Genomic DNA, 63,281 nt, shown 5'->3' on the forward strand with positions numbered 1-63,281 from the left:
CCCTACTCCCTTCTCTCTAGCCCTCTCCCCCTCCATCGACCCTCCCACCCCCCCATGCACCCGAGGTTACCTGGGACTCTTGTCTATTTCCTACCTCCTGGTGGATAGCTAAATAATCTTCATCAGGTTCATCTTCTTATTTAGCTTCTCTAGGATCACGAGTAATAGGCTCAAAGACCTTTAATTATGGTTAGAATCCACTTATGAGTGAATACATACCGTGTTCCTCTTTTTGGGTCTGGCTTACCTCACTCAATAAAGCGTTTTCTATTTCCATCCATTTGCATGCAAAATTCAAGATGTCATTGTTTTTAACCGCCGAGTAAAACTCTAATGTATATATGTTCCACACCTTTTTTAACCATTCTTCTATTGAGGGGCACCTAGGTTGTTTCCATGTTCTGGCTATTACAAATAGTGCAGCTATGAACATAGTTGAACAAATGCTTTTGTAGTATGTTAGGGAATCTTTAGGGTATATTCCCAAGAGTGGTATTGCTGGGTCCTGAGGGAGGTTGACTCCCAGTTTCCTGAGAAACCGCCACACTGATTTCCACAGTGGCTGCACGAGTTTGCATTCCCACCAACAATGGATGAGTGTTCCCCTCACCCCACATCCTCTCCAGCATAGGCTATCGTTGGTGTTTTTGACTTTAGCTATTCTGACAGGTGTAAGATGGTATCTCAAAGTGGTTTTGATTTGCATTTCCCTGATCGCTAAGGAGGTTGAGCATGACCTTAAGTGTCTTCTGGCCATTCGAAGTTCATCTGTTGTGAATTCTCTGTTAAGTTCAGTACCCCATTTTTTAATTGGGTTAATTAGAGTTTTAGTGCCTAGTTTCTTGAGTTCTTTGTATATTTTGGAGATCAGACCTTTGTCTGATGAGGGGTTGGTGAAGATCTTCTCCCAGTCAGAAGGCAGCCTTTTTGTCCTACTGACAGTGTCCTTTGCTTTACAGAAGCTTCCCAGTTTCAGTAGATCCCATTTATTCATTGTTTCTCTTATTGTCTGTGCTGCTGGGGTCCTACTTAGGAAGAGGCCTCCTGTGCCTAAATCTTGTAGACTACTTCCCACTTTCTCTTCTATCAGGTTCAAAGTGGACGGATTAATGTTGATGTCTTTAATCCATTTGGACTTGATTTTTGTGCATGGTGATAGATATGGATCTACTTTCATTTTTTTACAGGTTGACATCCAATTATGCCAGCACCATTTGTTGAAGATGCTTTCCTTCTTCCATTGTATACCTTTAGCTCCCTTGTCGAAAATTAGGTGTTCATAAGTTTGTGGGTTAATATCTGGGTCTTCTATTCGATTCCATATGTCGACTTCTCTGTTCTTATGCCAATACCAAGCTGTTTTCAATACTGTAGCTCTATAATAGAGTTTGAAGTCAGGGATGGTAATGCCTCCAGAAGTTCCTTTATTGTATAAGAGTGTTTTGGCTATCCTGGGTTTTTTGTTTTGCCATATAAACTTGATTATTGTTCTCTCAAGGTCTGTGAAGAAGTTTGATGGGATTTTGATGGGGATTGCATTGAATCTATAGATTGCTTTTGGTAGAATTGCCATTTTTACTATGTTGATTCTCCCAATCCAAGAGCAGGGGAGGTCTTTCCATTTTCTGGTATCCTCCTCAATTTCTTTCTTCAACGACTTAAAGTTTTTGTCAAATAGGTCTTTCACTTCCTTGGTTAGAGTAACCCCAAGATATTTTATGCTATTTGTGGCTATCATGAAAGGTGATGCTTCTCTGATTTCCCTCTCTGCTTCTTTATCCTTTGTGTATAGGAAGGCCACTGATTTTTTGGAGTTGATCTTGTATCCTGCCACGTTACTAAAGGTGTTTATCAGCTGTAGGAGTTCTTTGGTAGAGTTTTTGGGGTCGCTTATGTACACTATCATATCGTCAGCAAATAACGAAAGTTTAACTTCATCCTTTCCAATTCGAATCCCCTTGATCTCCTTATGTTGTCTTATTGCTATTGCTAGAACTTCAAGCACTATATTGAAGAGGTATGGAGAGAGTGGACAGCCTTGTCGCGTTCCTGATTTTAGTGGAAAGGCTTGGAGTTTCTCTCCATTCAGTTTGATGTTAGCTGTCGGCTTGGTGTATATTGCTTTTATTATATTTAGGTATGATCCTTGTATCCCCAGTCTCTCCAACACCTTTATCATAAATGGGTGTTGAATTTTGTCAAATGCTTTTTCAGCATCTAGTGAGATGATCATATGGTTTTTTTCTTTCAGTTTATTTATATGATGGATTACATTGATAGATTTGCGTATGTTGAACCAGCCCTGCATCTCTGGAATGAAGCCGACTTGATCATAATGGATAATTTTTCTAATGTGCTCTTGGATTCGGTTTGCCAGTATTTTATTGAGAATTTTCGCGTCAATGTTCATGAGTGAGATTGGCCTGTAATTCTCTTTCTTGGTTGTGTCTTTGTGTGGTTTTGGTATTAGGGTAACTGTAGCTTCATAAAAGGAGTTAGGCAGTGACTCTTCTGTTTCTATATTGTGGAATACGTTAAGGAGTATAGGTATTAGCTCTTCCTGGAAGTTCTGGTAGAATTCTGCATTGAAACCATCTGGTCCTGGGCTTTTTTTGGTAGGGAGATTTTTGATAACAGCTTCTAACTCTTCGCGACTAACAGGTCTATTTAGATTGTTCACATGTTCTTGGTTCAACTTTGGTATATGGTATTTATCTAAAAAAAATGTCCATTTCTTTTACATTTTCCAACTTTGTGGCATATAAACTTTCATAGTAAGATCTAATGATTCTCTGAATTTCCTCTGTGTCTGTGGTTATGTCCCCCTTTTCATTTCTGATCTTATTAATTTGCATGTTCTCTCTCTGCCGTTTGATTAACTTGGATAGGGGTTTGTCAATCTTGTTGATTTTCTCCAAGAACCAGCTTTTTGATTCATTGATTCTTTGGATTGTTTTCTCTGTTTCTATTTTGTTGATTTCAGCCCTCAGTTTGATTATTTCCAGTCTTCTAGACCTCCTGGGTGAATCAGCTTCTTTTTTTTCTAGATCTTTCAAGTGTGCTGTTAAGTCTCCAATGTGTGCTTTCTCCGCTTTCTTTAATTGGCCACTTAGTGCTATGAACTTTCCTCTTAGCACTGCTTTCATAGTGTCCCATAGGTTTGAGTATGTTGTGTCTTTGTTTTCATTAAATTCAAGGAAGAGATTAATTTCTTTCTTTATTTCTTCCTTGACCCAGGGGTGGTTTAGTAGTTGACTGTTCAGTTTCCATGAGTTTGTTGGCTTCCTGGGGGGAGCATTGTTGTTGAATTCTAATTTTAGTCCATGGTGATCTGACAAGACACAGGTAGTTACTAATATTTTTTTTTGTATCTGTGGAAGTTTGCTTTGTTACCGAGTATGTGGTCAATTTTCGAGAAGGTTCCATGAGCTGCAGAGAAAAAGGTATATTCTTTTTTATTTGGGTGGAGTGTTCTATAGATGTCTGTTAAGTCCATTTGATTCAATACCTCCAATAGGTCTCTCAATTCTCTGTTTGGTTTCTGTCTGATTGACCTGTCCATTGGTGAGAGAGGAGTGTTGAAGTCTCCTACTATTAGTGTGTGTGGTTTGATGACCGCCTTGAGTTCTAGAAGAGTTTCTTTTACATATGTGGGTGCCTTTATATTAGGAGCATAGATATTCAGGATTGAGACTTCCTCCTGATGAATTGTTCCGGTTATGAGTATGAAATGTCCATCTCCATTTCTTCTGATTGATTTTAGTTTGAAGTCGATTTTGTTAGATATTAGAATGGCCACGCCCGCTTGTTTCTTAGGTCCATTTGCTTGGAAAACCTTTTCCCAACCCTTTACTCTGAGTAGGTGTCTGTCTTTGTGGTTGAGGTGTGTTTCTTGTAAACAGCAGAATGTTGGATCCTGTTTTCGTATCCAATCTCTAAGTCTGTGCCTCTTTATAGGTGAATTGAGTCCATTGATATTAAGTGATATTAATGACCAGTGGTTGTTGACTCCGGTCATTTTTTTTTTTAAGTAGTAGAGTGTATGTGTTTTTCTTCTTTGATTTGTGCTTGTGAATGGTCGCTAGATGTTCGAGTTATTGTAGATCGTGTTGGGAATGTTGGATTCCTTCGGTAGTGATTTTCCTTCTAATATTCTCTGTAAGGCTGGATTAGTAGCTACGTATTGTTTAAATTTGTTTTTATCCTGGAATATTTTGTTTTCTCCGTTGATAGTGAACAATAGCTTGGCTGGGTATAGTAGTCTGGGTTTGCATCCATGGTCTCTTAGTTTCTGCAGTACCTCTATCCAGGATCTTCTGGCTTTCATGGTTTCCATAGAGAAATCCGGTGTAAGCCTGATAGGTTTACCTTTATAAGTTACTTGACCTTTTTCCTTTGCAGCTCTTAAAATTTTTTCTTTAATATTTATGTTTTGTGTTTTGATTATTATATGACGCGGGGATGTTTTTTTCTGATCCAATCTATTCGGTGTTCTGTATGCTTCTTGAATCTTCATAGGAATATCGTTCTTTAGGTTGGGAAAGTTTTCTTCTATAATTTTGTTGAATATATTTTCTGGGCCTTTGATCTGCAGTTCTTCTCCTTCTTCAATCCCTATTATTCTTAGATTTGGTTTTTTTATTGTGTCCCAGATTTCCTGAATGTTTTGTGAAGAGAATTTGTTGGATTTGCCGTTTTCTCTGACCAGAGCATTTATTTTCTCTATGGTATCTTCAGAATCTGAGATTCGTTCTTCTATCTCTTGTATTCTATTGGTTATGCTTGATTCTGTAGTCTCCGATCGTTTACCTAGGTTTTCCATATCCAGCCAGTTCTCGTTTTGTGTTTTCTTCATTGCCTCCATTTCAGTTTTCAATTCTTGGACTGTTTCCTTTACTTGTTTGATTGTTTTTTCTTGGTTTCTCAGGGTATCACTCACGGATTTACTTATTTCTTCAAACTTTTTGTTATATTTCTCATCCATTTCTATACTCATTTCTTCAAACTTTTTGTTATACTTCTCGACCAGTTCCTTAAGGGAGTTATTCATATCCTGTTTAAGGGACTCTATTGCTTTCATAATGGCACTTTTTTCCACTTCATCTGGGTTAGAGTGTTCAAATCCTTCTGTTGTAGGGTCATTGGGATCTGATATTTTCATGTTGTTTTTCAGATTGTTGGAGGAGGTCTTGCCTTGGCGTCTGCCCATCTCTTCGATCAAATGCTCTCTCTTGGAACTTCTGGTATCGGGTCAGGTTCCCTTGTTGGGCAGGGAGTTCACTGATAGAATGCCTACCTTTCCCCAAGCAGGGTATTGAACCACAGGCACTGTCTCTTTCCGGGATGCCCCTATAGAGCAGGCCCAGTGTGCAAGGCAGCTGAGCTGGGGAAATTTTTTGGGCTCAGTGGGAGGGGAGAAATATAGAAATTTGTACCTGGATGGAAGCTGGGATGGCAGGTGGGAGAGCCTAGCAGGGTGGAAACAGCACTGCAGGCTGACCTGGGAGTCTATGGTGTGACCCACCTCTTAACAATACCTTGATAAAATAACTGCAATAAATGGTCTGTTGTTGGTGCTTTACCTATGGTGAGTAGACAGTTGAACACATTTCTCCAAAAGTCGCACAATACAGTTGGACAAAACAGGTCCCAACAGAACCATATATGAGTTGGGAAGAAACAAGTACCTGGCTAACATAATGGGTGATAAGACATGCAACTTAGGCTGATCAACCTGAGATTTAACATTATGTAAACAGCCTCAATGTGGCTACCCTGGCCAATTCACAAAGACATGGTATGCTTTCTTGAGGTGGTATAAGTTGTATACTCCCTTCAGTGAGTGATAAGACTTACAACCAAAGGTCAAGCTATTTGAAAGTGTAGCAACCTAAATTGGAATGCTAGGGAAGATGTCTTTCCCTGTGCATGATGGGATGGCATGTTTCTCTGTTACGTGTAGTCTATCAATAAAGTATGGGGATGCCCCCTAAATAGTATATGCTGCAACATAATTCTTGGATGTGACTGTGGCAGCAGTTGTGTGGTCTTTGTTGTGACTGATAAGACATGCAACTGAGACTCAGCTTTTTACCCAAAAATAACTTACCTGTGGAATGTAGATGCTACCATCTGAATTAGCCTCTGATTTGATAGAAAATGCAGAGAGGAGAGAAAGAATGTTGAAAGTGTTAGTTTGCTGTTTCTTACTGAAGGGAGTGGGGGAGTTTGGAACCAGTGGAAGGAAAAGGCAACGAGAAGGGAGAGTCTAAAGTAGAAGTACTTCTAGTACCCCTAAAGTTCATCTCTAAGACAGAAAAGGGGATTAAAGTTCATGGTCTCAGCATTCAATGGGAGCCTTAATAATGACCAATTATGGAAATTCACAGAGTTCTGTATCTGAACTGCCTGAATTTGAAAAGGCCTGGTTCATGAGGCTGTGGAACATAGGGTGAATGGTCACGAAAGCAAGAAATCGAGTAGTATAGCTATCCTTTCTTCCTGGAGACAAAAACTATTCAGTATGAGGTAATACAAGGAGGAGCAAGGCAACTCATGGGAAACTTCTGGAATATCATAGGTTAAATAAAATACTGCTTCCCATACATCCACTGTACTCACACTGCTCATTCGGCGGGGGGGGAGGGAATGTGAGACACATGCTGGAATCTTCTCGTGCTGTACTAGGCCTTGCTCCTGTGTCTGCTGTTGTGGAACTGACTGAAAGTTCAGTTCAGGAAGTTTGAGGGATGGAGCTATAATGAGTTATCACCCATGTTGGTGTGGCATTCTGGTGCTAGATACCTGTGGGTAACCCATGCTCCATGAGTAAACCCCCATTCGTACTCAAGTACCATTAATAATGTCATTGGCTTATCAAAAAAGACTTTGGTGGAAATATTTTCTAGCTGTGTTGCTGGTACCCTAAAAAGGGTGAATAGAGATGTGTTCACAACTCCCCAGGAAAAGTCATGCAACAATCTATACTGGTGTAATGATTAATACTGTCAACTTGATGTGGTCTGGAATCACCCAGGAGCTATGCGTCTGGGCACACCTGTGAATGAGTATCTAGATTTGGTTATCAGAGATAGGAAGACTTACCTTCTTTGTGGTATTATTCTATGGGCTAGGATACTGCACTGAATGCAAAGGAGCCAGGCGGTTAAGCACAGGCATCCTTCACTCTCAGCTTTCTGACAGTGAAAGTAACATGACCAACATAACTCTGCACCATGACAGAACTTAACTTCAAACTGCAAGCCAAATTAAATCAGATATTTTGTCACCGCAATGAGAAAAGGAACTAATAGAGCTGGCTTGTTCAAATTTGAGTATCGTACTGAAAATTCATTAATTCAGTATCTTTTGTATATCTTCGATGGAAATCCAGCTGAGTTGTAGGATGTTTAAACATACTGAAGAGTTAAGCTCTGTGTTCCTTGGCATCTCTTTGGCCTTTTTATTAGGCAGTAATAGTTAATATTCAAGATAGAAATATCAATGGATAGCTCAGGAACTATGAAATGGGTCCATCCCCTATACACAATTATAATATATAGATATAATCAATACATAGAATAGATATAATGTACATATACATATATGCAATTATAACATATAATCTTTATATTATACATATACAATTATAATATATCAAACATGTTCAAATTCATATAAATACCACATATATCACATGGGAGACAATAGCCTAAAATGGTCCAGAACAGATGGTAATTTGAGGTGATCATGTTCTTAAGAAAAGAGTACATAATTAATACTCAATGATTTTACGTTAAAAGAAATGAGAGCTAAATTCAAACTGTAGAAGACATTTTCAGTATCTTACCTTAACCTTGACATGACCCATTCTAGTGTATGGCTTTAACTCATCATAATCCATATATATTGTGCAGGAGTCAGATGAGAAGTCCTTAGGAGTTAGTACTCTTTGGAAGCCATTTCCAGTCAATGACTGGTAGGATCTGTACATGTGAAATCTGGCTAACTTTTACCTCAGATGTGATGTTAGATGTATTATACTCTCCCAGAATTTTCTAACAGAGACAGTAGTTTCTTGATAAGGCACCCATTCCATATCTCCCCTGCATTCACACAAAGGAATATGAACTCACACAATACTGGAATTAAAAAATTGAACACCTTACAAGTAATTATGCCATAAAGACTGACATGAAAAGCTCATGATAGAGATTGGTACTCTTATAAAAAGATTTTAGAGAGCTAGATTGCCCCATCAGCAATGCGACGATAACAACTCAAAGAAATCAGCCAATAAATTGGTTCTCATCAGACTTGACCACATCATGATCTTGAACTTACCAGTTCCCAGAATGCTGAGAGATAAACTTCTATTGCTCTTAAACTCTTCAGTTTGCATCCCTTTGTTATGGTAGACCCAGGGTATTGCACTGTCTTCCTGTCATCTTTCTTCTCAGGCCCTTCCCAACATTCTGGAACAGCATGTACATACCACTCCCCACTGCAGACCATGTCTTAGAGTCTGCTGTTGGGATATAAAATAGAGGCATGACGTGGGAAGTCATTCTGAATATGTATTGCTTTTATTGGTTAAAGAATACAGAAGCTGCTTGGAGCCTATAGCAGGACAGAACAGAGCTAGGCAGGGAAAAATAAATTGAATGCTGGGAGAAAGAAAGCAGAAACAGAGAGACGCCATGTAGCTGCCACTAGGAACAGACAATATGGAACCTTGCTGATAAGCCATAGCCACATGGTGATACACAGATTAATATAAATGGCTTAAATCAAGATATAAGGGCTAACCAATAAAAATCAAGGGCTAATAGATCAAGCAGTAATTTAGTTAATACAGTTTCTGTGTGGTTATTTCAGGACTGAGCAGCCAGGAATAAACAAGCAGCTCACGACAATAGAGGCAACTTAATCTGCTCTCTGTAATTGTAAATACTCTACTTTTTTTCTGCTGGCTCTATAAAAATACATGTATGTCATCTATGTAATGAGGCAGAGGTTACCATTTCAAATGTATCTTCAACCACTCCAATATTTAAAGGAAAAAAACTTATTCTATACTTTAGTTAGTTCAGAGGCATTTGGCCATACAATTAAATAGTCTTAATATAAATGTTCTTAAATGGAATTTCTTTTTAAAGCAATATATTTATATGAACTCACAGGAAATTTTCAAAGCAATGGCTAAATATATCTTTCAATATATTCTGGGCATTTTCATGAGAAGAATTAAAATAGATTAGGACTATTTTCATTTCACATGGATATCCTCAAGTGAAAGAAAATATGTCTCCTACATTTTCCATGCAACATGACATGTGGTTCTCATTTACAGTCTTGTGTAATAAAGACCGATGCCATGAAATTACTTATTCCTCTACCTGATAATCCTCTGCTGCCAGAAGTATTGCTTTTCAAGAGAAAAATGTCTCATGGGTATTTTATGCATTACTCATAAGCTGAAAACTAACATTTCTCCTGGAATATATCTCTGGAAAATATAGCTATAGAGATTTTTCCTCCATCTTTGAATTTTTAATAATCTTGGTTCCTATTATGCTAATTTTTACATTTGTGTTGTAATGAAGAGTGAACAAAACAGAAGAACAATCAGTTATACCAGAAAGCATAACTGTTCACCAAAACGAGTTATAGTGTCATGTGCTTTGAAAGGGTTATGAGAAAATGAGACAAGTAATGAAGCAATTAGAAGAGCAAAAATGGTTAAGCAAAATAGCCAATGCTTTTTACATGGCATTTACTCAGGTAGATTCCATACATGGAGGCCCTAACTTAACTATTTTATTAAATTCATAAGGGTTGTTTACAGAACGAACTGCATAAAGTCATCCTCTGACCTCCTTTCAGGCTGTGGCACATATATGCTACCCAGACACATCATGTAAACATACACAGAGAGACATGCACACAATACACAGTAACGATCCATCATGTAAACGCATATACACACAATCACTAAAGCAGTGTTCAATTGCATTTTTTCTGTATCACTTTTTAACATTTCATCCAAACTCCACTAATTAAACATTTTTTGGTTTTGTTTCCAGGTCGGTTTTCAGGAAGGGTTTTGTGTAGCAGAAGCTGGCCTCAAACTCACTGTGAAGTTGAGAAAGATTTTGAACTCCTGATCCTCCTGTTCTACTTCCAAGTTCAGGGAATATAAGTGTGGACCTCCGGACCCACATTTCTAGGTAAACATTTTGTAAAAACTGTTACCCTGAGGGCTAGGAACTTAGCTCAGTGGTGCAATATAAACTGGATCTGATAGTGCACTTCTGTAAACAGCTGCTTGGGGGAATCAAAAATTAATGGTCATCTTTGGGGACACAGGAAGTTTAAGAGCTAACAGTAGGGGCTGGAGAGATGGCTCAGTGACTAATAGCACTGACGTTTTTGCAGATGGTCGGAGTTTCATTCTCAGCACTGTCAGGGTCAGCCTCAACAGGTTTGGACATTCCAGGCTTGGGAAAAGTAGATTGGAAAAGTTAGACAGAGAAAAACAGGACTACAAAGGAAAAGGACAGAGTCACAGAATAGAGTCAGGAGGGCAGCCCAGTGAATACTGAATTTGCCCACGTTTATTTTTAAACCAATACAAAAGGGAAGAAAGCAGCAAAAGACTGCTTTACCATGATACAAAGAACAGACCCTGTTGTTTAGGGAGGACATGCAATGACCACAGTTTAGGCCAAACATCTTGTAAGCCACCACACCCTGGGTCAAACCATTTGTCATAACCTTGAAGGAGTAAGAATAGGCTTGAACTCTTTGACCTTTGGTCAAGGTGGAAAAAAAATCATTTTTGTGGACTCTGACATAGTCCCCCGTTTATTTATTTATTAAATCCTTGCTTTTGTTACAGGACAGACAACTATGCCTGTCTTAGATTCTTTTTTTATCTTTTAGACTTACCCATCATTAGTATATACATTTTGTCATGTATATCCTATCTTAGGTTGCTGGAGAGAAAAAAATCTTACCTCTCATTGACTACTAGTGTCTGTTTTTAAAGGGTTAGGGGAGAGAGCATAACTAGACACCATGTACCTCTTTCCATCTTTCCATCGAGAGAGTTCACAAATAACCAGATAATCATGGGTAAGAAGATAATACCTTGTAATACAATACTTCTATGGTCACAATATATCCTAATAAATGAATAGAGGATGGTCAAAATGGGATGGCCTGTTTAAATTGGTCTTTAACCATTTTTAGCTGCATGAAAATCCATTTTTGTCTTAGTAAGTATATCAAATCTAAGGACTTATTGGCACCATGTCAATTTTTTCTCAGATAGGCATGAATCTTTTTTAAACCAGTAACATCTTCATAGTGAACCAAAGCAGTTACAAACATTAACATGTCAATATCATATTTCTAGTATGAAAACTAACAACAAGCACACAATTTGTCAAATCATAATTCTCATAACATCATTCTAATCAAAAAAAAGAAAAAGTTTCTGTAATATGTGAGCTGAGATTTTTTTTCTTTTATAGTCCAAAGTGCATTGCTACTTTAAACTTGTTTGAACTGTTCCAGTCTCTGAGTAGCAGTAAAAACTTTTATGTCATTCTTCCTCTCTGAGGAGGGGCTTCAGTCACTCTTTGCCTCCATAATAGTGTTCTGTTGCTTTAACAGGTCTCTCTTTCCCAGAGGGGAAATTTTTGAGGTCTCAGTTCACAGGTCCTCTATTTTAGCCGCAGATTGAACATCATATTAGCAAAGTCAATTTCTGCATCCCAATATAATTTGTAGATACATGACCAAACCTTCAGTCAGCATTTTTAGGCCAGTTTCAGAGTAAATAGGACTCACTAAGGTCTGGAAATCTGTGTAGTGGGTCAATCAGGAAGGTGGGGATCATCAACCATAACCACAGTCTCCTTTCTTTCTCAGACTGCAGCGTGATGTCATCAGAGGGTCAAGCACAAAGGTTCAACAATCTCTCATTCTAACTCTTCTGGGTAGGTCCCAGCAGCTACTGTGTCATTAGGGCTGGTACTCCTCTCTTCCATACACCACACCAAGCATTCAGGAAGCCACCTAGCTTCATTTTCCTCCTATGAAAAAGCACAAACACAAACAGGATCGGGTCCTGTTTATAATCTAGTGCAATGGTCTTTCCATTTTGTTTTAGCAAAAGTCGCTCTGGGGCCATCATGCCAAAATCTGTCTGCAGCAGATAGCTCACGGACAACCACATTCAAGAGATTTAGAGTGAAAAGGGATTGATTTAAGGCATTACTTGATGACTGAGACTATAATTCTCCCTTTTTTTATCTGTGGAACTTGTGTTTTTAAGGAGTTAACCACTCATAACCTCAGCATCAGGTGATCCAATGTCCTCTTCTAACTTCTTCAGGTACACCCATGATATCCACACATAAATGCTGACAAAACACTCATACACATAAAATAATAACTAAATAAGTAAATAAATGAATCTTTTTAAAAAATAGAGTTAACACTAGAATGCAATTACGAATTATGTTGATTGAATAAGTTTTCTTGTGGTGTCCTTGAACCCTCTGGCTCCCATAATCCTTCATCTCCCTCTTCCACAGGATTCCCCAAGGTCTGCCTAACATTTAGCTATGGGTCTCTGCATTTGTTACAATCAGTTGCTAGGTGAAGCCTCCCTAAAAACAATTTGGATAGGCAATGATCTATAGTATAGCATAGTGTCATTAGGAATTATTTAATTGACTTTTTGTTAGCCATGTTTGGTTCTATCCTAGGACTCTGGGCCATCAGCCTCCTCTGGGTCCTGACCCTCCAGATGGTGTTGGGGTGGACTCCCTCTCATGGTAAGAGTCTCAAACTGGAACAGTCACTGGCTGGCCACTTTCATAATTTCTGTGCCAATTTCTTTTCCCAATACACTTTGTAGACAAGGCAAATTGTAAGTCAAAGCTTATGTGACTGAGTTGGGATTCCAATCCCTCTACTGGAAGTATTGCCTGGTTATAGGAGATGACCAGTTCCGGCAATTCTGAGATTCCATCTTACACCTGTCAGAATGGCTACAGTCAAAAACACAAGTAACAGCTTTATGTCAACCTCATTGTCCAACTCTAAACCCTTTCCCTAGTGCTATACCTTCTTCCCCCTCCTACTGGAACCTCCATCCCCAACAAGAACCTCTGTATGGTGGGGCAAGGAGGCCAAACTAAGTTTATATTGCAAGATTTATGCCTGTTTTCTCTATTTTCTTCCACTCTTTGCCCCCCAAACAAGGCTTTCTTCCTTGTTTCAATGATCTCTCATGATTTTCTTTACTGAAACAGACCAATAGGCAAATGAATAGGCTATGCAGTTATCCCAGTCAGCAAACAATGCTATCCAGTCTCCCCTTCAGTGGGAAGCCCCATTTCTTATGAGTGACTCTTGCTACCTCTCCTATTTTCAAATTGGCTTTAAAAAGAAAACTCTCCTGAACCTTCAAGAGAGGAGAAAATGACACATAAAGCAATCACTACCTTTCTGGTTCTTCAGACTTTGCTCCACCAACCTAACCATGAATATTATAGGTGTCAGCGAGGTGGCAGGTACAGAAGGCTTGGTACCCAGACTTATTAACTCTTGATAGTTCCTAACTGGTATGTGTGATGACTAATCTTGGTTGTCAACTTAACTACATCTGGAATTAACTAAAATCCAAGCAACTGGGCACACCAATGAGGGATTTTTCTTGCTTGGATTATTTTAGATGGGAGACCCACCCTAAATCCAGACAATCTGAGGTCAGTCGATCCACCTTACATCTAGGCCACACCTTCCAATGGAAGCCCACATAAAAGGACATGGAAGAAGGAAGCTTTTGCTTTCTGTCTTCTTTCCCTTCACGTCATGTGCAAGTTCATCTATAATGAGCCATTTTTTTCATTGGTGTTAGAAGTACTTCTTCGGAATTCAGTGTGAACTGAAGACTGGTAGCTCTCTAGGACCTCCTGGGACCCCAGAACCAGATTGGAACTGCTGAGACATCCAGCCTCATGGATTGAACAACTACTGTCTCCTTGAGCTTTCAATCAGAAGACAGCCATTGCTGGACCACAGACTATAGCTGCTCTAATACATCACTATTTAACATATAGATGAGCATCAACTCAGATCCTTAAAGAAACCTGAATAATACAGGGCAGTTCTCTTTGGTGTGATAAAAATTAAATAAATAAACAAGTAAATAAAATGTTTTGGCAGCAAGTATAGAACGATGGGGTAACATGAAAAGAAGGTGGGAACTGTACGCTTCTTTGGTCTTGGGAGAAGGACTCCAAAGCCTAGAATAACAGCCCTTGTCAGAGAAGAGAAGCAATCTGACACAAGAAAGCTAGTGTAAAAGGAGGAGAGCATCCTTCACACTGAGCGCAGTTGAGAATCACCAAATAGTAGGGTGAGGCCAGAGTGGTTCCAGAACATGCAAAGTGGTATTCAGGACAGAGGCAGGTATGGCCTGATGTCAGACATGTTGGCAGATAGGTTGGAGCTTTTGTTCAACTACTTTCTCATTGTACAAGAATGTGGCTTTGAGAAAGTCAAGTTTTCTCCCTAAATACCTGCTTCCTCTCAGGACAATAGGTTTGTGTTCTCAGCGGATTTTGGAGAGGATAAAAATATAAGAGCACTTGCCTCAGTGTCGAATACGTTATATGTTTGCGCTGGCTGGGTTTGTGTCAACTTGACACAGGCTATCGTCATCTCAGCGCAGGAAACTTTAATTGAGAAAGCGCATCCAAATGAGTGGGCTGTACGCAGCCAAACCAGTAGAGCATTTTCTTCATTAGCCATTGATGGGGGAGGTGCAGCCCATTGTGAGTGGTGCTATCCCTGGGCTGGTGGTTCTGTGTTCTGTAAGAGAGCAGTCTGAGCAAGCCATGAGGAGCAAGGCAGTAAGCAGCACCCTTCCATGGTCTCTGCATCAGCTCCTGCCTCCAGGTTCCCACCCTGCACGAGCTCCTGACTTGGCTTCCCTCGATGGGATGTGACGATATGCAAGGCAAATCAACCCTTTCCTCCAGTTGCTTTGGTCATAGTGTTTCGTCACAGGAATAAAAACTAAAACAATGTTCACCAAGACAAAAGGAAAATAAAAATGTGTTGTTATTACCTGATGCAATGACCATCTCAGGATATACCTTTAAATATTCTAGGTAGCTCACTAAACCAATTTGAGCTCTCAAAACTATTATGCCCTCGTCATAACATATTTAGGAAAAGGGAATCTCTATAATTTTGTTAGAAGTCATAAAGAATTGCCGATATTCTTAAAACAATGCTCCTTGTATTTCTCTTTGCTTTAAATTCAGTGGGTCCCACTGAATTTACAAAGTGACACAAGTTTGGTTTTCTAAACCATTCACACTATAATTTTATTAAGGACTGCGGCTGAACATGCATCAACAGTAGTTCAACAACACACATCTGGCTTTACTGGATAAGTTGCTCAGACTCATGTTCCACAGACATTTCGTAGAAAGTGTGTTCATCAAGCCACAGGTGTCAAACACCAGGAATCCAGAAGAAACAACAGAATCAGATTCGTTTCATTAAAGATTTTAGATATTCATGAACTTCCTATCTTATAAAGCTCCCTTTACTAGACGGCTAGAAAAGACCTGAGAATATGCAGAGAAAGGACTTTCTGCAGAAGAAACTTTATGTTGACATTGTCCTGAATATAAATCATAGAAGCACAGAGATCTGAACACAGTTTTTTCCATGTACCACAGAGCACATGTTACCATGGGGCCAAAATAATATGTTATCAATAACTGCAGAGACTGCTTTCTTTAAATAAATTCAGATCTTAAATTTCTTAGTCACATAATTTTATAAGGAATGTGTAATTTCTTTGTGGATTTAGGGTTCCCTGACAACCTGCTGTGATTTTGCTATTGATTGTTATTAACCAAATTAGTGTATTTTTAGAAGTATGTGCTCATTGAAACTATTATCTATTAATATTTACCAGTAATCTCTCCATACATTACAAAATTCCATAATGTAAACAGTCACCATCAAATCTGTCAAATATTGTGTACTTGGATCTGTGATGGGACAGAGGATACAGCAACTTCTCTACAATGGAGTGACTATTGTGTTATCAGTGTCTGGAATTAATGAGCAAATCATGCTGATACCAACTCTGAGCTTAGGGGGTCAGCACTTGATGCTGTCTGAATGTTTGTGACTCCTCCAAAATCCACACTGAAACCAGACCCCCGTACATGTATTATGGGGTGAGGCATTTAGTAGTTTGTTAGGACCATGGGGGAACCTTACCTCATAAATAAAGTTTAAAATATTTATTTTCTTGACAGCTTCATCCATTATCTGGTCCCTTTGCTCTTTTGTCCTGTGAGAATGCAAGAACAAGGTACCATCTTGGAAGCAGACCTCACTACACAAACTGGCCAATACCCTAATCCTAGTCTCTTCGATCTTCCAAATCTGTAAGAAATACAGATAATAACAATGTTTAGAAATTATTATCCAGTGAGTATCATTTTTACAATAACAGGAATGGACCTGAAGACAGCTGCTTTAGCATCCAATCTAAACTGTATTATTTGCAATGTAGAACCAACGCTGGTCTTAAAACAGAGGAATGAAAATAACTGACGTATACAATGAAGCTTTTTTCATCCATAATGAAGAGAAAAGACATATCATTTTATTAGCAAATTAAGCAGGTCTCAGAAAGATAGTACCAGGTTTCTTCTCGATTGATTCCCAGATTTTGTAAAAAAAAAAAAAAAAAAAAGCATAAAATCACACATGTCTACATGATATAAAAGCAACAGCATTGTCCAGAGCGAGGATAGAGACTGGAAACAGCAGGAAGAGAAAGAAGAAGGCGGCAGAGGAAATGAGCTTTCAAAATGATAAATGCTTGTGAAATGTCCTTATGCAGCCACACATTACTTACAATGAATATACAACAATGAGGAGAGATAGGAATCCCTCAGACACTGAAGAAGCCAAGGATGATAAAAACAAGCATCCCACATAATGCTGCCCCTAAAACTGAGAACAAGGATTTTACTTTATCATCAAAATTCTGGAAATTTAGTTACAAGTATTAGAAACCAATTTCAAGGTTCATTTTAATGAGTCATTTTTATGGCTATTCTTGGTTGTCAGCCTCTGGAATTAACTAAAAACCAAATGACTGGGCATATCTGTGGGGGATTTTTTTCCTTAATTAAGTCATCCACAGTAGGAAGACCCACTTCTTTTTTTTTCTTTTTCTTTTTTTAAATATTTTTTTATTTTTAAAACAATCTTATTTTACATACCAATCCCAGTTCCCTCTCCCTCCCCTCCTTTCACTCCCTCTACTTTCCCCTACCCCGCCCCCCATCCACTCCTCAGAGAGAGTGAGACTTCCCATGGGGATTCAACAAAGTCTGTTACATCACCAGAGTCCCCAAGGCCCTTCTCCCTGTATCTAAGCTGAATAAGGTATCCCTCCATAGGGAATGGAGTCAATAAAGCCAATTCATGCGTCAGGGATAAATACTGGTTCCACTGCTAGTGTCCCTACAAACTGCCCAAGCCACACAACTGTCACCCACATTCAGAGGGTCTAGGTGTGTCCTATGTAGGTTCCCCAGCTGTCAATACAGGGTCAGTGAGCTCCCACTTGCTCGGGTCAGCTGTCTCTGTGGGTTTCCCATCATGGTCTTGACCCCTTTACTCTTACGACCCCTCTTCCTTTTGACTCTGGGAGCTTGGCCCACTCCTTAGCTATGGATCTCTGCAACTGCTTCCATCAATTACTGGATAGCAACAACTGAGGTAGTCATCAATCTGATTATAAAGATCAGGCACCCTCTCCACTAGTGCTTTGATTCTTTGCTGGGGTCGTCCTTGTAGATTCCTGGGAATTTCCCTAGTGCCAGGTTTCTCCCTAATCCCATAATGGATTGCTTTATCAAGATATCTCTTTCCTTGCTGTCCCTCTCTGTCCTTCCAGCAACTCAGCCACCCCAATCCCTTATGTTCTCTGCCCACTTTCCCTTCTCCCCATGCTCCCAATTTACTCAAGAGATCATGTTTATTTCCCTTCCCAGGAAGATCCATGTGTGTCTCTCTTAGGGTTCTTCTTGTTTCCTGGTTTCACCAGAGTTGTAGACTATAGGCTGGTTATCCTTTGCTTTATTCTAATATCTACTTATGAGTGAGTACATACCATGTTTGTCTATCTGGGTCTGGGTTACCTCACTCAGGATAGGTTTTTCTAGTTTCATCTATTTGCCTGAAAATTTCAAGATGTCATTGGGTTTTACCACTGAGTAAATGGTAATTACGCCATTGTGTAAATGTGCCACTTCTAATCCAGATCTTTGGAGGTGGAAAGATCCATCTATAAATTTGGACCACACCTTCCGGCAGCCTGAAAAAGGACATGCAAGAAGGGAGATTTCGCACTCTGCCTGCCTGATTTTGCTCTTGCTAGCAAGTCTACTCCTTCAATGGCACTAGAGGGTACTTCTATGAGATTCTGGTGTCTACCTAAGACCATCTGAGACATGCGGCCTTCTGAACTTAACAATTACTGGATTCTTGGACCTTCTGTTGTAGATGGCGATTGTTGAACTCGCTGGACCATAGCCTGAAAATCATTCAAATAAATTCCTCTCTAAAATATATAGATAGATAGATGATAGATAGATAGATAGATTCAGTCTATAAATTCTGTTTCTCTTGAGAACTCTAATATGTCATTAGAAATGGAATTGATTATATAAGTCATGGTTAGCAAATATTGAATATTTTTTCAGAAATATAAATTTTCATTGAAAATTTTTTTCAAACAATATGATCTGATCACACTTTCCCTCTTCCCAATTCTTCCAAAATCGTCCCGACCTCACTATTACCCACCCAATTTCATGCCTTTTCTTTTTAAAAATAAACAAAAAAAAACAGGATAAAAAGAAAAACAAGAAACACATACACTACCAACAAAAATACAAAAAAAGAAGCCAAAATATACATGCAAAAAAAAAGATAACTTTTTTGAAAAAAATGCTCAAAGTGAAACCAAAAACACCACTGAGTTCACTTTATATTGGTCAAATACTCCTGGGCTTGGGGCCTCCCCTAAAGTATGGCTAACATACCCAGTGAGACTCCATTGGAATAAACTGATTTTTCTTTTCCAAGCAGATGTCAATTGAAGAGAGCTTTTTAGTTAAGGATGGAAGTCCACTTCCCTCTCTCAGCGCTGGGTCCCCATCTGGCTTGGACCTGTTCCGTCCTTGCACACGCTAACACCATCTCCAAGAGTTCATATGTGTATTGGTCCTGATGTGTCTGGAAGACACGGTCTCCTGGAGTCATCCATCACTCTGGCTCTTATGATCCTTCATTGAGCATTCTCTTCTGCACAGCTCTTTGAGCCTAAGGGGAGGGGTTTGAGGAAGACATCCCATTTAGGACTGAAAGTCATAAAGACTCAAAGACTCTTATTCTCTGAACACTATTCAACGGCAGGTCTCAATTAGTTCCCATCTACTGCAAGAGGAAGCTTCTCTGATGATAACTGAGCATGACCTTGATCTCTGAATATAGCGGTATGTCATTAATAGTCATTTTACTGCTATGTTCCTTTAGTAGAGCAATTGTATTTGGTATTCCCCTAAGTCCATGGCCTATCTACTCTAAGTTTTTTGGCTACCCAAGCAGGGTGAGTCATAAGTTCCCTCTCATGGAATGTGCCTTAAATCCAATAAAAGAGTACTTGGTTACTCTCAGAACATTTGTTCCCCCATCTCATCAATACAGCACACAAGCAGGCCATTGTGTAGATTACCCAGTTTGTAGCTGGGTTGATAATCACCTTTCCCTTCTGGTAACATACCTATAAAGGAAACATAATGGAGGTATGAGAAATAATTTGCATGTATAAGGACAACTGGTTTTTAGAAAAATGTAAATATAATTTAATGGGTCAAAGAATGACTTAGTCAAAAACTTATGCTGAAACAACTGTGAATCCACATAGAGAAAACACTCCAACTTTCTCTTGGCATTGTAAGTAGAAGTAATCTATCTCATTAATGATCACTTACTTAGCTGTAAAAACCTGGAGACATAAAATTTTCTAAAAGAAAAATATTGAATGTCTTCATGACCTTAAGATAAAAGTATATCGTCGACAAAACTCATAGAGCGGTAAGTACAGAAGGTAAAATATATATTATTCTCACCTCGTCTTAGTTTAAAAGTCATTAGTCTTGAGAAATAAAAATCAAAACTGCAGTGATTAGGATTTTAATTTTAGAAACAGAGAACAGCATGAGTTAGCAATGATGCTGAGAATGAACAACACGTATGCATTGCTGGAGAGTGTAAAATAGTGCTGGAAAGCCGAGACCCAAAGTGTAGCACTTAAGATTTTCATATTTAAATTAAAACACACCTCCATCCTTAGAGTTAAACTAGGATAGAAATATCTGCAAACAATAGACCAATTTATCTACCTAAATTTTTTCAAATATCAATGTCTTAACTGACATTGCATTTATAACAAAAGATCCAGGATCATCTGCGTGTCTCTCTGTCTGTCTTTCTGTCCCTCTGTTTGCCTCTGCCTCTGTCTCTGTATCTACCTCTCTGTGTCTCCCTTTATAGCTTCTAGCTGTTCATCTAGTTCAGTTCTACTGAATTAGTTACCACTATGCTTTTTACATTGCATGGATATCTGCTATCGATTTGCCAACTCATTTTTGTTTTACTATTTTTTCTTGAAAAGGGAGCTCTTTATGGATATTTGAAAGAAAGAACAAAAGCATGTATCTTGATCCTCTTAAAATTCATACTCTGTTTATAGGATACGCCCTTGTGTAAATACTTTGTCCAAGTCAAGCATTTCATACTGTACTGGATTAAATGAGACACATACACAAACACACACACACACAGAAAGAGAGAGAGAGACATGCACATGCACACTTAGAAACACCTCTTCTGAAATTACTTTTAAATATTTCTTAACATCTTTTTTAAACTGAATGAAAATGTTCACCATCGATTGCTAGCCATACAAGATTTCAGACTTGTGGGAATGGCCCACAAGTGTGGGAGTGCTCCAACCCCCTTTCTTCACAGTCCACTGGATTTAAAATGTCCAGAAAGGAAGACGTGATTAGGATCCTGAGTTTCATCTGTTTGAAGAGAAGATCAGAGCAGACGAGGTAACCGTCTTTCCTTGCTCAACTTCCTTGCTCCAGTATCTCAAGCTGGCTGATGCGAGATCACGAGGCACAGCTGACAAAGAATCCAACTGCTGTTCCTTGGAACCAGCAGAGGCTGCCAATGTGAGATTAGGGCTCTCCATCCCAGCAAGAAAACAGCTTTGGAAAGGTCTCCGCATGTGTGACTCACGGCTAGTCCCGAGGGTTCCTGTTTCCATCTTACAGTCAACAGAGCTTGGAGGGAGACGTGCAGCTCTGCTCAACTGTTGTTCTTAAGCAGCTTGGCCGAAAGGGATGTTTAAACATTTGTTGGAAAGATGATATATTTGAATGCTTTAATTTTTGTTTTTAAACAAAGCTCTAGATTTCAAATTGGTTTAACTCCTGATTTCACATGGACTCAAATAAGCGGCTGAAGAACAAATGCTAGTTTATATGACATCCATTATGTGCTTAGCGTTTTTCCCACTTTAAAACGAGGGGTACCTATTCCAAGAAAAGCCCTGACCACCCCCAAATTGCCTCCAGATCCTGAGCTTTGTAGCCAACAGTTCTGGCTCAGGAATTGGCCACCCAGTTCAGGATCTCACCTTGGCTTGTGCTGTGACCAGTCACGCCAAGTCACCTCCCATTCCACCAGGATTTGATTCCTGGCTAATGCCCACTTTTGTCTGACCCAAGCTCTCTAAGTTTTGTATAACATTCTTGATCCACACTTTCTCCCCACACTGCTAGTCTATCTTACTCCACTATACAGGCAGACTGATAATTTCCACCCTCCTGGCCTTCTTCCTAGGCTAAGTGAGCTTCCTCATTCTTTCTTTTCTTTCCAAAGTCCCAATTAATAAACACTATACCTTAACCATTGTCATGATCTAAATATTGTCTCTTTGAATTTTTTCCAGTAATAAACATAAAGACATAAAAATAACAGAAGAAATATTATTAAATAATGCTAATTTGATTCTAATAAATGTCATCCCTCCATTTAAAAGGCATGTAATAGAAGAAACCCCAATCTCTCTCCCGCCATCTTATGTTACTCACGCTACGCTGCCCTATTCCCTCTCCCAGTTCTCCATGTGACTAACTCTTGGCAATCCCCTCTCACACACTTTCTTTGGAATGAAAGCTTTTGCCGAGATTCCACACCCACCCCTCCCTCGGTTCAGCCGATCACACTCTGTACAGATGGAACAAACTGGGTTCAGCCAAGACGCTTGTTTAGTTTAACTTACACAGCATTTTAAACTGCTTCCCCACACACACAAGAGTTGCCAGTGTGTGAAAATTAGAAGAGCAAGCTTAAAACCAGAAAATCCCATCTCTGACTGATGATCATGTAATACAAGGTATTTGTACAAGCACAACAACATCCAGAGATGTGAAATGCCAGGAAGGTGGGGTTAGCGTCATAGCTGGGAGGCCTTACCTGGGACACGTTTCCAACTCATCTCAGTAGGATTTGGAGTTTGTAAGGCTGGCTATAGAGAAAACTACAGTGTATGGTGCTCACAAGCACACCAAAGGATCCAGGCCGATTCAGGGTCCTGTATTAGAAGGAATTCAACATGTTGATTGACTTTTTGTGTACTTCATCTTGAGAAATGATCTCAGGTGTTTCTTTAAAAAAAAACCTCTCAAGTCTCTGTTTAAATCTTCTCTCATGCAACCTGTAACATGAGGGGGCCTACTTGTTTGTGTTTTCTGTGCCTCCCAGTACCCCACAGCTGTTTAGTCCCAGAGAAAATCAACCACAGAGACCTCCATAAGTTATAATGCTGATTGGCCCGTTAGGTCTGGCTTCTTACTGGCTATCTCTCACATCTTGATTAACCCATTTTTCTGATCTATGTTAGCCATGTGGCTCAGAACCTTTTTCAGTGTGGCAGCTCACATCCTGCTGCTTCAGTGATCTGGGCAGGAATGGGAGGAATCAACTTCCTCCTCCCAAGAATTCTCCTGCAATCCTTGCATCATTTCCACTTCCTGTCTGGTTTTCCCGCCTACACCTCCTGCCTGGCCAACCAGCGTTTATTTAAAACATGACTGACAGATTACAGACAATTCTCCCACACCAGCAACCAATCAGATTGCATGCTGCATCTGCTGTCCATTCTCTCGTCTACCATCTTCCAACTTCCTCCATTATCTTTTAAGATGCAAAAGTGGGAGAGAATTGGAAGAACACAGACCGTGATTGACATTAACATTCAGTACAAAGGGGTTTTCAAATACTTCTGGGTTACTTTGATAAAGAGAATCTCTACTTCTAACAGTAAAAAAAAATGATTTATAATAGCCAATATCAGATAATGCTAAAGTAAGGTGGATGTATATGTATGATTTCCATAACGATCCTTTATGTAATAATTCAGGTGATAATCAAAGGAAATATGGCAAGATAAAAGACAAATAATCAGGAAAGTGTTAGACTTATCCATAAGAATTTGCCTCATTCTTTGAAAGAGAAACATGAAGCAACAAGATGTACCTTGCCTATGTCACCCATGGACAGCATGTTCTTGAAGTTTGACACGTTCTCTGCTCCTTCCTTTAAAACAGTCACTCGTATATACACATGCGTGTGCTCACAGAGACAGACACACAGACACATATAATTTTAAAAGACACAAGTAAATAAAGTGATAAAAACAATCAATCAGAAAATCGTTGAGTATTAACTAGACAAAATGAACAAGAAGTGAGCCACGCTGAAAGGAAGACGATTGTAGAACAAACGCGAACCCGAAGTTTATGTCCTTGTTATACATGACTGAGACATTTGTGGGTGGAGGGGCGATCTAGAGGGACATAACGACCTAGAACTCACAGAAGTAGATAAGAAAAGAGTACAGAGCATGTCAAAAAAAAAAAAAACAGAAGACAGACTAAAATTAGTCAGCTGAGCAAGAAAATCTTTTCATGAACAGGTCATTAAGACAGGTACAGAAAGAACACTGGAGTCCTTGGATACTTAGAATCCTTCATAGATATGCCAGCAAGAGGATGCGGAGGGTGCTGTGTTAGACAAGTATTTCAGAAGAGATGCTCTTCAGAAGGAAGGGACTGGCTGACCTTATCAATTGCCGCCGAAAAGGAAATACACTAAAACCAAACACTGTTTCCTAGGTTTGGTAATGACCTTAGTGAGATCGAGGGGTATTTCCATGGGGAAGAGACTGAAACTGCATCAGGTTGCCCAATGTATGGAGCACAGTTGTGAAGGAAATGGGAAATATCCATCAATCTCATCTAGTCAGTGGGCAGTCGTGGCACACACACCTTCGCAGGCGCTAACAGCTCTCTCGTTGGACTTAAGACCCATTCTACAAGATCAGAGTCATGCCTGGTGTTAGGAACCTTGAAAACTACACAGGCTAGTCATGCAGCGGATCTTGAAGGAGAACTTACCATGACCACTTTCCTAAACCAACGGGATCCCGAAGTGCACGCTAAAGACTTTTGTGCTTGCCCCCACAGAGAACTCCAGCTCTCACCCTTCAATAGGAAAGTTCTCTTTGCAACAGATGGAACTCATTAAAGAAAACCACAGCCAGTCAAAATGCAGAGCTGCGGGGCCCAACCCCAATATATAATCTACAAGCAACTCCGGGAAGATAGAGCAGAATGATTATAAGAGTAAGTAGATGGGAGGGTTTGTGGTAAGATAGTGTCTCAGAATGTCAAAAGCTACCCCCCTACAGTCTCACCAACACGACGGCACAAACGTGAGCTGAGCAGTAATGACAACAGTAGACATGACAAGAAGGATAAGGGAAAACACCGAAGGCCTCCACTTTATACACAGAACTACAGGCAGCTAAGGACGGCTAAAACCAGGAGGGATAGTCTTTCACAGGGAAGAAAGAGCACGCTGATCGATTATCCAATAACCAAAGGTCAGGCCTGAGAAGTTGGATACTGAGAATATCACATAACCATAGCAGGCTGTATTTCTGTGTTTAGGAATATATATGTATATGTATGCATACAAACAACAACAATTCATGAAAAAGAGGCCATGAATTTAAAATAGAGAAAGCAGAGGTGTTTGTCAGGGCTGTGGAAGAAAAAAGGGAAGGGGGAAATTATGTTATATTGTAATCTAAAAGAAATAAAAAACAAAAGCAGTTAGCGAGAGAAAGAAAGAAAAAAAAATGATGCTAATCCACTCATCCATGCCATTACATGAAATGACTGCACATTAGTGAGTGTCAGCCAATTGTTGGGAGTAAATAAATAAATCCTGTGTATAAAGAAGTAGTTGACTTCAGTAGAAAGAGAACAAATTGAAAGATGAGGATTAATTCAAAGAACCCCTGGATCGGTTACTTTATTTATGCTGTTTCTTGCCAACAACTAACGTGACCACCAGCAAATTTGCAAACAACAAAAGGCATTGGGTTGAATTTTCCGAGACTCACCAGCACACTGAGCAAAGCCCTTCAGTCTTCTGCTCTTGGTTGGTTTACTGCGCAGAGGAGTGTAGGGACCAGTGACGGCGCCTTATAGGCTATGAGCCGCTTCAGTAAACACGAAACCTCGCTAGAATCCCATTGGGAAGTATTGCATACTTTCTAGGGGTGAGAAATGGCTCGGTCTCTGCGTTGCTTGCCGAGTTCAGATCAGCAGCACCCAGATAAAAGCTGAGTCTAGCCATGCACACCCATAGCCCAGTACTGGAGACGCAGTTCCATGAGTGATTGGGGAAGATACGTCTAAGAGACCAGCACACATACAAGCACATACCCACTGATGCACACACATTAACACACACACAACATCCGCATACACATGCACACAGAGCTACAAGCATGCACACTCACATATATACACCCACACATACCACATACATGCAAGCATGTGTGCGCACACACACAAGCACATGCATATAAAACACACACATATCATGAAAATCATATATGTTTACAAGGACACCTTATTTTCAGTATTTCTGGAGAGGTTTGTTTTGGTCCTTTGAAGATACAATGTATTTTACAAATAAATTATGTAACATATACTAAGAGCCAAATCAAAAGAACATTTAAAAATATTAATCAAAAACAAGATGGGTTAAGTTTGTTAACTATCTTTTTACTGTCTTTAACAATAAAACTATAATACAATGAAATGAGTCAGATAACAGAATAAAAAAACATAATTTTAAGCATAGAGGATTTAATAGAAAAGACTGGTTTCCTGGATATTAGAGGGACTGAGGACAGAGTTAATTTAGAACACAGTCACAAACTTGAGACCCAGCGAACAAGCAAAAGGGTAAGGACAAACAGAAGCTAGGGGACAGCAGGAGATACCCCGGATCTGGTAAGGAACGGGTTTGGATTGGCTGCAGCAGGTTATGAGAGAGCATTATGAGACTCCTTCTGGATGCAGCTATGGCCACAAAACTGATGCTGGGTGTTTGAGTCCAGGAAGAAGAGTCCAAACTGGAAAATGTCTTGGTCCTCTCCCACTCTCTCTCCATGACTTCATAAAGTTGGGGTGGGGGCGGGTGCGAGGCACATGGCTTCTGAGGTCCTTGTCCTGAAATCCCAAAGAAAAGCAGAAGCAAGCGTGTGAAGCGGAGAGACAATACAGACGACAGTACAAACAGCTCAGTGACCCTGTGAGCACAAACACTGCCGTTGTAGAGCGACCCTCGCAGAATGGGTCTTCGCGGGGTTCATACCAGCAAATGAACGCATGTGAGAGCGAAGAGGGAAGGATGTTCCGTTCTTAATGAACAACAGGCACCAAGAGAGGAGGGAAGATCCCTTGAGATTCATGGGAAAGATTCCTGTCGTAAGTGGAGGAGAGGCATCAGACTGTCTATCTATAACCCAACACTTACCAGGCTGAGCCTAGGGCCTCTAGATTTCAAGGCCAGCCTGGACTGGAGAGGGAAACCCCGTCTCAAAATAAAACGAGGGCAGAATATGCTAGTCAGCGCCGGAACGTTTGCCGAACATACAAAAGGTTCTGGGTTGGGTCCCCAGCACATGGGGGTAAAAATGAAAAATAGCAATATTAGAATTCTGCGTAATGAAATCAGGTTAAGGCACGACTCTTAAATCAGTCCCGTGAGCTATTATTAAAGGCTCCATAAAACCATGTTGCCTGAAATGTAGGTTTGCCTGGCTCAGACTCCTGAATAGTACTAGTGAGGAGGTACCCCAAAGTTAAGACGGACCAACAGTGACATCTGCTGCCAGGGACTTATTTTGAAAGCGGGCTGGCTCAACATTTGCAGGCAGAGTCCTGCCAAACCACTGGGCTTGGGCCGTGATGAGTCAGCACCCCCGAACTCCTGTTTGTCATTTACGCTATTAGAAGATTTTTCCAAGGGGAACACAGAACATGGGGAAACAAGAGAATGTTTGAGACTGTAACTAAAACAAACAAAAACAGTGGAGACCGAGGCATAAATGATGAGAAAAAGACCCCACTTTATCCTTCCTCGTCCTGTTTCCCTTTGGCTAAGTAAGCGCAAATTAATTCTGTAGCTGCGAGCAAGCATGAACACGCTTTCAGTGAACAGGATTAACTTAATCATTGCCAGCTTCAATGGACTCCAACATAATAGCCAGGCTAGAGAGAAAAAAGGCCAAGGATCAAAAGAGATTATGCACAAAATTTTAGAATAATCTCTGCTTAGCAAACCACTTCCTAATTATCTATCTGTTTACCTGGATTATACCTCTTGAAACAGCTACCGGCCCTCTGGCATTTTCTTTTACTTTTGTGAAAGTCGATGGAACATAAGGTTCGAATCAAGCACTCTGTTTAAAATAATCATAACCGCTGCCAGTACAAAATGCTCAACGTGATTTAATTCTATAAGCCAGAAAATATGAAAGGAAAAAGTTCGTTTATTTGTTTATAAAAATAGCAGATGATAATGAATTCAATTACTGGGGAAAAAGCTGAGCATAACCACTATTTCATTTGAGGAATTCCTGAGTTGGGGCTTCCATTCCAGGGTTGCCACCACACAATGTGGCCTCTTGAGCGAATTACGCTTCTCTGGGCCTCATTTTCTGTGCTATAAAATGAAAAGATTGCACTGTACGCAGGACGGCAGAAGGACTGTCGCTCTTCTCCTTCTTGAATTTGACAATGCCGGCTTACCAGTTAGTCACAGACCTGCAAGAAGACTCCATGCGAAGACTTCCTGGCCGGATGTGCTGTGAATGACAGGAGCGTGGATTGTCCATGTGTACCTCATGGATGCTCTGGTCTACTGTGGATGATGGAAGCATGAACTGTCCATGTGGAGCTCACGGATTGTTGTAAAAGGAGCGAGTGGGCTGCTTTTCATCCCCCGGCTCCCGGCCGCCCGGCTAGCTTTACCCAAAATAATTACACAAAAATCTGTATTAATTTAAACACTGCCTGGCCCATTAGTTCTAGCCTCTTATTGGCTAACTATCACATCTTGATTCAACCCATTTCTAATAATCTGCATGTCACTTGACTGTGGCTTACCGGGATGAGTCTAACCAGTATCCATCTCGGAGAGGAGAGCCATGGCATCTGCCTGACTCTGCTTTCTTTCTCCCAGCATTCTGTTCGGTCTACTCCACCTATCTAAATTCTGCCCTATCAAAAAGTCAAGGCAGTTTCTTTATTTGACCAATGAAAGCAACACATAGAAAGAAGACCCTCCTACATCACAGATGGTCTGGTCTACTGCATACAATGGAACTGTGGAGTCTCCATGTTAACTGGTCTACTGTGTACAATGGAAGTGTGGAGTCTCCATGTTAACCTCACAGATGCTCTGGTCTACTGTGGACAATGGAAGCATGGATTGTCTCTGTGCATCTCACAAATGCTCTGGCCTCAGGCAAGAAGATCTTGCTCTTCTTTTGGAACTGTAGATTGCATTATCAGCTGTCTGTTTAGTATCCATCATGGTTTCCCTCTACAAGGTGCTCAACAACTGTAATTTCTAGAATTCACTATTTTAAAAACCAGGAAAACATAGGAAATTTCCCGGAGTCAACACAAAGTAACATAATATCCCACCATTCTCTGTCATAAATGATCTTAGCTTCTCATATTTTAGATCATACCCTAGCCCCTCCTGAAACAGAAAAGCCATCCATTATGGCCTTGCTGTGCCTTAGCTGTAAGTATTTAATACACACACATGTCTACATAAAGGAAGAATGACTGTTTTGACATGAAATTCTAGGGCCTATACAAACATGAAAGGGCACTGCAGAAACCCTGGTGCAAAAATATTTGAGAAAGTGCTTTTTCCCCTTACAGTTTGATCTCAGTTTCCCTTCCCTTCTCTCCTCCTAATCCCTCCTCCACCTCCTCTCCACCAACACCCCAACCCACTCCTCCTGTGTCTCTGTTCAGTAATGGGAAGACCTCCCATAGATATCAACCAAGCATGGTATATCAAGTTATTATCAATGGACTAAAGGATTGTACTTTACAGATTAAAAGTGATAAATGATAAAAAGGTGACACATAAAAGTCATATTAAAGTTAAAAGAAAACATACTTTTTATTAATTAAATACAGAATGGCACTAAATCCAAATCCATGTTCACAGGACACTGTGATGCACCAATTGGATGTCTGGTTGTTGTAACCACTATAATGATAAGAGTTATACCCAGTATAAGGGAGGATTCATTCTGAAGACTAGCTGATGGTACACAGTTTATAAATGATATGAACAATGAATTCAATGAAGCATGACTTTAGCCATGCTTTAGGTCAGAGTATCCATGTTGGGCAGAAAGCAAACACTCTAACTTTCCATTAGAGTACACTAACCCTTCCTATCAGAGAGCAAAACCATCAGCAGTCTTCAAAAGTGGTCAATAATTACAGGTTTGCACACTGTTTTCAGGGACACACAATTGCCTTTGGAAAATTACTCAGCAAGATAGTTTGATTTTAAGAAAGAAGAACAGATACAAGAATGGAACCACAGAAGAAAAATGAGTGCTGGCAGTCAAAAATTATATTTCATATCAAAATTCTATGTGGTCTTGTGATTATCTGGTTGATTCATCTGTGTTTACACATCTGGTCTTCATTTATAAATACCTTCTCCAATTACTGAGCACCAGGAACACACTGACAGATCAGTCTAATTTTAAAAAAGCTGGTAACTGGAGCTAGAGAGATGGCTCAGCAATCAAGAGCACTTGCTGCTCTAGCAGATGGCATGTTTAGTTCCCAGCGTCAATATGGCTTCTTACAGCTATCTGTAACTTTGGTTCCATGGGCTCCTACGCCCTCTTCTGGCCTCTGAGGGCATTGGGCACATACGTGGTGCACAAACGTACATGCAGTCAACCAAGCATGCACATAAAACAAAAACAAATAGTAATAACTTCTAAATGAATAGTTGATTGAATATAGGCATATAAGTAAATCAAAATACAAAATCACAAAGTACACGCACATTGTGAGCAGGACATTTCTTTTCTTTCATGGGAAGGATAGCAAGAGATCAAAGATCAGAAAGGCATAGAAGCACAAGAAGGAATCGAGGATCAGTGTGTTCCTACAGACACCAATTACTGATATGCTATTTACATAATGTTAAAATAGTAAAAAACGATAAACTTGACATTATAGAGCCACTCATATGTAAGATACCGCTAGAAAGAGGACGATCGGCAATTACTGAAAAAGAGTGCTCACGGAAAGCAAAGCCCTACATTATATTTCATACCTACTGTTCTGCAGCAGGATCATTTGGAGGTGTGAGGACCCACCGTGATATCATGCACTGAGCCTGAGGAAGAAAGATCTACAGAGTGCTGTTCAACATGCGCTCTGTGACTAACTCTGTAGGGAAAGCTGAGCCGCGACTGTGGTCACACTCCACCAGCCAAGAGAATGTTTCCAGGGTCCAGTTGTTCCAGCACCAAGGCACTTTACAGCATGTCCCCACCGCTTTTTGGTCCTGTGGCCAGGAGACTGCTGAGAAAATATTATTCGCCAGAATTAGACTGGACCAGTCAACTGCCTGGTTGTTCCCTCAAATCATCTCAAGCCATGTCGGCAACTGAGCTTACCAGATGTTTCTCATTTCTCTACCTTATGAACTATGAGTTGAACTTTTTTCCTGGCTTTGAAATATTTTAAACAAATAACTTTCTGGGATGTCTCTTGAAACTTACATAATAAAGTCCTGAGTAGTATCATAATAAGAGTTCAGGCTCTCCTGAGCTGACACAGGCTTGTCCTGCTCACTGCCTCACACATTCTTTTGATAAGGTTTTAAGTTCAGGAGCCTCATTCCAATCTAGGAAGTCCCATTAAGCTAACGAATTGCAAAAACCACTAAAATTTTGAAGATACTATACACCATCTGCTGATGTATTCAGTAAGATTCGTATCACATGAAATTAAGACTTCACATGTGCAATAATCACCAATTTATACACCTTTCAAATAAGCGCTATGCTGTAGAAAGCTATCCAAAGATTTTGTACATACTTTAAAAGAAGCATACAAGCATAACAACAAACAAGTTTTCATTAATAGGCAATGACGGTAAATTTTATATTGTGTCCAACAGAAATGCTACACAGACTGTAACACAACTGTACCCATAATAATTAAATGAATAAGAAATAGGCTAGCATAAATATATGATTGCAAGTATATACAAATGCCTTCATCTACTGTTTAATTTTGGAGCTGTAGATTTTACTTCAATGTCATGTACAAGAATTCTTAATTTGAATATAAGTAGTTTTGGAGGAATGAAAATTCCTCCAAATGAAAATAAACCAAATGTGAGGGGTTGAGAAATCTACACACATGGATTAAGAGTAAGGAGGTGGGAAGGGAGGAGGGAAAAGACAAAGCAAGCAGCCAATGAAATCCCTGCTTCCCAAAGACCACGTGAACCAGGCTCTGACTCTCATCTGGACAACTTTCAACAGTGCTACCAACACCGGTCTCCATTCAGATTCTTGGCGACTTCTCAGGAGCAGCATTTGACCCTTGAATATGATTCTCCTCTTCCATGAATTATCTTGTCCTGATTCCCAGTGTGGTCTCTATCAGCTCTCTCAGCTCCCCGGCACCTCAACACCTCCCTTTTCCCCCAGAGTTAAGTCTTCAAGGTTTTGGCCACAGGTTCTCCCTATAGAGTGGGAATAGGTTCTCAATGTCTTACCATATCCTATGGAGACATAATATCACTTACATTTTATTTATAGATGATCTCCAGTCCTGTTTCTCTAATCTCATACTATCCCTCATTTCTCTTTTCCTCCCGTTCCCTTCCCCAATTTGTATCCACTCTCTGGCTGGCTACAGAGAGCTTCCTTCAGTTGCTGTATGTATAAAATGCCAACCTAATCTTAATCTCCCCCAGTCTCTCCTTCTTTGGTGGTATGTGTGTATGTATATATTGTGTGTATGTGTGTGTAATGTAATATTTATAAGCATATATGTACATGTGTACATTAATTTTAAAATTGAATTTTAGGTTCTTCATAGTTAAAAACTAAATTTTTAATTAGTTACTTCTGCCTACATACCTTTTAGCTAAGATTAGTGCTTTACACTGGATTTTTACTCAAGTGGTAGTGGACACATTTTTGTGAGTAAATTATTTTCCTCCATATATGTTATACTTAACACACAATTTAATATGCATAATAATATCTAAGAAATTGGCTTGCAAGCCATTGATTGACTGATTGGCTTTTGATACAAGCTAGACTACAATGGATTTGAAATGGTCTATATGCTGATTACTTGTTTAAATGTCCTTCTTCCTCATTAGGCTGATTTTTGGGGGGCTAGGGCTAAGATGCTGTTTTCACATTCCAAAGGACTAACTCCAACTAGCTCCTTATATTTATCTTTGTTAAAAGAAAGTGTAGGGCTGGAGAGATGGCTCAGTGGTTAAGAGCATTGCCTGCTCTTCCAAAGGTCCTGAGTTCAATTCCCAGCAACCACATGGTGGTTCACAACCATCTACAATGAGATCTGGTGCCCTCTTCTGATGTGCAGGCATACAAACAGACAAAATATTGTATACATAATAAATAAGTAAATATTTTTAAAAAAAGAAAGCACAATGCAAAAATTTTCTAACATTTTTCTAAGCAGTACCTTACTATTTAATAAACTGACTTATTTCTATTAAAAGAAGAATGCACACTTGCCCAAGATATGATTTGTCTTTCACGATTGCATCAGGGTGACGAAAGGCTACAAAATCACATAAATGACTGAATAAATGTTTTATTACACAACTTAATTATTACTTAAGAGTCTGGGAAGTAGACTAAAATCTGCAGCTGAAACTTTTCTGAAGATTCCCCAAGTCTCTTGAGCTATACTGAGGGTCACTGGAGAAAGGAAGCCAATGTGAACTTCAAGCCAGCTCTCATATAACTTCTCGGAAATCTGTCTCGCTATTGTGGGTGTTTAGGTGGCAGCTTTGGTACCAGTCTTGAAACATAGACATTACCACTCACCATCTCTTAGAGCTCCATGGTGTTACTGATTAGTAGCCTCTTAGCAAACCCCACCCTCTCCAGAGCATTGCCAGGAAACAGAGTAGAACTCTTAGCTCTCTATGTACCAGGGACCTTTCTGCTTCTCCCCTCCCTCCACAGTCCATTACTTTTTATCCTGAAAGCAGCCATCCCTTCAAATATCCAGCCAAGACCCTTTCCCGTGTCTTTACATCTACTTTGGTTTACAGATCGCACAAATCTCCCCTCATTTATGAGGTTTAAATTTCTAGAACAAAATCCAAGTGTTGATCTTTCACTGAGCTAAACCTATCCCTTGAGAGATGCTGAGTTCCAAACCAAATGTTTAAAAAGAAAGATGAAAGAAGAACACAGCACATTCCTCATAAACTATGTTATTCTACCAACAAATGGTTCAGGTCTCTTCCCGGCCCATCCATCATTGGTCTCTTGTCTTCCCTTTTCCAAGTTCATTCTGGTTGTAATTTCATTTCTTAACACCCTGTCCTTGGCCTTATCAGCTAATTCCTGAATTACTACAACAGCCTCTTTGGAATCCTACCTCATTCTGCCACTCCTTTCTTCTAGGGAAGCCTTTTCCATGCATCTGTAAAATCCTTCGCTGGTTGTCACAAAATAAAACTTCCTCTCTGACTTGAAAACCACACATGCAAGTTGCCTCAGTCTAACTTAATTGGCCTGGTTCCCAACATTCAGCCTCTTTTCCAAGGAGATCAACCATTGATTTGTCTCCATACATTCCTTACACACGTATGTAGCTTTACTATAACTCACATTGCTACTATCATCTCATCTTTTATAAAGTTTATCCAATGTTTAGAACCAATCTAGATGAACCACTGCCATTTTCTCTGCTCCTGTGCAATGCAGTTAAACCATAGGGACCAAACTGTCCATTTTGGTGTGTAATCTGTTTTATATGATGAACCTATTTCTTTCATTTGACCTTTTGGATGTTCCATACATTGCAAACATCTTGAAGATAGGCTGTTTATCTTCTTCCTTGGCCTCACCACAGAAATAGATAGGTTATAGGCAATTCATGTGAATGACCTACCAATGGCGCCTTCTCAAGCCACTTATTTCCCCACCTGTAACATTTACACATATTTCCTTCTATGACACCTTTCCCCAAACCAAGACACAGCAAAAATACTTTATAGTTAACACAGAAATTTACAATTTAAAACTTAAGTGTAGAACTGATGGATTTCAAAACAAAGATTTAAAACCCAAAATAGAATTAGTAAAAGTCATAAAGTCTAAAATCTAGAATATAAAATAGATATGATAATCAATGAAAGATAATAAAAATATATTAACTTTTATATTTAAGGAGAAACATTTTTAAGATTTCTTTTATTTTTCATAGTATAATGTAATTATATCATTCCCCCACCTTTCCTCCCTTCAAACCTTCCCATATACCCCATAAAATTCTCTTTCAAATTCAGAACCTCTTTTTTCATTAATTGTTATTAAATACATATATATTTAATAACTAATATAATATATATTTTATAAATAACATGTTATAGTGTCTCTTAGTTGTGTAATAAGAGTCTGGGGAAACAATAAAATACACTGTTTATGTGAGTCTCTTAGCAGGGACTCCACCTACCATGTTCCGACATGAGCTCCAAGCAGGAGCAAAAAGACTCTCAGGCAAGTCTGACAACTACAGTTGTGCTGTTTCGAATCTATTACCTTGGGAATGAACAAGCACTTCTCCAAATCAACAGTGGCATGAAGAACAGAGGTGTGTTTTCAAACATGCTTTCAGGACCTACCAGTGAATAGGAAGTGAAAGACCTGGATAAATCCAGATCCCCCTAACAGGAAAATAGAGCCAAAAATCTAGCAGGAAGAGAAGAATCAGAAATCTAAGGTTAACAAGTTTCAGGGTTCCAGGAACTAGCTGAAGATAAAGGTGGATTTGTAATCTTGAGAGTAATCTTGAGAGACAAAGAGATTCCCCCTAGTAATTGTCACCCCCTAGTAATTATCACCGGAATAGGAACTAGCTGATTACGACCTTTGCGAATGATCTTGAGAGGCAGGGAATTGCCCCTTTGTAATCATCACTGGAATTTTCTGAATCTTCTGTGACATCCTCCCTGCCCCGCCTTTCAAATTACTGGGCTATGTGGTTTCTTCCTATAAAAACTACTTCTCCCGGTCACTCAAGGTCAAACTCTTCCCCTGCGTGGGTTATGAGCCTCAGCCCCAGTGCACTGGTCCCCGTCTTGTCGTCTTGTCATTAAACCTTGTGTGATTGCAGCAAGGACGGTCACTTGTGAGTTACTGGGGGGGTTTGCGTCTTCCCGAGGCTCGAGTGAGAGTCTCCCCAAATCGGGGGGTCTTTCAGAAGCTAGAACCTTAGAACCTTAATTAAGTGACTTAGTAAAACCTATTTATTTTTTCTTAAAGAGAGAGAGAGACAGAAAGAGAAAGTCCACAAACCATCCTGCAAAATGAGCACAGAAACTTTTGTCCCTGTGAAAAGGAGTTGTTTAGAGTGGAGTTTGAGTTATAAATCATCATCAAATTCTAATGAAAGACCCCCGAGGGAGGGATGCCTTCCTTCGGGAGAGACCCCGTGCCCAAGGATCAGTCTAGACCTTGGATGCAAACAGCAAGAGGTTTTATTCGGATACACAGGTACCTGGGGCGACAAAGTCTCTCGGAGGACTTGCGTGCCGTCAGGCTGAGGCTAGGGGTTTTTATAGGAGAGCAAAAGCGCGGGTACAGGAACCAGGTGCATGGTTACGGGGATTCATTCCATTGGTCAATTCAAACAAGGCTATGAGCTCATGTTGGGTGGTAAATTCTTGACCTTTCACCTAACTAACAATGAGGGGACCGCTCTGGAATTTCCTGTTCCTCTTATCTCTCCCTCCTTCCCTAGCTGGAGACCAGATGTCTGATTGTAGATATCCTGACTCGTGACAGGCCCTGACTTGTTTGTGTCTTAGGCCTTGCAATCTTTTCTTCACTTATACTATACATCCAAATGTATTGCCTAGGAAACATCAAATTTACTGAGTCAATTGACTGATTGCCTTCTAGTTGATCATCATCAAAATCAAAATCATCATCAAAAGCTTAAGCAAGACTTAAGAGTTGAAAACACAATTTCTAAATAGACTTGAGTCCACTTTAAGAAACATGATGAAACACTAATCAAGTTTGACTTAGAATATAGTGTCATAGTTCAAAAACAGTCCCTAGAAAAGTTTAATGCCAGTATAATTTATTTTACTGGCTATGAATATAACCTTGGCATAATAACATGAGAGTGTACAGTGTAACGTAACACAATCATCGGGGTTAAGAACAGAATGATCAATTTTAAGATATTTATTCTGAAACAAGTTAAGATGCAAAGACTATGGGAAAATGAGGAGGCAACTGCTTTAAGAGACTTTACAAAAATTAACTACGCTGTACAATTTTAGGAATCTATCAATTGCTATCATCATTAACAAATCCTCAAAGGAAAACTTTTACATACATCATCTTTGGATAAAATGATATAATGGATTAAATGGCAGCCAGGGCATAAAAGAACATAGTATTACAAATGTGTCAGTGTATGGAAAAGTTTTCAACTTATCTCTTTTTTCTCTATAGTTGATAATTTTAATACTGATTTCTTATACTAAAAAATTCTAACAAAAATAATGTTTGGAAGGTTTGATTGCCAGTTCTACAGAAAATAAAATAAAATAAAAGGGAAAAGCCTTTTAAATGTAACTTTAACTTTTTTTTATTTTTCCATTCAAAAACTTACACTTTCTCCCCTCCTCCCAATCCCCTCCCGTTCCTCCACTCTCCCTCCTTTCTCCCCTTCACTGCTTGAGAGAGAGCCTGGAACCCTGCCCTGTGGGAAGTCCAAGGCCCTCTCCCCTACATCCAGGCCTAGGAAGCTGTGCATCCATATAGACTAGGGTCCCAAAAAGCCAGAACAAGCTGTAAAAACAAGTCCCAGTTCCTTTATCAATGGCTTCTCAGTCAGTCCCCATTGTCAGCCACAATCAGAGAGTTCGGTTTGATCATATGCTCATTCAGACCCAGTCCAGCTGGATTTGGTGAGCTCCCATTAGATCAGGCACACTGTCTCAGTGGGTGGACCAACCCCTCGCAGTCCAGACTTCCTTGCTCGTCTTCTCCCTCCTTCTGCTCTTCAGCTGGACCTTGGGAGCTCAGTCCGTTGCTCTGATGAAGGTCTCTGTCTCTATCTCCATCTTAAGCAGAAACATGGCATTCTCTTCGCCCCTTGCTCCTCTCCTAGATTTCCCAGCAGCCTCCTGTCAACCAATGACACCGAGATGACAATGATGGGAGACCATGGCTCACTTGTTCTCATCTCACGCTCCGTGAGCATCTGTTGAGAGCACACCTTTATGATGAACTACCTGTCTGGGTGCAAAGCTCTGCAGCCGCACCCTCTCTGCCAGAAATTTTAAAAATAACTTTGATTTATAACTTTTCTGGCAGACATAGTATTAACTTTATATGCCTGCTGTTAACTGCCAAATGTAAGCAACAATTTATTTCCTATAACCACATCCTATTCTGTAGGATCCTGAGATTTCCCCCTGCTCCTTGAGGTGCAAATTGCAAGGACTGTTTTGGTTAAGCAAATAAGCTTCCTGTTAATTTCTGTGCTTGTTCCGGTTTTAGCCTGGTGATTTAGCCTAGGGCTTTGTTATATCTTTGGTATGGCAATTTCCCACCTGCCCGGGAGAGTTCCTACAGGCACCAGTTTCTCTCTCACTGTCTGTCACTGCTCCCTCTGCCTCCGACCCCCTGCCTGGGAAGAAATTCCCCCACAGCGCCAGGCTCCTCGTGCTGTGCTTTCCCCGTCTGGCTGGGAGGGGATTCCTCTTCTGGGGCATAGGTATATTTGCAGAAAACTAAATAAAGGGGCATTCGGCTATCTCTTGATGAATGACCCGGGTCTCTTTGTGTGTGCGTCTTTTGTTCAATCCCCAGGCCTTTGCCCAAGCTCGTGGTCGGTACGGAAGGCGCAAGGCGCGCAAACCATACCGGGAGGGTGGTACAGAACCGGGTGCCTACACTATTCTTCTAAGTAAACTTAATGCCTGCTTACTGAGGAGATGCTCAACGGAAAACACTAAGAATCAATTGAAACCATCCTGCATTTTAAAAGTAGAAATCTAAACTCATGTTCAGGTTAACAATCAAGCATTATAAGGTTGGTTGAGGTTCTATGTGGAAATACTCATCTAAAGTCATCAAAAAAACTGTGCCTATGAAATCTCAACAGTATGGCTGCCTAAATAAGACCTGAAAAAAAAAATGACAATGCTAGTAGACATGCAAATGTGGTTGGGAAAATCTCACGGGACCCCACCCCCTAGACACTTAGACAAAGAGCTGAAGGTTTAATGACTGCTAAGAAAGGTAGAATCAGTCTTCTCCAAGGACCAGCCTCTGAGAGGTGATCAATCCCAAGTGGTCACTCATATACACATGAGCAACATTAAATTAACTCAGAGGTCAAGAATTTGAGAAGTGTGGAAGTGACCATGAGAGGATTTGGAGGAGAGAAAGGGGGAAATGATACAAGTACAGCACTCATATATGAAACTTTCAAAACTAAATAAAAGATATTTTAAGTGAAAAATGTAATTAGCAACTAAATAAATAAATAATGCGACCAGGCATTGGTGGTACATACCTATACAGCACTTGAGAGGTTAAGGCAAGGAATTCAAGGCCAGCCTGGGCTACATCGTGAGTATCAGACTAGCCAGGACTAAATAGTAAAGACCCTGGCTCAAAAGTTAATTAATTGCACATCCAAAAATCACTGACTTGACCTCAGAATGTTGATGTATAGAGACTCAGGTGAGAGGATGTGAATGAAGAAAACTTGGGCTTGGCTAGTTTGTGCTGTATGCTGTATATGTTGTGGAAATAACACACTGAGCCCCATGAATGAGGGCAATTAAGACATATTAATCAAAACAAAACATAGAGATATAATCAAAACAAAACAAATATATACAGATATATATGTTATTTCACTATATATGTGTGTGTATATATATATATAAAATTTCAAAATATGATTCTTCCTCAAAAATCTTCTCTTTAAAAAGAGAGAAGAAATTTGTTTCATCTCCTTTAATGCTGATTTCTAAATGGATCCTGAAGACTGTATGGAAACTCCAGTAGTAACCTGCATGTTGGAAATGATGCCCTCCACACATTTGCCTTCTGCCTCTTCTCTTCCCAGTAGAACACTATCAAATATTACATAGTCTGACTGAAGAATCCTACCTCTCCTAATGATATGCAGTGAAATAAGCTGCTAGACATTGAGACAGAATGCCTGGAAGTAGTTCATGAAGTTCCTGACTCAAGAGGGACCAGAACTTAAAGCTGAGTTCAGAAGAGGTTGTATACACAAAGGTGGGGTGTTCAGTGTGACACAGGAGTTAACACCCTGGCACACATCTCAAGACCAAGTTCTGAAATCCTTCCAAGATGCCTATTGGAAACTTGTAAAAATCATGACTCTGTCTACTAATAAATTAGAGATGATCAAAACAAAACAAAAAATTAGAGTGTTGAGGGAAGGAAGCAAGTGTTCCAGAACAATGAATATTCCCAAATGAATCTATTGCCTGGGACCTGAGAGCCCAACAGTTGACTTTGCTTGGGAGAGGCTGGAGAACATTTCATTAACTATGGTGCTAAGGAAGGCACTGGGCAAAGACAGAGTTACTGAGAAGCTTCTTATGCTGCTCTGAAGACCAAGGCTGATGGCAGGTAAGAATATTCTGGAACTTGTCACTGGGGATAAAAAGACATGAGAGGAGAGGAAAGTAGATGGCAGGACTTGGTTGTCACATGGAATACATGTGTAAGAACTATAAGTGACAGTAAGGTTGAAGGGCATCCAGGACCCAAAGGCCAAGAGAGATTATAAAAATGGCTCAATGACCATGCTGTCTAAAAGCAAGGGAGGCAAGAAGGACCTGTAAGTAGTCAACAAGGGAATGAGGGTAGTCGGGAAGGGAAACTACAGATGGACAGAAGTGACACTTCATAACTGGAGAGAAAGGAACGTATGTAATACAGCAGTGACTCACTATGGAATCCTCTGGTACTCCAATGCCCAACGCAAGTACGCACGTGGAATTGTGTTATATTAAAGACGAGGTTCTCAGAGCCTCAGACTTCAGATCAGTCACCAGAAGCAGGGGTTGCAAGCAAAGTGGAAAATTCTTAGATGAATTAGGTGAATGAATAATGAATATTGGTTATAAGGTCAAGAACAACAACCACATAGTTATTGAGCGTTTGTAGTAAATTGTCCTCCAGAAAAACTGTGAGTTTCCCTGGTGGAGCTGAATATCGCATTGATGAGTGTGCTTCTTTACTCGAATGCTAATATTGTTTTCTGGGAATCCCTTATATACACAGCCAGACATAGTGTTTTTCCAGTCATCTGGTCAAGCCTGTTACCTGGACAAGGTGACACATAAAACTAGTCATGGACTACATATCCACCGTCTGGATTCTTTATAATTTTGTTCCTTTTGTAGGAATAGATGATTCAGAAAAAGCTGCCTTCTGGATACTGAAAATGTTTCAAGCATACCTTCAAAGAAGTAAAAGTTTATAGATATTTATACCCTGTGGTAGTAGCCCATAGTCTTTGTGGGTGTATAAAAACCCAGTTCCCTTCCCAAATTGAGATGATTTTGCCAGCTTAATCTACTCCAACTCTTCCCATGAGACTATGGTGAGGCTGAAAGTTTGCCTGTAACCTGACCTTTGGATAAGTTCAGACTCTTCCTGTTCAGTTTTCCATACATCAGTAGCTGTACTTGTGTAGCTATGTTATTAAATATCTCACACATGAATTCTTATTTTTTAGATCTTCTTCAGAAAAACCAAACTTTTAAGGCAGAGTCCTGGAGAGTTTGTCATACAAACAGCACATTGACACTTTTGGGAAAAGGAATCAAAGAAAATCAAAAACATTAAGGCAACAAATCAAATGATATGAAAAAATAAAAGTGATTAAAAGCATCTATATAACGCATAAAAGTATGTCTATAATAACTTAGAATAAATTTAGACCCTACCATGAGGTTTGGAAGGAAAGAAAGAGGTAAGAGAGCTACAAGTCTTGTGTTGTTAAGGGTATTGTGGATTTATAACCTAGTTAATCACAAGGAATGGGTCTACATGGATAGGAATTCTAATTTAAGGATCAACATTATAAAAACTAAAATGCGTTATTTTTAGTGAAGAGAAGAGAACTCTGTATCTAATAGAGGATATGAAGCTGGGACAAAAGGAAGTGATGTATATGAAAATATGAAGTAATAGAACGAGTTCCTAAAACAACAGTATTTTCAATGTAAATAATGCCAACTTAGCCTTAATAGAAAAGGACTGTCAGGTTTAATCGAAGAACAATAGCCTACTATATATCATCAACTGCAAAATCTCCTCTGATTTAACATTTAAAAACTCCAAGAAATAAGCACAAGAGTCTTGTGACTCAGTTTCTTCATAAGCACAATATATTATTTTTGAATTATGTTCTCATGCGCCGCACAGGTATAGAAGATTGGAGTGAGTTTACCTCAGATTATTCATTGCAAGTGGCGATGCTATTTCATAGGAAAAGCACGCTTTTGCCACACGCGTGTGGCTTGTCTGCCATGTGCAGCGTGACCTTGTGATTTTACACTTTATTCATGTGACCCCTTCACAGTATAAATTATCTGAAGCACTGAATAAAAACAGCTAGTGCCTGAGACTTTAGTCTGCCTCCTCGACCACCTCCATTCTCTTGATTCCTGCCGCCACTAAGCAGTAAACAGGGCTATTCAGTACAGGGACCTGATGCTGACTATGAGTTAAGAGAGTAGGGACTCTCAGAGAAGGCGGTGAAAGAGAATAACAGGACAGAAAACACAAGTCTTTGCCTGATGCTGAGCTTATGATTCGGTTTTTCAAATAAAGGAGGAGCACAAGTATTAAAATCACAACAACTGTTAGATTGCTTGTGAATTGTTTATGAATATAATCCCTGATTTCCAGATGAAGGAACCTTAGATGAAAAAGTATGGGATGAGTCTGAAAAATATTGAAAAGGAATATAGAATAGAGAAAGTCTATTTTTTTTCAAGTATGAATTAAAAAAACTCCTTGGAAACTAGGTAGGCTGCCAGCAGGTCTCCTCCACGCTCTGCTACCCCAGACCCAATCTTTCGGGCTCCTCCCTTACACTGTAACAGAATGCCAGCTGCAGGCTTCTCCCTGCCCCCTCCACATCTTCTGAGGGTCCCACAGATCATCCCAACCTGGATTGCCATTCCCACGTATCACTGTGTACCAGTTCCAACTCAGGCTGTTTCCTCAGCTTGACCAGCAAATGCCCGATGAAACCAGATAGCAGGAATATCTGTGATATTAATAACAACCATCAGTAATTCACCACACATTTCTTTGCTTCATTTGCATTGAAAAAATAGCAGTGACTAGAATTTCCAGACTCCAAGGACAAAGACCTATAGCTATGTTAATAACTACAGGTATATCTGTATCACTAACTCTGGGTACATTTGTGTACAGTGTCCTATGTTCTCCTCATTCCAGCCATCAGTAACAAATTATTCTGATGAGACATGTAAGAGAAAGACCACAGCCTCTCTCTAAACTCCCTTCAGGTGAATACATTTTTCAAGATTTGGGCACAGAAGAGGTGCTTTTAAAGAACGCAAGAACTTCTAGCTTCCACACTGACAGATACAGGGCTGAAAAGTATCACTCTCGTCCTTAAAATAAGAGGAAAAAAATACAGCAAGATGAAACCTGATGACTTCTCTTGGACCCGTCAGAGAACTAGCTCACGATCCAAACCCACACTCCAGAGTCCGGACAGACAGGAGACTAAACTATAGAGCAACACACTGAGATCAGTTTAGCTGAGGCAGAAAGTACCAGAATCATGACCTGGGAATTTTGACAAAGTTATGGGGAAGGTGTGGACTGCCCTGGATGCAAACCTCCCAGGACTGCAGTTTTATGGCCCTCACACTTTCATGAGCTTTGCCTCCCAGCATGCCACCAGGGCTCATGGTGATGAGCCAAGAAAGATGATTTCATGTCTCTGGCAGAAAGAAGGGGAAAGTGGCCATTCTGAGATGTGCCTGCTGCTTTTGCTGTAACAAAGAACCAACCGCTCTGAAAATGATCTTACCAGACTTCCAGATGGAGCAAAAACTTTCTGGCTCCAGGATCCCCTAGGTTTTTCTCACACGTGTAGAGAACAGGAGGAAAAAAAATCAAAAGTTTAGGGACACTTTAGATGTCACAGCCAGGAACATGGCACCACTAAAAGATTAATCATGAGGTTATAAATCATTCTCCTTTGCCAGTGGTTAGTGCAGTATCAACAAGACTGCAGTAAGATGGTGTTTTCAACATCTTTCTTACTGACACCCAAAGTTAACAGAAGGAACAAAGGCACCACAAGCATCCAGGTCTTTGGAGCAAAGCAAACACCAGGAGACTAAGCTATAGCACAGTTTTTATAATGATCAGAAAATGTTGAATAACTGTGATTAATACGCTCACAGCTCTAGTGAAAACAGACATCACACAGAAACAAATATCGAGTCCATTTCGCTTTAGAACTTGTGAAATGTGTTGCCAACATGCCAATTCTAATCAGTCGACAGACTCAGCACATTATCAATCAAAGTGTCTGCAATCTGTTTGTTAAATGTTGACAATAATGTCCTGAAGGCAACATGGCATGCCAAAATGTCCATACTGTCTAGCACAACACTACAGAGAGAAACAGAAGCCCGATGCCCGATGCCCGATGCCTTCAAGACTGCTTTGTGACCATCCCAAGGAGTTTCTAAATGTCTTTTAAATATCTAGTGTATTTTGATTTTGTACTGATAATTTTTATTAACTGTGAACGTTCCAATGGGGCATTGGTGCAGGCAAACTTAGAAGCCGCTGTACTGCCAGGTAAGTGGATCCTATAATCCTATAATATAATCCTATAATCATTGGAAGGATGAGACAAGGAGTGTGGGAGTTTGAGGCTAGCAAAGGAAAAGCCAGTGATACTTGAAAAACAACAAGAATCCTTCTCCTGTGGGGGTATGACTAAATAAATTCTTGATCATCTCAAGGAAATTACATAGTTTCAAATATTTCACCCAAGCACGTACTTGGTTCTCGACAGCATTAACTTCAACCATAATAACAATATTCAACCAGGCCAATAATAATGAAGCACACACTAGTCATACTTCATCATCCTTTGTTCTTTGTGCTTTACATTAGTTTAGATGTGACTTCAAGACTTCCTATAGAGCCGGGTGGTGTGTAGTACTGGTGAGAGAATGCACACATAGACCGTGAGATCAAAAAGAAAATCCAGAAACAATCTCATATGTGTATCCTCAGCTCGTCTTTAACAAAAAAGGCCAAAATAACCAGCAGAGAAACATGGAAATACAATAATGACCGGAAGTCTAAGGCGCTGAGAACCCCATCTTTAATATAACACAATAGCTCTAATTCCACATGTGCGCTTGCTGTTGGGGGTTGGAGTACCAGTGGCTTCCATAAGGAGTCACTGCTGTGTTATACACATTCCTCTCTCCCCAGCTACAGAATGTCACCTCTGTCCGTCTGTAGTTTCCCTTCCTGACTACCCTGTCAATGCCTAAAGACCTCTTGCTCAATGCCGAAAGACCTCTCTGCCTTCTTTGCTTTGAGAAAGCGTGGTCTTTGAGCCATGATTATGCCTTTCTTTGATGCCTTTTCAACCTAACCTGCCAATTTAGGCATGCGTGTTGGAAACACTGCCCTTCCCAACCCTCCCATCTTCTCTTTGCCATGAACTAACTAGGGAATCACTACATCAGCTCGTGCTGACCAGCAAAGTGAACGGCATAAGCCGCTAGACTCTACGACAGAATGCTAGAGGCTCCTCATGAAATTCTTGGTCCAAGAGGGACAAGAACTCAAAGCTGGTCTGAGGAGAGATTATATACATGGACTTGGGGGACTCATTGCAACAAATGAGATCAATTACCCCCATTTAAAAGACAGAGATGACCGGAGAGACAAGCCAAATTAATAAGAAACAGTATGGACAATAAGAGTTATAGCACAAGCCTGGAGACGCAGAAATAAATTGGAGAAAAAGGATGGAAAGGCAGAGTAAGTAAACATTGATACAGCTGGACTCAAAGGGGACGAATGAGTGAAGATTGTCAGGGGATTGACAGACCTGTTATCACAGCACGTGAGATGCTGAGGCAAGAGGATGGCTGTGAACCTATGCACTCCTGGACAATATGATGAGTCTCAGGCAAAGCCGCCTTGAAAACAATAAAAATAACCCAGGAACCAACCAAACAAACAAAAACAATCCAAACAGGGGGAAGGAGAACATGAGAGAACGGGATGATGGAGTGTAGGGAAGGACAGAGAGGGAGAGCAAAGAAAGAGATACCTTGATAAGGAAATGCATTGTGGGGTTAGGGAGAAACCTGGCACTATGAAAATTCCCAGGAATCCACAAGGATGACCCCGGCTAAGGCTCCAAGCAATAGTAGAGAGGGTGCCTGAACTGGCCTTCCCTGTAATCAGATTGATGGCCATCCTAATTGTCATCATAGACCCTTCATCCAGTAACTGATGGAAGCAGATGCACAGATCCACAGCCAAGCACTGAAGCCCCTGGAGTCCAGTCAAAGAGAAGAAGTAGAGATAATATGAGCAAAGGGGTCAAGAACATGATGGGGTAACTCACGGAAACAGCTGACCCCAGCTAGTAGGAACTCACTGTCTCTGGACTGACAGCTGGGGTACCTGCATAGTACTAAGCTAGGCCCTGTGAATGGGTGACAGTTGTGTGACTTGTACAGTCTGAGAGGCCACTGGCAGTGGAACCAGGATCTATCCCTACTGCCACTTGATGGCTTAATGCATCCGAACTCCTGGACACTGCGAAATTAGAGCAAGGCATCGTGTTACTGGCAACTACAAAAGCCACTAAAGCCAAAGAGCCTCCTACACATAGAGGTTTTCCATTTCTCTTTCTTGTGATTCTCTTAGTCCTAAGCTCTGGGGAAGAAGCAGTTTGGTTGAAGAACCTGATCTGTCTGGTCCATTTGTAATACTGAAGAAAGTTGAATCTTGTATGAGGTATGACTGCAGAATCATGGGATGACAGCATCATCCATGTAAATCCAAGAGTAAGGAAGAGTAACTTCCAGTAGAGTCATGACACTTCATATAATATAGCAGCTAATTCGTGGAAGTTTACATTATGAAAAACTTACTATAATCTAAGTATGGCATGTACTGAGATGCACTGAAGTAAGAGTTAGGAGGCTACTGTCCCGTTTTTCTGAACCAGAGTTTTGATTTTCAATGCTAAATGTGATAGAGTATTGTTAAACTAAACAGGGGCAGTTGGTACCCTGGAGGAAAAGCGTCAGATAAAAGTCCCAAGCTGTTAGTTGGACAAATTACACATGCTGAGGTTTAAAAAGAATTGTATCAATAATATCTTTGGGATACAGGTTTACCCCATTTTCTGTAAAGAGTAAGAGGGAAAGGGAGTTTTAGGCACCATAGTCGTTCAGTGTATTACAATTCAATTTGCAGAATTGAATAGAAATATGATGAGATCATGTACCAACACTTCCACCCTCAGAAATACCACATGTTCTCTCATGTGGATCCTAGGTTTACAACACACACACAAACACACACACACATACATACACACACACACACACACAGAGAGAGAGGGGGGGGGAAGGGTCATGAACTACAAAGGAGAACACAAGAGAGGAAGACCTTAAGGGAGACAGAAAGAAGATAAAGTGTGAAGCTGTGTGGTGTGAACACAGAAGGGGACTATTAGCAGGGAGAAATATAGGGGACCCAGAGGCAAAGGGTTAGGGGGGTTAGGCAGTGAAGAGAAACAAATAATAAAGCATGTTTCAAAAATGGTGTAATAAAACTCATTACTTTCAATGCCAACTTTAGAAACAATAGTTTAAAACAGACACAAAAAAGTAAATGCAGGCTCTAGTGTTCGCTGGTGTCACGAAACAAGTGACTGCACCTCTGAGCCTTCATATTTGAGAACCGCAGAGTAGAAATCCAGGTGTTTAATGTGGTAGCACAAGCCTACAACCCTAGCAATTTGGAGGTGGAGACAGGAAGGTCACCAGTTCAAATCCAGTCTGGGCTACCCAGAGAGATCCTGTACCAAAAAAAAACAAAAACAAAACAAAACAAAACAAAACAAAAAAACTCCTCCACCATGATGGTATAAAGAACTAAGTTAATGAGTAGAAAACATGGAAAACACCTAAGCATAGCCAATGATTCAGTGTATATTCAATATTCAGTGTGTGTATATATATATATATATATATATTATATATATATATATGTATTTAAATCTTCTGAGACTATTAGTAGAATATTTATTTTACCTAGTCACGAAAAATTTGCCCTAAATGTAGTAGAACATTTAGAATTTACTTCAATTTTTAATTTGTATGTTTATAATTTATATGATTCTATGGATAAATTTCCAGCTTTTTTATGTATAAATAGTAAAAAGAGTTTTTTCTCCTTACAGTTGCTATGGTGATATGCTTCAAGGACAAGCCTTGTCAGCTCACAAGGTCCTTCCCTGTAGCTCCTAATACGTCTGTACAAACAAGATTTATTTCTTGAATTAACACCTGTGTCATAGAAGGTAGAACTGGTCCAGAGGTAAATTTTGGAGATCAACCAGTAGCAAATGTAATGATGTCACACTTCGTGAGTGCCGACTACTGTAAAATATAGTTTTCATATGCTACCCTTGGCACCAACTCCAGAATGCCACAAAATGTTCTGGATCATTTCATGTCAAAATTGATTTCTGTATTACCTTACTCTCTCCCCAAAAGCCTGTCCTTCTGTTCAAGCTGAGCAGACATTAATATGTCAGCAGATGATATACATGACTCTTGCAATTCATATAATATTCTTTCAATCCCAAGAATTGCAGCTCAGTTACAACAAAGAATTCCTTTCAACAAATATTTACTAGTCATCTTCTATACCATAAACCAGGCTAATCTCTAGAGTGAGAGAGGGAACTACGTGTTGACTACTGACCAAATATTCAAGGTCAAAGGAGAAAGAGAACCTCAATATAAATCCTGAAGATTAAAGGCCCACAAATAGGGAATCCTTTATAGTTTTCCATTCTCCAAATGAGCATCATCCATTTCCACTGACCCTCCTGTCTTCGGAGCTCCTGCCAGGTAAAAACTGTATATTATTCTTTATTCTGAGCATTTTGCATACCTGTAAGCCATCAGGTCTTGAACAATATTTACTAAAGGACAAGGCTCAGGAGTTTTTAAGTTTCAAGTCCTCGAGGTCTTTAATCAACTTTGAGCTGAGATTTTTGTATAGGATGAAATACAAGGACCTATTTTTGATTTTCTGCAAGCAGATATCCAGTTTGCCCAGCACATATTTTTCAGATAGTATCTTTTTCAAGACTTAGGTTGTGGTAAGTGTCTTTAAGCCAGTACTTAGGAGGCAGAGGCAGGAAGATCTCCATGAGTTCCAGGACAGCCAGGGCTACACAGTGAAACCTTCTCTCAAAAACATAAACAAAAACAGCTGATTCTCAATGAATACTCTAAAAAAAGTAAGAAGGGCCTGGACAGATAAGCTATATATACCACAGACTCTGAGAGATCACAAAAGAAATGATAAACACCATCCCAGACTACTATACCCAGCAAAACTTTCAGTCATAATAGATGGATAAAATAAGACATTCAATAATAAAATGAAATGAAAATAATATTTATCAACAAATTGTTCCCTACAGAAGACTCCAACCTAAACAGGTTAACTACACTCAAGAGAACATAGGAAATAAATAATCCCATATCAACCAAAACAGGGAAACATACACACACAATAAGAATCGACAAATATTGCTCATTGATATCTTTCAATATCAGTCGTCTCAATTCCCCAGCAAGGACAGAGACTAACAGAACGAATGCAGAAATGGGATCCATCCTTCTGTCGTATCCAAGGAAACACACCTTAAGATCAAGGGCAGACATTAACTCTGCGGGGGAAAAAAAAATGAACCTAAGAAGCAAGTTGCTGCAGTCATCCTAATATCCAACAAAATAGACTTCAAACCAAAACAGTTCAGAAGAAATGGGGAAGGACACTAGTTGCCTTCACTAAGAGGACCTGGCAGTTCTTAACATCTTTTCAAGCACAAAGGCATTCAATTTCATAAAAGAAACACTATTACAGATTAAATTGCATATTGATACACACACACTGATAGTGAGAGACTTCAAGACCCAACTTGTACCAATAGACACATCATCTAAACAAAAACTAAGCAGAGAAATACTGGAGCTAACTGATATCACAAACCAAATGGACAGAATAGCTATTTACAGAATATTTCACCTAAACACAAAAAAAAATATCTTCTTCATCATATCTTATGGAACTTTCGCCAAAACTGACCACATACTTAGGCATGAAGCAAGTCTCAACAGATAAAAGAAACTTGAAATAACGGCCTGAATCCTATCAGATCGCCACAGATTAAAGTTGGATATCAACAACAACAGAAACAACAGATATTTAACAATCTCATGGAAAGTAAACAACTCACTACCAAATGAAAAATGAGTCGAGGCAAAAATTAAGATGGAAACTAAAGACTTCACAGAATTGAATGAAAATGGATATACAATATACCTAAACTTATGGACACAGTGAAGGCAGCTCTTTTTTTTTCTTATATTTTTCAACAGTCAATTATATGCTATTTAATGAGGGCAACAACAACAAAAGCTACACGTCGAGAAGGTTAATAATGGTGGTATTGTCTCATTTTTTAATTAATTAACTTACTTTTAAAAAAAACTATCTTTTCTTATTTTACATGTGTAATCCAGCTTCCACTCCCTCCTTTTTTCCTGCTCCCTCCACCTTCCCCCATCCCATCCCCTATCCACTCCTCAGAAAGTGCAAGGCTTCCCATGGAGAGTCAACAAAGTCTAGCACATTGCTTTGTGGCAGGACCAAGGCCCTCTCCACTGTGTCTAAGCTGAGCAAGGCATCCATCCAAAGAGAATTGATTTCAGAAACCCAGTACAAGCAGTAGGAATAAATCCTGGTCTCACTGCCAGGTGCCTCTTAGTCTGCCTCAACCATACAACTGTCAACCACATTCAGAGGGCTTAGTTTGGCCCTATGCTGGTTCCCTCACTGACAGGCCTCAGTTGGTAGGCTCCCATTAGCTCAAGTAAGCTATTTCAGTGGGTGTCCCCATCATGGCCTTGACCCATTTGCTCATGTTATCGCTCCTCCCACTCTTTGACTAAATTTTGGGGACTCAGCCCAGTGCTCTGCTGTGGATCTCTGCCCCTGTCTCCATCAGTTGCTGGATGAAGGTTTCTATGGTCAAATTTAAGATAGTCATCAATCTGATTACACGGTAAGGCCAGTTGAGGAACCCTCTCCACTACTGCTTAGGGTCTTAGCTGGGGTCATCCTTGTGAACTCCTGGGAATTTCTCTAGTGCCAGGTTTCTTGCTAGCCCCATAATAGCTACCTCAATCAAGATATCACTTTCCAAAAAAAAAAAAAAAAAGATATCACTTTCCTTGCTCTCCGGCTCTGACATGAAGGCAGTTCTAATAGGAAAGTTCATAGCACTCAGTACCTACATGAAATTTTTTAAAGAAAATAAATAAATAGGTAGATAGACAAATAAATTACACCCAAAAAAGGAGAAGATGGCAAGAAGCAATCAAATTCGGGGCTGAAATTAATAAAAGAGAAACAAAAAATTAAAGAATCAATGAAACAAAGATTTTTTTTTGAGAAAAATCTAAGAGATTGACAAACTCTCATCCAAACTGACTAAAAGGCAGAGAAAGAATATCCAACTTAACAAATTCAGAAATTGAAAGTATAAAAACAGATACTGAGAAAAATCAGAGACAATCGTTAAAGGCATACTTTAAAATTCTGTAACTCCAGCAAATTGGAAAAACCTAAAAGAAATTGATAATTTTCACAATACATACCACTTATCAAAGTAAAATCAAGATCAGATAAGCAATTTAAACAGACCTATAATTCCTAGTGAAATATAAGTAAGCATTAAAACTCTCCAAACCAAAATATAGACCAGATGGTTTTAGCAGAGAATTCTACTAAACTTTCGAAGAAGTTAATGCCAATACCTATGCCTCAAATATTTCACAACAAACCACATAAAGACTAAACAAAGAGAGAATTACAAACCAATTTCCTTTGTGAACATACATGCAAAAATGTCAACAAAGACTTTGCAAGCTGAATCCAAGAATATATCAAAATATCATCCACCATGATCAAATAGACTTCATCCTAGAGATGCAAGAATGGCTCATGATGCGGGAGAATTGTCTGTATTCTGTCAATCACATTTTAATAAAACGCAGATTGGCCAGGCAGGCAGTATAGGTGGGAAAATCAGACAGGAAGTAGAGGTGATGCAATGAGAACAGGAGAATTCTGGGAAGCAAGGGTTCCTCTGCCATTCCTGCGCAGAACACCGAAGAGGCAACATGTAAGCTGTCACACTGAGAAAGGTACTGAGCCCATGTGGCTAACATAGATAAGGATAATGGGGTAATATATGTTATAAGAGTTAACAAGAAGCCTGACCTAATGGGCCAATCAGTTTATAACCTTATGGAGTCCTGTGTGTGATTTTCTTTGGGCTTGTCGGCTATGGGGTACCAGGTGGGACAGAAACCCCAACAAGCCGGCCCTCATGTTACAGGCTCAACATACATAAATCAATAAATGTAACCGACCATATATACAAACTCAAAGACAAAACCCACATGGATCATCTCATTAGACACAGCAAACACCTTTGACAAATCTAACCCCCTTCATAATAAGAGTCCTGGAAAGATTAAAATCACAGGGGACACGCCTAAATGCAATAAAGCCCATAGCATGAATCAACTTAAATGAAGAGAAACTCAAAGGTATACCACTAAAATCGGGATTGAGACAAGGTTGTCTACTCTATATACCTATTCAATATCATACTTATATAACAATATATATTATATATAAATATATATATTAACACTTACATAATATATAAGTATGATATTGAATAGGTAGCAATATGGTATATAAGTCTTATATAGATCAATAAGACAACTGATGGAGATCAAGGGGATACGAATTAGAAAGGAAAAGAACTTTCGTTATTTGCAAATGATATGACAGTATGCAGAAGTGACTCTAAAAATAACACAGGAAACTCCCACAGCTAATAAACACTTTCAGCAAAGTAACTGAGTAAAAAATTAACTTACAAAAATCAATAGCCCTTATACATACAAATGACAAATGGACTGAAGAAAATCGGAGGAACATCTTCTTTTAAATAAGACTGTTTCTTTCTTGATTGATTTTTATTGAGCTCTACATATTTCTCTGCTCCACTCCCTGCCTCTCCCCCTCCCCTTTAACCCTCTCCCAAGATCCCCATGCTCCCAATTTCCTCAGGAGATCTTGTCTTTTTCTACCTCCCACCGTCTTATGGCTCACAGTGTGACCAAATATTCCGCAGCAACTGATTGATGGCTTGAGGGTCACAATGTGCAGAACTGGAGTGAACAATGATAGTGGGATACACAATGTAATTTACCCTAAATTTTCCCTTAGTAACTGAAAGTGCTGATACAGCTGATATATGTAATATATACCTTGTGACTCAATGCATAGACTGTTCTCATATAACAAATTGTCACTCATTCTGAAAACGTGACTCTCAAAGAACTTTTCTGGTACAGAGACTGTCTTCTGATTATTCTGCAACATAAAAAGAACAATTAGGGTTTGCTTTTTTTAAAAAAAAAAAAGTCTTACATTTCACAAATATCATACAAACCAAAACTTCATTTTTGTGGCTGATGTTTTAGCTGATTGAATACCAATTCTTTTCATTCAAAAAATATGCTTTTCTTATATCAATTGTGTATTAAACCCTACTAAATTTGGCCTCATTTTAGAATGTTTTCAATAGAAAATAATCTCCCTGAGCTATTCACGTTCAGCTGCAGAAGAAGTTCGTCTTTATTAAAATGCTTGCAGAGTTGGAGAGATGACTCAGTGGGTAAGGGTGTTTGCTCCTATTACAGAGCTCCAGCGTTCAGTTCCCAGCCCCAACCTAGGGCAGCTCACAAACTGAGGAACTCCAGCTCCAGGGGCTCGGACACCCTCTTCTGGCCTCCACAGGAGTCTATACATGCATCCACATAACCACACACAAATAGGCATAAATAAAAATATCCTTGGGGGCTGAATATAGGTTTTTAGCAGTCGGCAGCTGATAGGGAGGGAGAGCCATTTTCTTTGGTAGTGTAGACGTTAGCCAATTATGTCTAGCTCTACACTGGTTATTAGAAGTATATTCCAATTCTAAACTGGAAGCCATAATACACACACACACACACACACACAGAGAGAGAGAGAGAGAGAGAGAGAGAGAGAGAGAGAGAGAGAGGACCTGTTGCGGCCCTGTGCAGGGCTATGTGTGTAAGGGCAACACTTGCTGAGTTCAGTAAGTTAGAATTTTCTAATTAACTAAAAATTGGAAGGCTATGAAATTGGAGGGAGATTTGATAAGGGTTCTTGACAGAGTTGTAGGGAAGGACTGAGGGATGGATAGGATCAAGATATAAAGTCATCATATTTAGACTTTGCAAAGAACAAAAACAGAGCTAATGTTTTTAAAAACATAAAGAGCTAAAATAAGGTGTCCCAAGTTTAGACGTGGGGCTTAATTTAACCATTCGACTCCTTGTCACCTGGACCATGAAGCTTGAGGTTCTGGGAAAGCTGCAGCTGTCTTAAGAATGAGCACCCTTACACCTCTGTTCACGAATCTTGGTCTAGCCAGAACTAGAAACGTGCGCAACATGGAGGAGACGCCTGCTCAGAAATGTCGCCCTGACTTTTAGTCATCCTCTCCACAAGGCAGGATCATCCTCCTGTGGCCCGTTCACATGTCGTCCAACCATTACCTGTCCTTTACCTCTTAAAATAAAATCAGAGTTTGTGTGTGTCCTTACCTCTGTTGGAAAAAAAAAACCTTCGTCCTCAAGTCTTGTAGGGCAAATGAATTTTCATATCCCTTAATCGAAGGAGCAAACCATTCCCCTTCACCACCAGTGAGTGTCTTCCTCCCATCTGCGCCTCCTAATCTATAAACAGCCTTGGCCCCAGCCTTGCAGGGGTTAGAGGTAGAAAAAGAAGAGACAATAATAAAACAGGTAAGAATTTACTGCCATGGTAATAGTGCTAAGCACGGGAAGCCATGCCCAGCACGAGGCCCACAGCGAGGGCAAGGGTCTGAAGGATATATTTTTTCACCTTTCCCAGGTAGCTTGCTGAGACCTGGTGAGGAACTGTCTCATCACCTGGGCAGTTTGGGGACCTACACTAGAGAATGCTTCAGAGATGCTGCTTCCACGCGTGAGAGACTAAGGCTGCGGTTCTACTCTCGTGAGGTTGTCTCACAGTTGTGCCCTGGGTGTTTTGTTCACAGAAGTCCCCACCCCCCCCCAAAAAGTAAGACTTTTCTGTCTTAACAAGGAGATTAAAGCAAATTTTTTTGTGAATTTTCTCCATAATGTCAGTTACACATCCCTACAAGTCACCGCCTCTCACTTTTGTCAACTTTTTAAAATAGTCAAATACTTCGAACAGAAAACCACAGAGAAAATTTAGTTCTATGACTACCTTCTATAGGTCTAAAAGCCCAATGATGTTTCCAGCATTTGAATACAGTGATGTTTATTTTATTCATTAACGTTTAAAAAATAAGTATAAGATGAAATGGAGCAGATTTTACTCTGGAAGTAGCTGGGAAAGCTCAATTTTTATGTTCTTATTAATGCATAGTTTACTATTTCCAAAGTTCAAACACTGGTTAGAGGAAAAGAGGTCTGCCTGTCTGTATTCTATTTCACATCTCGACTTAGTTTCTGTGTGGCTCCCACTTGCAACCAGAGATAAACATGAGTCATCAGGACTTACTATCTGTCTGCTGTCTGCGGAGTGAAGGGAGCTTGGCAAGAAATGCTATGTATAACTGGAAATTTCTAAGTGGCGTCCCCTAGACTATGCCAACACAAACAAGTTCCTTATCTACAAAGAAGGAGAAGCCATAGGACGAGAACTGGGCCCTTCAATAACTCGCCCTCAGTCTTCTAAGCCTGGACCTTCACTTTGCTCTGCTATTTCTAACCCGAAGATAATACAACTTGTAGGCACTATGACTGTATTACCAGGATGCTGTCACTGCTTCTGCTGACACAGCATGACGTTCTAGCGGCTGGCCCTTCATAGAATACTGGACTCTCTCCACCATGCAAGTTCCCTAACGCCCACCTGCCTTGACAGCCTTAAAAGACATTCAATTCAGAACGCCGAATTTGCCCTCTTTTTCAGTCATATCTGCTATATTCCCTATCTTTGAAGGTCATTTGTCTGCAGTCTGTCTCATTAGAATGAATACTTCTTGGGCATACTTCCTAACGACAAGTTCCCATGACAAGCAACCCTAGACAATTGCTTAAATCTTTACTGATCATTACTGTGTTCTCTTCTCGAGGGCAAATCCTGCAGCAAAACATTTAAGACGTCCCTGATCAATGAATGTAGACCTAACCATACATACAGTAGACAATGAAATATAAAAGCTCACGATCTATCTATGGATTGAATGTGAGCCTTAACCTGCATACAGTAAACATAGCTCAGGATATGATTGAAGGTGAGCTTTAACCTGCATACAGTAGACAATACAATGTGAAAGTTAGCTACAGGCTTTGGCTTGAGAAACACTGAAGAGATTTTGAAAATGAAGAGGCATTTCCTTAGGTTCTCCATAAAACGTTTTTTTCTTAAAACATGAGTACTTTTGGAAAGGGGTGTTACAAAATGAACTTTCTTTATTTTCACCAAATTCCTAGTTTTCTGCCTCAAAATGCATATATTATAACTGTATGCTTCAAAACCATCAGTTATTTTTATTTATGACATGAAGTTAGGAAGTTAGGGAAGAACACATCAATTGGTTGTCCAGTGCCAAATGGCCAGCCCTGAAAACATTCATACAGGTAGCGTTAGATGGACTGAAGCGGTTATATTTAGCAATACATATGCTTATACATACATATTATATGTATAAATATATACATGGTTATACATGTATAATAATATGCTCATTCAGTATCCTGTTGGTCTACATTTGTGGATAAACTGACTTTTATTAGTTGTTTCAGGTCAATTGTTTAATATACATGATATCTCAGTTTCCATGTCTATAAAAGAATAATTTCAAATACTTCCTGTAATAGCTATAAGACAGATCAACAAAAGTTAGTTAGTTAGTTTGTTAGTTAGTTAGTTAGTTAGTTCCTCGATCATGGGAAATTCTTCACAAGTATCAGTGTTAATTATCAATCGTCAGATGTCATTGCTGTCAATAACACTATGACTATTGGGAAAATAGGACTGACTGAGAGAAAAATAGATAAATAAAAATCACCATTGAAGAGTATAACAATATCCACGTGTGTGACTTATTACCTTTAGACAAAACTTCTGTTTCAGAATTTGCTTTAGATTACTGCCTTCTTCGGCACGTCTTATGCATAGGCCCCTGGGAACCCTCAAACAAGCATCTATTTTTAAATTTCTAACCATTAGTTTTAGCATATTTTGCCACAAAGTGTAGTCATATTTTCATACTCCTTAATATGAAATCAAGTTCTCCCCTCTGCTGAGTTCTCCCAGAAGATGTCATTTGTGAGCTCTTACAAGAAATTTTCCACAGGGACAATATCTGGAAGTAAATATAATTGACCCAGCTCCACCACTAGGCACACAGTGGGTGAAGTAGTTGAAAAAAATGCTTTACAGTGTGTTTACTTATACATTCAACTCAAGTTATAAAGGTGCGAATCAGATACAAGAGGCCAAGAAGAAGCGGTTGACCTGTGATTGCAGCTTCTAAGGCATAGGGCATTCAATCACGGTAATGCAGAACAGCCCCCTCTTCCCTGTGTTGCAAGAAACATCTCACAAGTTGCCACGAAAGCACTGAGAGGGATTGAACCCTGAATTATAGGTGCTGAAGAGTCTGGAAAAATCCTTTCTTGTGGACTGGGAAAGAAAAAGAGTGTAGTTGGCCTCCTGTCTGAATTCAGCTACTGTGGGGGCTGGAGAGATAGCTCAGCAGTTAAGAACATGAATACAATTCTGGGGTTTAGTTCCCAGCACCAATATGGTGGCTCACAACCAGCCCAATTCCAGGGAATCCAATGCCCTCTCCTAGACTCTGAGGGCATCGGACACATGCATGGTGCAAGTAGATACATGCAGGCAAAACAATCATATGCACACAATAATAATAATAATAAATGCAAACAAGACTGAACATGTATTAACTAGCGCCGCCTATGTTGGTGAAGGTCATGTTCGGCAGAAAAGCATGTTTGGAAATTCAGTGATGTCTACATTATAAGAACGTTTTCGGCCTCTGCAACATTCTTAAGTGGTTAATCTTTAAGCTATTGGTCTTAAGTGTAATTTATTTTCTGACATTCATTTTCTTTAAAAGTACTATTTGGCCATAAAGGCAATGGCTGTGGGTGTGCATGGCAAGCAGAAACTTCTATGTTCCTTAATCCTTTGCCCTGAGCCCGGAAAGTGGACGGAGACAGGGGGAGAGGCGGGGGGCAGTGTTTATGTCACTCAAAACAGGGCCCCAGCTGTTGCCCATCAGGGGAACAGTTTCAAAACTCTACAAAGCGTAGTTCGAAATACCGAAAACCTGGCGGCTCCCTGTGCGCTGAGAAGAACAGCCACCTTCTTTCGGACGATTTTATGTTATTTACTGGCCAACGTGTTCATGCAGCCGTGCTCTAAATTTTTAATCACTAAAGATAAGGGTCTCCGTGCCTTTGCAACGTCGAAAATCCCCCGGCAACGGAGCAGCTGGGTACGGTTAAAAATGTAAATAGTCTCAAGACACGGATTCCATTTCCAGGTCCTCTGTTTATGAATCACCCACCCAGAGACATAATTCTAGTGGAAAGAGAATTTCCTTCTAAAGCAAAAAATAAATTAAGCCTCGGGACTCCTACACAGGCTCCCCGTCTTCGCCCACACTGTGGTGCGGCACAACCAACCAGGCTGAGCTTTCTTGGCCGTAAGACGTTTCTAAAGTAGATGTGTCATCGGGAAAGGCGGGTTTCTCTGGCTTTGAGTTTCATGGGAAAGGAAAATATTAAGGCTGCCTTTCCATCTCCAGATCTCGCCACCGCAGCTGAAGGATCGCTTACCCAGGAAGCAATGCGCTTGGTGGTAAAACCGAGTCTGTTCCATAAGGGTGCTCGGACCAAGATTAGGCCAGCCAGCTGTTTACTTGACCTCTGTGATCCAGATGCAAGTGTTTGGTCTAAGGATCAAGACAGAATCCACTCTGATCTGGGGCGGCTCAGAGACTGCACGGGGGTGGTACAGGACTCGCCCAGCAAGTCTCCGGCAGCCAGTCACCTATCCTTAATCTTCCTACCCGCTGAGAAAAAAAGAGTATCAGCCCAGGTAAAAGTGAGTTACCTGAAATCAGGGACTCTGACTGAAGCCGAAGAGAAAGGCAAGTTTCTTCAAACACAAACAGTACCTCAAACACACTGCCAAATATATACCTACCAAATAAACATATACACACATACTCACACACACACACACACACACACACATGCACACACACGCATGCATGCACACACACACATGGGCTACTGTCCTGGCCATGGCTGTTTTCCCTTACTCTCTCTTTACTACGTTATTACTAGTTTATTACTAGGCCATGTGCCCAAGCCATTGAAAATTACTTGTCTAATGTCCCGACTAAACTTAAAGTTCTAAAGAAACAAAAGGTCGTGCTAATTAGTTAGTACTATCTCTGAGAAGTCATTAAGATGAGAGTTAAAGGTCTACTTCTAACTGGTAGGGAGGGTGGAAAGTTAATAGTCATCAACATTCAGATCTAGCTACCCCCGAATTGCTTCCGACTTTTCCAAGACTGTTAAAATGTAAAATTATTTTTATGGAAGAGTAAAGCATAGGCTTTAAAATACCCTCTCACAGGACGGAATTGGGGACAAGGGATTTAGTTAACCAGTTATTTCTCAAGAGGCTTTCATAAATTCAGTCACCGAGGCCTTGTTGGTTAGAGGATCCCTGAACCAGACTAGAAAACCTGAAGCGTCTGAGCATTGTTTTCTGTCTACTCCTGTAACATGAGGGCCAGTTTGTTTGTGTTTTCTGTGTCTCCCAGTACCCCACAGCCGTTTAGTCCCAGAGAAAATCAACCACAGGACTCCGTAAGTTATAAAGCTGATTGGCCCTTTAGGTCAGGCTACTTATTAGCTAACGCTCTCATCTTGATTAACCCATTTTTCTAATCTATTTTAGCCATGTGGCTCAGTACCTTTTTCAGTGGGGCAGCTCACATCCAGCTGCTTCGGTGATCTGGGCAGGAATGGGAGGAATCAACTTCCTTCTCCCCAGAAGTCTCCTGCTCTCCTTGCATCATTTCCACTTCCTGTCTGTTTTTCCCGCCTACACCTCCTGCCTGGCCAATCAGCGTTTATTTAAAACATGATTGACAGAATATAGACAATTCTCCCACACCATACTCCAAAGCACACTTCTGTGGAAACTGTGAAAAGGCAAGAGGGCCCAGGGGGTGCTTGTTCTGTAATTATCATCCAGGCAGAAAAAAAAACAAAAGTTAAATCACATTCAGTATCAGTTACTAAGGGAAACCAAACGAAAGGAAAGCTTGTTTTCTGATCTTAGAAGCAAATTTATAAAATAACATAAGGATGACTTCCAATGCTTTCAAAATGCCCAGACAGATGCCAAGCAATAGCTTATTTCTCTTTCATGTATTCAGGACCAAGAGCTGTGTGATTTTAGACTGAAGTAAATACAAAACAGGCAACACAAAACCTAAGTTTAAATTTAGAGAGCAAATGACACACTTCCATTGATGAGTCTAAAGCCTAACCAAAGTAACACAATTTATTTTTGAACATTTTGAACTTGGTTTTACTTTGCAAGGAACGTTCTGCGTATGGGTAATCAGACTGTTCCTTGGCTGTGGCTAGGATATGGTAACAGTACCCCGTGCTCATCAAACTGAACATTCAGAAAGGCCAAATGGTCAATTAATCACTAATATACCATTATTACTGTGTACCTACAACATCTTTTACTAAAGCTTATCTTAGAGATTAAGAAGATAAATATGAACGTGAATGATTGATTATAAATGAATGTTGTTTTCAATGTTTATATTAAAAAACAGCCATGCAGATGCCTTTAATCCCAGCACTTGGGAGGCAGAGGCTGGCAGATCTCTGTGAGTTCAAGGCCAGCCTGGTCTACAAGAGCTTGTACCAGGACAAGTACCAATGCCTGTCTCGAAAAACCATAAAAAAAGGAAAAAAAAGCAGCTATTTCTTGGGATATGATATGATAAAGTGTATAAAAACAAAAAGATTCTGTTAATATACATGGTAATATCTAAATTAGAAAGTAACTAATTATTGATAAAAAAGATTAAATTTTTATTCTGCAAAACCCTGCATATCTTGAAATAACATAAAGTGCTTCAAAGTTAAAATTTTTCGTTTTTAATTAAAGGAAGTTTTATCTTCCTGTTTATTTCCAATCTTTTCAAGCACGACTCTTGGCCTCATCCGTCTTTTGCTCTCGTCACCTGACCTCTGTGGAGCCTCCAGAGCTTCAGGAACCTTATCAGAGCTTGACCTGTGCTCCATACACCAGTGCACATTCCATTCATCTACCTGGAAAATATGCTGCCCTTTCAGTTCATCTGGCAACTTCCCTCCCGCAGCATCGCTTGCTCCGTTCATGCTCCGCACCACCTCGGAATTATGGGCTGCTTCTTCTTCGCTGTGTGAGACCGAACTATGGTTCATTGCCTGGGTTTCATAACTGCTACATTCAATGTTCTTTAAGAATGAGAACCTCCAACCCAAGGGTCAGCTCTAAACACATGGGGTGTGCGAGGTCCTCTGTCTATGTGTTGCTTTTACTGGTTAATGAATAAAGAAACTGCTTTGGCCTGTAGCAAGGGAGAACTTAGCTAGGCAAGAAAAACTAAACTGAATGCTGGGAGAAAGAAGGCAGAGTGAGAAGCCATGTAGCCCCATCAGAGACAGATGCTGGAATCTTGCTGGTAAGCCACAGCCCCATGGCAATACATAGATTAACGGATATGGGTTAATTTAGGATATAAGAGTGAAGAGGAAATATGCATAAGCTAATTTAATTAATACAGTTTCTTAGTGATTATTTCGAGTCTAAGTGGCCGGAAATGTACAATCAGCCTTCATACAACACACACATACATTGGAGCAACACTGAATGGACTCAGGAGATCATACACACTCACATACACACAAACATATACATACATACATACACACACACATACAGACACTCACACATATACACATAGATATATACACATGAATACACACATACACACTCACACACACACATACACACACACTCACACACATACATGCACACATACACACATAGTGACATACACACATACATACACTCACACACATATATAACAATAATAACTACAGAAGAAGTTATGGATGTTAGAGCGAGTGGGCAGACATTTTGGAGTTGGAAGGTGTGGGGGGAGGGTAGAAATAACATGAATACAGTCCTCATGAAATTGTCAAAAGCTGCAAAAATTTTGAAAGAGTGAAAACTTTTAATCCCTTTTTTTGCAATACTGAAGAGTGACCCTAAGATGTGCAACATTTAGGGAAACACCCTATCACTGTGGATCTTTATTGGAGACAGATTTCATCACGTTGCCCAAATAAGTTTGGGACTCATATTGTTGGTCACCTCCCAAGAAGCTCCTGCCAGCGTAACCCTTGAGGTACACATCTCAACAAATATCTCTGCAAGGAGAAAGGACAGGGGGACACAGGAGAAAGAGAAGGAAATAAAGAGAAAAGACAATACATAGGTAGTCAAGAGGTGGCTCAGATTTGCCTTCCCAGCCCCTCAAAGGCTGAGGCAGGCAGAGTCTATGGCTGGCAGATCACGAGCTCTGACCAGGGCACCACCATCAGTTGAGTTGAGTGAACTCAGTGAGACTTTCCCTCGGAGGCTAGAGTTCAGTGGTGGGGTTCCCACTGAGCGCACCTCTGCCCTCTTCCACCCTCCAGGACCCAGGAGGAACTAAATTATTATTTCCAATAATTTTTCCTTTGGGGGA

At 40.0% G+C, this 63,281-nt stretch overlaps 1 long non-coding RNA gene across 4 annotated transcripts; it reads right to left on the reverse strand.

Moving 5' to 3' along the window:
* Positions 1-10,572: 10,572 nt before the first annotated feature.
* Positions 10,573-60,498, reverse strand: LOC146889372 (uncharacterized). Of its 4 annotated transcripts, XR_015000150.2 has the most exons (6): positions 25,676-25,826; positions 22,681-22,798; positions 19,173-19,452; positions 16,327-16,494; positions 15,006-15,099; positions 12,113-14,892 (listed from the first exon to the last, which is right to left on the reverse strand). It is a non-coding gene; the product is annotated as an uncharacterized LOC146889372 (long non-coding RNA). The 4 variants fall into 4 exon arrangements; XR_015000145.2 differs by lacking the exons at positions 12,113-14,892; positions 15,006-15,099 and adding an exon at positions 10,573-12,101 and having other exon boundaries at positions 25,676-25,812; XR_015736822.1 differs by lacking the exon at positions 25,676-25,826 and adding an exon at positions 60,432-60,498 and having other exon boundaries at positions 12,113-15,099.
* Positions 60,499-63,281: the final 2,783 nt, after the last annotated feature.

The sequence above is a fragment of the Myodes glareolus genome, chromosome 27 (assembly GCF_982192425.1).
Source record: "Myodes glareolus chromosome 27, mMyoGla1.1, whole genome shotgun sequence".
NCBI lineage: Eukaryota > Metazoa > Chordata > Mammalia > Rodentia > Cricetidae > Myodes > Myodes glareolus.